Source organism: Coffea arabica, chromosome 3c (genome assembly GCF_036785885.1).
Source record: "Coffea arabica cultivar ET-39 chromosome 3c, Coffea Arabica ET-39 HiFi, whole genome shotgun sequence".
NCBI lineage: Eukaryota > Viridiplantae > Streptophyta > Magnoliopsida > Gentianales > Rubiaceae > Coffea > Coffea arabica.
The window spans coordinates 9,219,879-9,291,161 of record NC_092314.1 but is presented as its reverse complement, the minus strand read 5'-3'; the positions used below and the strand labels follow the sequence as shown (position 1 = coordinate 9,291,161).

The following is a 71,283-nucleotide window of genomic DNA, read 5'->3' as shown; positions in this document are numbered from 1 at the left end:
TACCCCAAACTTCCTCTATCATCTTTGCATTCGTTGTCTGATCAGAAAAATGTGGGCATCCCACAATTGGAACCCCAGCAACAATACTCTCCAGTGTTGAATTCCACCCACAGTGTGTGAGAAAACACCCTATTGACCTGTGACAGAGCACCTCCATTTGTGAACACCATGGCACTATCATTCCCTCTTCACTTGAAATATTTTCTACCACTGCCTTTACTTCTTCTTCCTGTTCGTTATCTGCTCGTAACACGAGCAAATAAGACCTTCCAGCTTCCTTTAATCCATGCAAAATCTCCATCTTTTCTTCTTTCTTTAAACTCAAAAGGCTTCCGAATGATGCATAAACCACTGAACTTTCTGGCTTTGAGTCCAACCATTGAAGATAGTCATTTTCCGGGATGTCAAATAAGTTGCCACCAACAGATTTATCAGATGAATCGTAGCCATCACAAAAGGCTGATGGAATCAAAGGTCCAATTGGGATCAAATTCATTCCATCAACAGCTTTGATTGATGCTTCTTCTAACTCGTTAAAAGTATTGACCAGTACACAAGCTGTAGACTCTTGTTCTAAGATCTTAATATGTTCGTGAAAAGAAGGAACTACAGAAGGAAATAATGGATCATTCGGAAAGAAAAAGGTCGGCAAATCCTCCTTTTGAAACAAGGAAAGGTCAGGCAATTTTATGGAAATTGAAGAGTAATCAACTTCACGAACTCCATCATAAATTCCATCATGGCTATTGAAGTACCTGTGATATAAGGCAAACGAGGTGGCACACTGGATAACTAAAAAAGCCGAAGGAACATTCATCTCACTCGCCAATTCTGCCACCCAAGGCAGCAAAATAGTGTAGATTGCAAAGGTCACCGGTCGGCCCTCGTTTGATGAGGCTTGGATCAACTTGGTAAGGTCTTTAGAACCGAAACACTTAACATCTGATAAAAAGCACGCGAAGTCGCGGTTTTTCATAGATTTTTCATCATCATAGCCATCGGAAAAGGATGCAAAGGAGAGGCCATTAGAGGCTGGACGGTTTTTAATGCGGCTAAGGCCATAAACCGTGGTGGCAAAGGTGACTTGTGCACCAGCTCTTGCTAAGTTTTTGGCTAGCTGAAGAGTAGGGTTGATATGGCCTTGGGCTGGTATGGCAGTGACGAGAAAGTGCTGGTGCTTGATGTCCATGGTTGATGCTCAATTGTTTTTCTTCTGAGTACATAATCTATACTTATATTATATAACGATTGAAGAGTTTAGTAGTTTAGTACCCTATCCTCCACATTCCACACAAGTAGCAGCACCAGCAAGGCCAAAAAAAATCTCACCCCTCGTAGTACGCAAAAAGTTGAGGCGGAGAGGAGAACCCTTTCCTTCCTTCACTAGCTGCAATAACATCTTCCGACATGCATGGTGCTGGTAGGACCAACACAAGGAATCCACTGCTACTGCTTGGACTTTAATTATGAGCCTAAGGTTGACTCACGCATATATACCACCGGCAAAGGCAGGTAAGATGCTTAATTTGTGGGGTAAAAAACTTTTTTCAAACGGTTTATATTTGTGTGTGTGTATATATATATATATTGTGCGCGCGCGCGCAAGTAAAATTAAAGTACAGAACCCTTACCTGCCTTTGCCGGTGGTATAGATGCATGAGTCAACCTTAGGCTCATAATTAAAGTCCAAGCAGTAGCAGCAGTGGATTCCTTGTGTTGGTCCTGCCACTACTATGCATGCCGGAAGATGTTATCGCAGCTAGTGAAGGAAGGAAAGGGTTCTCCTCTCCGCCACAACTTTTTTAGTACGTGGGGTGAGATTTTTTTTGGCCTTGCTGGTGCTGCTATTTGTGTGGCTATAACGAATGTGCAATATGGCATGTCTGATGGCAGGATGGCAAGGAAAATAGACAAAGCAAAGAATTAATGCAACAAAAGCATTGAATTAATAGATAGATAAATGATGCAGCTAAAACTAAAATACTATAAAATGGAAAGAAACATTGTGATGATTGAAACTAAGAAATAAGGAATAATTTACCAGGCAGAAGCTTCAATAGGGAAGATGCAGTAGAATAACAAAAGACAACAGTGAGATTGAGGTCCAGTATAAGAAAGAAAAAGCTCAGGTAGGAGCCGAAGTGGAGGGAAATAAGTAAAATAATTATAGCTAATAAAAGGAGGTACTTATTGGGAGTAGGGATCCAACGGACAGGAAGGTGGGAGCATTAAAATTAAGGATGATAAATGGTGATAACATGATCTATGCACCAAGCAAACATGTGGGTATATTTAAGGGTTAATTACATTTACCTCTCCTGAGGTTTGATCATATTACCAATCAATCTCTATAATTTGCTCAAATAACGGTCTCATCCTTTGAATTATTAAATATTTAACAAAAACCCCTTTAATGCCGAAAATGCCCTTATTGAGGCCATGTTGCATTAAAAAAAGAACATATTTTTATTTTATTAACCTTGAAGCAATCCAAAAAATAGAAAAAAGTTTTTGCTTATTATTTTATAAAAACCATATCTTTGCTTCCATAAATAGTTTTGAATCAATAATTATTTTAAATCTTAAAAATAAATATTAAAAATTAGATAAATTGAAAGAAAAATAAAAAAAGAAGAAATTATTTTAATTCCTGAAGTATGGTTCAAATTGAGAAAAACATACCTTGTGCTTTCCGTAACATGTCTTGAACTACAAATTCGAACCATACTTGAGGATTTAAAATAATTGCTTCTTTTTTATTTTTCTTTCAATTTATCTAATTTTTAATATTCATTTTTAAGATTTAAAATAATTATTGATTCAAAACTATTTATGGAAGCAAAGATATGGTTTTTATAAAATAATAAGCAAAAACTTTTTTCTATTTTTATGGATTGCTTCATAATTCATAAAATAAAAATATGTTCTTTTTTAATGCAACATGGCCTCAATAAGGGCATTTTCGGTATTAAGGGGGTTTTTGTTAAATGTTTGATCATTCAAAAAGTGGGACCGTTATTTGGACAAATTATAAAGATTGATTGGTAATATGATCAAACTTCAGGGGAGGTAAATGTAATTAATCCTATATTTAATGTAGATTGGATGGTGAAATGAGCTGATGTGAAAAGAATGAAGAAAAATAGTGACAATGTAACTGATGGAATAACACGTGGCCATAAAGTAATCTAAATAGTAAATAGGCACGTGGGCACATTAAATGAAGATTGGATAGTTGAAGAATTAGATGTAAGGGACAGTCAAAGAAAAGAAATATAGTGGAGAATATAAAATTGCAAATATAACATATATAAACTAAGGCTTTCTAACAATTCGATATTATAAATTGAGAGATCATATATTTGTATTTATCGATTGAATAATCGTTTTTCAAATCAATAAATATTGGATCGATTCATTTGTAAATAAATGTCATTGGAAGCAATAATACTTGCATTAACTTTTTCAAAATTAATAAGATTCGACAATTTAAAAATAACACAATTTTGAATAGTCCGTTGGTTTACTGATATGAAAAATTAATAATACTTGATTCAACAGCATACATGAATAAATATTTATTTACTGATTAAACAACTCTTACTCCAAATCAACCAATAGCACATTGACTCATGTATAAGGAAAATTTAAATTATGATTATCTGACCTGAATAACACTCATTATATGTTAATTCGAAGTGGCACAATTGATTTATATGTGTTAGATACACACAAGATTTTTGTTCATTCGTATATATTAGATATACATATGATTTTCATTTATTTGTGTTAATACAAAGCAGCATAATTGATTCATATTGATTAGATACACATAGAATTTGTATTGTTCTGTTTATATTAGATGCACACAGAATTTGTATTGATTTGCATATTTTTTTAGAAAATCAATATTTTTGTTAATATATGCATTTTGGAGAAAGTTAATAAATATAAAAGAGTAGAGAAAATTATATTTTAAAGAAAGTTAATAAATAAGCGAATAAATATAAAAGAGCAGGAAAAATTATAAACATAAAAATGGATCCTTTTTTAAATCACAAAAAAATGCACACAAAGAAAATGGCGGAAGATAGCAATTGCAGGAGTACAAGATAGAAGAAACATTTTTAAATGATAAAAACGCACACAAAGAAAACGATCGAAGATAACAATTGCAGCGGTGGAAGATAGAAGAAACAAAAGGACAAAATCGATTGCAAAATTACAAAGGAACCAAGAGAAAAGGGCACAATCGAAATAAGGCAACAAAAACAAAAATGAGGAAAAGCGCAACAGCAGCCAAAGCGGCTGCAGGGAACTTGGCAAAGGGCAAAAAAGGACGAAACGAGCTGCGGAATCACATCGAAACCGGCACAATCAACTGTAGCTGAAGCCTCGGGGCTTTATGCAGTTTAGATGTACATATTAGCAGAGTAGTATTTGCAATTTGCGAAGTGTAATAATTGCAGACATCATACATATCATATTAGAAATTAGTTTTTTTTTTTTATATACATTTTTTCAGGCGTACTGCTTTAATTATCATGGTGGCATCCTAATATGCATTCTAGACTATATTGAAGCCAGACCTGATTAGCTAAAAAACCTTGCAACACAAGCACCAGTAGAATTTTAGTTCTTTTACTCAACCCTTGTGCATCAGGAATCTGCGGAACCATTTACTGGTTTATAACAACATTTCTTCTAACATTGGGTTCATGAATTTGGCAGATTTCTTTGAAGGCAAGGGCAAGAGATGTCTGCAAGTCCTTTGAAAGCATTGAGCCTATTAGCTCTGAGAGGATGAGAACTTTTTGAGTTTGACAATACAACTAGTCGAATATTATATTTTGTTTCTTGTTCTGTGAATGTATCTATTAGTTTCTTTCGTGTTTATTTTTCGGGTCAAAATTTTAGTTTATAACTTTTTTTAAAGCGTGATTGGAACTTTTATGAGACTAGAATTATGTCCGGAATAGCTAATGCTAAATCAAGTAACAAGACTTGGAAAATTGTATATTGGCATGCCATTTTTCATGCTATATCCAACTTGGACCAAAATTGTTGTTTTGGTCTCTTAGTTTGGACCAAAGCTATACCCAGTTTGAAAATCCTTACTTATATAAAAAATAGTGAGGTCATCCAAGTAGTTTAAATAGTTAGTATGTGTGTGTATTTGTGAAAGTATATTAGTGTGTATTGTAATGTGTTTGTATGTGTAAAAATAGCGTATTTCAAAAGAGTTTAAGAAGTGAGTGTGTGTTTGTGTTTGTGAGTTTTTTAGTGTGTGAAAATATGTCTATCTATGTGAAAATGTGTTTATGTGTGTGAAAATGTTTTTTTATATGTGAAAATGTATTTGAGAGAGTTTACGTATCAAAATATATTAATTAATATATTGGGTCATGAGTTTAAGATGACCCAATATAACCCAATCTCAAGTTGGACGGGTTAGGTGTAACCCATTTAAAAAAAATCCAATATCAATCTGTCCAAAATCCGCCAAACCAGCCCAATTGCCAGGTATACTTATATACAATGGGAGAGGTTCCTTTTTTGGTATAAACAATTCGTGATACTTAATGTTATACCAAAAATACCCTTTAAAATTTGTTTTCAAACTACTCAAATTTCTCCTTTTTTCTATCATGATTTAACTCTTAAGTACAACTCCTCACCTCCTGTCTTTTTCTCTGCCATGATTTTAAATATAATAGCTTCCTATATAAAAAAGAATAGTATTTATAGATTTCTAAAAACAAAAATATATACATACTCTAACATGATGATTTTACAGATAATAACTTAATGTAAAAAAAGAATAATTAATTATATATTTTTATAATAAGCACACACACGTAGAGTGTACCAATAGCACTAGTGGTTAATGACTCTTGGGGATGAAGCAAACTTATATTCGAACTTCTGTTAAATGACTTTTGTGTGTCTTAATGACTTTTGTGCTTAAATTTGTGAGTTGTTTTTGGAAGTCAAGTAAATTCTTAATTGGAACTTATATGTGCCTTGGCTTCATTCACTTGATTCTGCTGCTGCCCCAATGAATTGCCGCTTTACTCCATAATCCAAAATTTCCCCAATGCATGACTGGAACATATAGCATGTACATAAAAGGGGCCAAGAAGGTATTTAATGTGGAAAAGTGCTACTCCCTCCGTCCCACTTTGATAGTCTTGTTTTTCTTTTTCGTCTGTCCCAAATTGTAGTCCACTTTCCCATTAAGAAATATAGTAATCTTTCAAATTATCTAAAATATCCTTATTAAATATCTTGTTATTAATACATTGTTATTAAATACTAACCCATTATATTGAATACATTGAGCTTTTCCAATACTAACCCATTAGCTGTAACTGATATTAATTGCCACTCTTCGTGATTAGCATAAGGGTATTTTAGGAAATTATTAATCTAAATTTATGTTTCCAACCAAATTAATTACACTTTCTTAATCTGTGTAAAAAAAAATCAAGACTAACAAAACGGGACGGAGGGAGTATTATATACCAACCAACTAAACACTGAAGCAAACAATTATGTGATGTTGAATGGTCATTATTTATTTCGATATCAATCTAGTTTCTTCCCAAAGATAAAAAAGACAAAACCGTCAAATGCTTGCGTACGTTGATTGGCCACTCAAAGTTAACATGTTCAGTCCAAGTCTTGTAAGAAAGTTCCGAAATGTGTGAAGATCCATTTTGACAAGCATATTTATTGCTTCCTCCATCCTTTGACAGTTTTATTTTTCATTTTCATCCATCTCAAATTATAACCCCTCCGTCGCAATTTGATAGTCCTGTTTTTCTTTTTCGTCTATCCCAAATTATAATCCACCATCCAATTGAAAAATATAGTTATCTTTTAATTTATCTAAAATACCTTTATTCAATATAGGTTGTTATTAGTATAAATTACCCTATTTAATGTAGATTATTTCTTGACCATTAATTCAAATTCCTATAAACCATCAATTCAAGTTTTCATGAATAATTAATATAAAGTTGTACTCTATTTAATATAAGGGTATTTTAGAAAAATAGCAACCTAAATTTATTTTTCCAACAAAGTTAACCACTTTTTTCTTAAACTGTGTGAAAGAAAAACTAGAACTATCAAAATGGGATAGAGGGAGCAGTTCACTTTTCAATTAAAGAATATAGTTAATTTTAACTTCTCTAGAATATCCTTATTTATTGTGCTTCATTATCAGTGAAATTAACTTACCTTATTCATTAATTGTTTTGATATATGTCTTGAATGGTGTGACTTTTCATCAATACTGTTGTTGCAATTAATGTAAAGTATACTAATAATATTAATGTAACGATATTTTAGGAAGACATTGGACTAGATTTACTCTTTCAATAAAGTTAACTAATTTTTTTTAAATTGTGTGAAAAAAAAATCAAAACCATCATAGTGCTATGGAGGGAATATATTTAATAGGGCAACTTCTGTTTGTTTATCCTTGTTTTATTTTGCACTCATCAATATTTATTTGTTGAAAATTGCCCTGATGCTCTCTTAGTCCGACTTTTTTTTTTGACAATTTCAATTTTATCCTACAATGCCGCTGATTATGTAATTTTACTTCGACCATTTGAACTTTACACTCTTCTTTATTACTCCTTAAATTGGTGAAAACGATCCTAATTAAGCCAAATATTTACTATTTACACTTCGATACTTCTTTGACGAGTTTGAAATTGTCTTTAATCTTGAGTTATTCATTTGTTGAGTCGGATTTAAACAAATTATTGTTATATCGGGACTCTTGTAGCTTGAAATTTTTTCATATAAAACTAAAGTTTGATGCCATTTTATTGACCTCAGATTTTTGTCAATTTTGGTACTTTAACAAGCATTATATATTTCTCATGCATGTTTCGCTTGATTTATCATTGACGAACCAAATTCGAAGAACATGTTAGCAAATTAAGCTCAATTCAAATATTGAATATGTTAATTCATTTTGCAACTCAATCTTCATAACCCCTATTAGTGCACGTTTACATTATTGTTAAGCCACTATGGCGAAGAAACGTCTGTGCTTACGTAGCACTTCGAAACACGGAAAAGACTGAGTCAAAGGGAGGCCATTGCAATTGTCAAAAAGTCAAGCTTCTTTTTTTTTTTTTTGGTTGAAAGAAGGAAATCCACATTTAAAGCTGTATGCGGTCCCAAGCAGCTTTTTTTTTTTTTTTTTTTTTAAAGGTGTTTTCAACAATTAAATAGGTATTGTAATTTATTCAATCATCAATACATGATTACAAAAACCTATGATTTTGATGGACTGAAACTCAAACACAGCCCTTTTACAAGAAATTAGTATCAGTCTCACTCCAAATTCTGCAAGAAGTTTCTGAAATTGTTATGTGAAGATCCATTTTCCTTCACAGCCTCAATCGCCATACAGCTCCATTTAGCAGAATTTCTTCTTATTTCTTCCCCTCGTTCATCACCTCCCATCACAATATCCAAGCACCTCCTGATCTCTGCTCTTTCCACCACACCTTCTTCATTAGCTTTTGCTCTCACCCCAATACCCCAAACTTCCTCGATCAACTTTGCATTCGTTGTCTGATCAGATAAATGTGGACATCCCACAATTGGAACCCCAGCAACAATACTCTCCAGTGTTGAATTCCACCCACAGTGTGTGAGAAAACACCCTATTGACCTGTGACAGAGTACCTCCATTTGTGAACACCATGGCACTATCATCCCCTCTTCACTTGATATATTTTCTACCACTGCCTTTACGTCTTCTTCCTGTTCGTTATCTGCTCGTAACACGAGCAAATAAGACCTTCCAGCTTCCTTTAATCCATGCAAAATCTCCATCTTTTCTTGTTTCTTTAAACTCAAAAGGCTTCCGAATGATGCATAAACCACTGACCTTTCTGGCTTTGAGTCCAACCATTGAAGACAGTCATTTTCCGGGATGTCAAATAAGTTGCCACCAACAGATTTGTCAGATGAATCGTAGCCATCACAAAAGGCCGATGGAATCAGAGGTCCAATTGGGATCAAATTCATTCCATGAACAGCTTTGATTGATGCTTCTTCTAACTCGTTAAAAGTGTTGACAAGCACACAAGCTTCTGAGTCTTGCTCTAAGATCTTAATATTTTCATGAACAAATGGAACTATAGAAGCAAATAATGGATCATTCGGTAAGAGAAAGGTCGGCAAATCCTCCTTTTGCAACAAGGGAAGGTCAGGCAATTTTATGGAAATTGAAGAGCAATCAACTTCACGAACTCCATCATAAATTCCATCATGGCTATTGAAGTACCTGTGGTATATGGCAAACGAGGTGGCACACTGGATAGCCAAAAGCGCCGAATGAATATTCATTTCACTGGCCACTTCTGCCACCCAAGGCAGCAACACAGTGTAGATTAAGAAGGTCACTGGTCGGCCTTCATTGGATGAACATTGGATCAACTTGGTAAGGTCTTTAGAACCGTAACACTTAACATCTGATAAATAACGCCCGGGATTGCGGTTTTTCATAGGTTCTTCATCGTCATAGCCATCCGAAAAGGATGCAAAGGAGAGACCAATAGAGGCTGGAGGGTTTTTAATGCACCTAAGGCCATAAACTGTGGTGGCAAAGGTGACTTGTGCACCGGCTCTTGCCAAGTTTTTTGCTAGCTGAAGAGTAGGGTTGATGTGGCCTTGGGCTGGTAGAGCAGTGATGAGAAAGTGCTGGTGCTTGATGTTCATGGTGGATGCTCAATTATTTCCTAATCTTTTGCGCGTATTGGTTATTGACTGATGAGGAGATTGCAAAGCTTATATTCAAACTTGTGTAAATGACTTTTACGCTTCAATTTGTGAGTTGTGTTTGGAAGTATGCATCTTGACTAGCTTCGTTCACTTGATGCTTTTCTCCATAAACCACATTTTCCACAATTCATGATTGGAACGTGTAACATAAAATAAAAGGGGCCAACTACGTTTCAAACGTTAAAAAGTATACTATATACCAACCAACCAATCACTGAAGTATACTATCTTTCTAATCTTCACAAAAAATAAGACAAGTTCGCCTAATTCTTTACCTACTCGACTGACTTCATTGACGAACATATTTTCTGTGGCATCAATAAAACATATTTTCTATCCTTTGCATTATTTGGATAGAACTAGTCAGTGCGTGTCAAGTTGCATAAGCCATCAAGTTCAACTTCTTGGATTAATTTGTAATTTATGAGAAAAAATAAGCCAAAAAAAGAACGAGAATATGCTTTTGCTATTTATGATCCACTAGGTGTTCATTTTTAGTTGGCTTTTTTCTGACAAACACAAGGAGTGAACACTATTGAGACCTCCGAGAAATGGACTATGGAGATTTCTTTTCATTGGTTTTACTTACATTGTTAACAATTGAACTTGAATCGGACATATTTATGAGTTTAGTGTACAATACCTAAGGAATTAAAGTTTATGGTGGAAAGTGGAATAAGTCCTTTTACAAATGTGGAATTGTTAAAACGGCTAATTTTTCTTATGATATATTAACAATGGGATTCTAATGGCAAGAATATGTGAGCTTAGGGTGCAATATTCAAAAATTAAAGTTTAAGATGCAAGGTGAGTATGAGGCACAATGTTAGGGGTACAAATTTAAAATAGTCCTATAATTTTACTAATCAGCTGTTACCTAAGTTGTTATTGCACTCACCTGTTGTCTAATTGGTTAAATAAAAAAGCTTCAACTTTTCTGATGTGAAGAAGGTGCTCGAGCGATTGGATTAGGAACAACATAAATCTTCGATAAATTACAAATAAATCCCTTATGATTTCATTTATTATCACATGACTCCTCTAACATTTTAAACCCCCAATAATTTCATATAAAGTGGAAACTTAATGAAAAATAACCTATATAGCGTCGTAAGTTGAAATACAAGTAATATTCTTATTTAAATGCTAAATCAAATGATGACTTAATCACCTTATATAAAATCACATAGGAATTATGCAGATAAATGCAAAAACTAAAAAGGGGTGTAATGGATGTTTATGCAAACCAGAATGGGGTTAAGCAGATATTATGATCTTATCACATAGACTTTTGGAGCATCTCTCGTACAACTGCTGTAATTAATTGTGCATTTCATCTATTTTTTACTTTACATAAAACCATAGGAGAGTTATATGACTATTTTGAAACCTTAAAGGGGTTATCTGGCATTATGCACCACTATGGGGGTTATATGTAAGTTACCCTAAATCTTTTCCCTTTTTCATCGGTCTTGGTAAGTGATTTAAATAATTCTTGGAAACATAATTCAATTTGATCATGTAAGACGCGACCAATACAACAGAAAGCTGAGCAATAAATTCAATTGGCATGTTAGTCGTGACAAATGACAAAAGGTTCAATTGATGATCACTTCATAAACTCAGACTCAAAATCACCATATCCTTGTCTCCTTACTCTAATTTCTGCAAGAAGTTTCTGAAATTGTTATGTGAAGATCCATTTTCCTTCACAGCCTCAATCGCCATACATCTCCATTTAGCAGAATTTCTTCTTATTTCTTCCCCTTTTTCACCACCTCCCATCACAGTATCCAAGCACCTCCTGATCTCTGCTCTTTCCACCACCCCTTCTTCATTAGCTTTTGCTCGCACCCCAATACCCCAAACTTCCTCAATCAGCTTTGCATTTGTTGTCTGATCAGATAAATGTGGACATCCCACAATTGGCACCCCAGCAACAATACTCTCTAACGTTGAATTCCATCCACAATGAGTGATAAAGCACCCTATTGACCTGTGACAGAGCACCTCCAATTGTGAACACCATGGCACTATCATCCCCTCTTCACTTGATACATTTTCTATCATTGCCTTCACTTCTTCCTCTTCGTTATCTGATTGTAACACGAGCAGATAAGCCCTTCCTGCTTCCTCTAATCCATGCAAAATCTCTATCTTTTCTGCTTTCTTTAATGTCACAAGGCTTCCAAATGATACATAAACCACAGACCTTTCAGGCTTTGGGTCCAACCATTGGAGAAAGCCTTTTGAGGGGGTGTCAAATAAGTCGCCACCGACAGATTTATCAGTCAAATCGTTGCGATCAGAAAAAGCTGAAGGAATCAAAGGTCCAATTGGGATCAGATTCATACCATCAACAGCTTTGATTGATGATTCTTCCAACTCGTTAAAAGTATTGACTAGTACACAAGGTTTAGAGTCTTGCTCTAAGATCTTTATATGTTCATGAAAAAAAGGGACTGTAAAAGCGAAGAACTGATCATTAGGTAAGAGAAAGGTGGGCAAATCCTCCTTTTCGAACAAGGGAAGATCAGGCAATTTGATGGAAATTGAAGAACACTCAACTTCACGAACTCCATCATAAAAACCATCATGGCTATTGAAGTACCTGTGATAGATGGCAAATGTGGTGGCACTTTGGATAGCTAAGAAAGCCGATGGAATATGCATCTCGCACGCCACTTCTGCCACCCAAGGCAGCATAACTGTGTAGATTAAGAAGGTAACTGGACGACCCTCCTTGGATGTAGTTTGGATCAACTTGGTAAGGTCTTTATAACCGAAACGCTTTGTATCAGATGAAAAGCTCGTGAAATCGCGGTTTTTCTGAGACTTTTCATCATCATATCCATCGGAGAAGGATGCAAAGGAGAGACAACCAGAGGCTGGAAGGTTTCTAATGCGGCTAAATCCATAAACCGTGGTGGCAAAGGTGACTTGGGCACCTGTTCGTGCAAGGTTTTTAGCTAGCTGAAGAGTAGGATTGATGTGGCCTTGAGATGGTAGAGCAGTGATGAGAAAGTGCTGGTGCTCCATGTTCTTGTGGATGCTTAATGGATAATTTTCTAAACTTCAGAGTGTGTTAGTTAATGACTCATCGGAGATAGCAAACCTTATATTACTGGTGTTTGACTTTGTGCTTCCAATTGTATTCCTGTTTTTAAAGTTTTAATTCTATTCTTAGTAAGGCCAATCCAATTTATCTGATGTTGACAATGAACAGTAAGTTTAATAACTTCAAACAAGCTAATACAGTGCAGGCAGTAGAGACGAACCAGAGGACAGCAGAGTCCTGTTGGACCGCTCCATGTGAAAGGCAGCTGATAATTGATTCTTCTGGGGCCATATTCAAGGACTTGGGAGCTGCTGGCGTAGGGCTGTTTGCTGGGCTCATGATAGTGACAAGTGGGTTCATCTTTGTTCATGATCATGAAGGTCAGTTCAGCTTTGGTAGAGCACGTAAAATTCCGGGAGTACAAAGGCCAGCAGTTGTTCAAAGCTATACAAGGTCTAAATATTGATTCTGAATTTCCCACTGTGCTTGCTATTTTGAACGTGGTTCAAAGTCCCTTTGAAAAAAAAAAAAAAAACACGGTTCAAAGTCATGTTCGAGCTCGTAACGTTCATAGGTTAGACGAGAAACTAATTTATCATGTAAATTTTTAATCAAATGGGCATATAACATGTCGTCTTTGTTATAACCTTTTTTTTTTTTTTAGGAAACCATCCGATTGACCACTAAACTATTTTCTTTGCACTCTTTTGACCCCTCAATAATGTAGTCTCGCAAATAAGCCCTCAATAAAAAAAAGTGTCACGTTTAAGGATTTCAGTCAAATTTAGTCATTAGTGCCGACAGAACAAGGGATAAAGTGTATAGAAGGCCTTTAAATTACTTCCATTGTCAACTTTTGGTCCCTAATCTAAATTTTGTTTCAAAGTAGCTGTTGAACATTAAAGAAATGTATACTTTCAGTCTTTTCAGCCATTTTAGTTGTAAATGCAGTTGGAACCAAGGGTCCTTTTCTTTTTAACCATTTAATATAGCCATTGGATCAAAATTAGAAAGGATATGCTGAAGAATGCACTTCGTTAATCCCCTTATGATTTAATACTTTACCATATAACCCCCTTATATTTTTTAAAATATACACATAACCCCTCTATGGTTACTAAATAATTTTCAATTTTATATAGGAGTATTTTTAACTTTTAGTTGACTCTGTTATAGAATGCAAATTCCGTTACTTTGACACTTTAATCCAAACTATGAGGAGGTTATACATAAGTTTTGAAACCATAGGGAGGTTATGTAAAAAATCACTAAACCACGGGAGGGTAAAGTGTAATTTGCCCTTAAAAATTTAAACAATTTAGGAGGTGGATGATAATATTTAAATTTTGGGTTAATAACAAAAAAGCTTTATGTGGTATACTTAATACACAGAAAAGCCTCCCGTAGTTTCAAAACATACAAAATGACATATCATGTTTTGAATTAAATTGTAAACTAACAGAATTCGTTAAACTTAACGGAATCTGGTAAACTTAACGGAAAACTTAACGGAACTCGGTAAATTTAACAATAAATTTAATGGAATCCGGTAAGCATAACGTCCAAAACCGTCATTTTCGTTAAATTTAACGAATTCTGTTAGTTTACAATTTAGTTCAAAACATGAGTTATCGTTTTGTATGTTTTGAAATCACGGGGGACTTTTTTGTGCATTAGATATACCACAAAGGGGCTTTTTGTTTTTAACATTTAAATTTTATTGTGGACCCACACCTCTATTTTATGTGTTTATCTTGTACCTTGAAAATTTTCAACTTTTCTGAGTGAAGAAGCTGCTTGAGGGGAGGGATGGGATGCAGAATAACATAAATCTTTCCAATTCTTCATCGTTCATGCACAACTTTTATATTATATAATATATACATATATATATATATATATATATATATATATAACTGATTCTTGGAGCCATTTTAATACAATTTGTTTACATAATACAGTAAGACATATCCAAGGATAAGCAATACATATAACTGACAATTTGATGAAGGGTCCAAAACTTGAACTATGATCACTTCAGGAACTGAGACTCAGAGGCAGACCTCCTACAAGAAACTAATTAATATCACCATCCTCACTTTCTGAAATTGTTGTATGAAGATCCATTTTCCTTCACAGCCTCCATTACCATACCTCTCCATTTAGCAACATTTTTTCTCATTTCTTCCCCTTTTTCATCACCTCCCATCACAATGTCCAAGCACCTCCTGATCTCTCCTCTCTCCACCACCCCTTCTTCATTAGCTTTTGCTCTCACCCCAATACCCCAAACCTCCTCAATCAGCTTTGCATTTGTTGTCTGATCAGATAAATGTGGGCATCCCACAATTGGCACCCCTGCAACAATGCTCTCCAATTCCACCCACAGTGCGTGATAAAGCACCCTATTGAGCTGTGACAAAGTACCACCATCTGTGAACCCCAAGGCACTATTATTCCTTCTTCATTTGATATGTTTTCTATCACTGCCTTTACTTGTTCCTCTTCATCATCCGAAAATCTGATTACCGTCAAATATGGTCTTCCGGCTTCTTTTAATCCGTGCAAAATTTCTATCTTTCCTCTTTCTTTAACGCCACAAAGCTTCCAATTGATACATAAACCACAGACTTTTCTGGCTTTGAGTCCAACCATTGGACACAGTCCTTTTCCGGGATGTCAAATAAGTTCCCACCAAAAGATTTATCAGTGGGATCATTGCCATCAGAAAAGGCGGAAGGAATCAAAGGTCCAATTGGGATCACATTCGTACTGTCAACAACTTTGATTGACGCTTCTTCTAACTCGTTAAAAGTATTGACTAGTACACAAGGTTTACAGTCTTGCTCTAAGATCTTTATATGTTCATGGAAAAAAGCACCTGTAAAAGAAAAGAACTGATCATTAGGTAAGAGAAAGGTGGGCAAATCCCCCTTTTCAAACAAGGAAAGATCAGCCAATTTTATGGGCAATTGAAAGGTTCTGATCACCTTGACGAACTCTATCATACATACCATCTTGGCAAATGAAGTAGCTGTGATAGATGGCAAATGAGGTGGCACACTGGATAGCTACGAAAGCCGAAGGAATATGCATCTCATGCCCCACTTCTGCCACCCAGGGCAACATAACTGTGTAGATCAAGAAGGTAACTGGTCGACCCTCGTTGGATGAAGTTGGTGAGGTCTCGAGAACCGAAAAGCTGTAGATCAGATAAAAAGCCCACAAAATCGCCTTTTTTTTCTGGAATCCTCATCGTGACTGGCTGGAAGCTTTTTAATGCGGCTGAAGCCATATTCTGTGGTTGCAAAAGTGACTTGTGCACCTGTTCGGGCAAGGTTTTTAGCTAGCTGAAGATCAGGGTTGATGTGGCTTTGGGATGGTAGAGCCGTGATGAGAAAGTGTTGCTGCTTGATGGCCATGGCGAGATTGCAAAGCTTGTATTACTATTACTTTGAGTTGAAGGTACATGCTTCAATTTATAAAGTTGGAACGGCATAAATCTTGGCATTTGATCCGTGTAGCGGTGAAGTTGCAGAAAGAGCCAAGAGTCATGATAACAATTTTAATTTCATTGAACTGTAACTGCCAATTTTATAATTTTTATCAGAAGGAGACAAAAAATTCATATGATCTTGACTCATGACAACAATTCAATTTAATTATAACTAAATCTGGCAAATGTGATAATTCTTGAATTGAAAGAAAAATTAAACACAAAATGCAGCCAAATTAAGGGGAATTAAACCTAAAAAAGGAAAAGAATTAAGTTGTGTGATCCATATTTGAAGTGATAGTCGTTGACTTTTAAACAAATACTGTCCAAAGGAGGGATAGAAAGTGAGCAATATGAACTACCACACCATAACATGGACTAGGAGCCTCACAAGTTCTAGTTCAAACCTATTTGTCTTATAAATGAATCCAGATATGGTATAAAGAAGTATGAGTGTGCTGTAAAAGAAATATAAAATAGTTATTTTAGAAGTATGAGTGTGCTGTAAAAGAAATATAAAATAGTTATTCTGTTCTCAACTGGTTTGAACCAGAACTTATGAGGTCCACAATCCCTGTATTACAATAATTATGATGTCAAAAGGAATTTAAGGTACAAAATTGGAGTAAGCAAAAAAAAAAAAACTTAATTAAATTTGCATAGAATTAAGGCAAATTTCCCCAAGACCCAGCTCATCCGGTAGGGCCATTAGCCAGGGATGAAGTAACCATAATATGGCCAAAAAAAAAAAAACTTTATGGACTCAATGTACAATATTTTGATATCTAATTTGAAAATAATGCCCCCTTGAGCTAGAATCTTTAAATAATAAATCATGCCATTACCACGCTGATTATACCAAAAAAAGCAAGTACCATAATTATGATAAAACTCTTTTATGCCATATATAATTGAAATTAAGTGAACTATACCTTACAAAAAAATATATGTAGAGTAACTTACACATAATCAAATTGTGGTTTCACCTATTGCTATATGGTTTTTCTAACATTTCAAAATACTTATTTTACCCCTTGCGGTTTCATGTAAAGTGAAAATTTGATGGAAAATAGCCTTTGAAGGCAATAAAGAGATGCAAGCTATACTTCAAAAAAGAAAATTAATTAAATAATTGTTGACATCTTTCAAAAATCAATCATTACTGATAGATGTATGAGAGATAAAAAAGATAATTTTTATTAAAAAATTAAAATTCACTGCAGCAAGACGAACGCATAAAAAGGACAACCTAGATTGATCTATATTCAACTCGGTGCAAGAAGCGTAGAAGAAGTGGACTTTTCAGAGGAGGAAACACGACTTCAAGGCAAACAAATATTAAGGTCCGAAGGCGTGATATTTTGGATATCTGCTAAAGCACGCATTTGAAATTTGGAAACAAAAAGGAAGTCGGTAACAAGGAATCCGACTAGGAAACGGATTAATCCCACTTGGATGTATAAATATATCCTTACAGACTTGCTAGAATTTCTTACATCAGAGTCTAACCTTCAGAAAATTAATTTCCAAGCACATACATATGGTTCTTAATGGTGGTGGTGATTGTGCGGCGCTGTTGTATCATGTACGGTGATGATGTCGATGAATAAAATCCTTTGCCTCGCTCTGCCTGCATTCCTCCACCTTCAGTAGGCGACATCCACGGACCAACAACAACCATCTTCACCTCCAGAACTGTTTGATGATTGGCTTGGAATGCAGCCTTTCTGGTGGTGATGGCCATGGAGATTATTGTCGGTCTTGGGATGTCAGCCAGTTGAGGGTGGTCGGATGGAGTTGGAGCTCAGCAAGGAGATCAGAAAACCCTTTTCGGATTCTCGACAAAAAAACTCTGGCTTCGAAGACGACAAGGAAAGGGATATCAAAACTTGTTATGATCTTGTAAGTTTCCTGTTCTTTACATGATTTTCTTTTGCTCTTTTCCTTTCTTTTGTTGATTTGGTTTAGTTAGTTACTTTATTAGAGTTTCAACTGTTTGTTGGGTTCTCTGTTAACTAATCAAGTCTTGATTTAATAAGTTCTATTCTATGTTTATGACATTCATGTACTATTTCCACTAGGCAAAGAATCAGTTTATTTATTAATTTTTTGGCTTTCGGTAGAACATGCTATAGATTTGCTCTGATAAGTTTTAGCATGAAGTTTGTGAATATTCTGGCCATAACTATTCGATCAAGTTCTTGAAGCTGGGACGAAGGTTTTGGTCGTCATGTAAAGAGGATGATAATGCAGCCAAGAATGATGCAAGAGACATGCAAGGTTTCCAAGTATTAAATCTTTTGATCATAATGAATGCCTTTGCCACTAGGAGAAGGAACACTTGAGATCCTCGGTGACATGTTTTTCTATGCCAATTTAATGTCACCTATAGTATTGCGCCAAGTGTCCCGTTATTATTTACACTTTAATTTTCTAATAATTCAACTTGGTTTGGTTTAACATAAGTGTAAATAATAACAGGACACTTGACACAATATTATAGGTGGCATTGAATTGGAATAGAAAACATGTCACCGAGGATCCAAGTGGTCAAAATGACTCTTCACACATTTCAGAACTTTCTTACAAGACTTGGACTAAAAATGTTAACTTTGAGTGGCCAATCAACGTACGCAAGCATTTGACGGTTCAGTCTTATCTTTGGGAAGAAACAATAAGATGGCCATTCAACGTCACATAATTGTTTGCTTCAGTGTTTGGTTGGCTGGTATATCGTAACACTTTTCAACATTAAATACCTTCTTGGCCCCTTTTATATATATGCTACGTGTTCCAGTCATTCAGCATTGGGGAAATTTTGGATTATGGAGTAAAGCGGCAATTCACTAGGGCAGGAGCAGAATCAAGTGAATAAAGCCAAGGTACAATGGTACATATGATAGATTTCCAACTAAGAATTTGCTTGACTTCCAAACACAACCCACAAATTGAAGCACAAAAGTCATTAACACGAGTTTGACTGTAAGTTTGCCTTTTCCTCAAGAGTGCTATTGGTACACTCTACGTGTGTATTCTAAAAATATATAATTAATTATTCTTTTTTACATTAAGTTATTATCTGTAAAATCATGTTAGAGCATGTATATTTTTTTGTTTTTAGAAATCTATAAATACTATTCTTTTTTATTTAGGAAGTTATTATATTAAAAATTATGGTAGAGAAAGAGACAGGGCGTGAGCAGTTGTACTTAAAGAATCAAATCATGATAGAAAAAAAAAAGATAGAATTTGAGTAGTTTGAAAACAAATTTTAAAAGGTATTTTTGGTATAACATTATATGACATAAATTATTTATACCAAAAAAGGAACCTCTCCCATTGTATATAAGTATAGATTATGTACTCAGAAGAAAAACAATTGGGCATCAACCATGGACATCAAGCACCAGCACTTTCTCGTCACTGCCATACCAGCCCAAGGCCACATCAACCCTACTCTTCAGCTAGCCAAAAACTTAGCAAGAGCTGGTGCACAAGTCACCTTTGCCACCACGGTTTATGGCCTTAGCCGCATTAAAAACCCTCCAGCCTCTAATGGTCTCTCCTTTGCATCCTTTTCGGATGGCTATGATGATGAAAAATCTATGAAAAACCGCGACTTCGCGTGCTTTTTATCAGATGTTAAGTGTTTCGGTTCTAAAGACCTTACCAAGTTGATCCAAGCCTCATCAAACGAGGGCCGACCGGTGACCTTTGCAATCTACACTATTTTGCTGCCTTGGGTGGCAGAATTGGCGAGTGAGATGAATGTTCCTTCGGCTTTTTTAGTTATCCAGTGTGCCACCTCGTTTGCCTTATATCACAGGTACTTCAATAGCCATGATGGAATTTATGATGGAGTTCGTGAAGTTGATTACTCTTCAATTTCCATAAAATTGCCTGACCTTTCCTTGTTTCAAAAGGAGGATTTGCCGACCTTTTTCTTTCCGAATGATCCATTATTTCCTTCTGCAGTTCCTTCTTTTCATGAACATTTTAAGATCTTAGAACAAGAGTCTACAGCTTGTGTACTGGTCAATACTTTTAACGAGTTAGAAGAAGCATCAATCAAAGCTGTTGATGGAATGAATTTGATCCCAATTGGACCTTTGATTCCATCAGCCTTTTGTGATGGCTACGATTCATCTGATAAATCTGTTGGTGGCAACTTATTTGACATCCCGGAAAATGACTATCTTCAATGGTTGGACTCAAAGCCAGAAAGTTCAGTGGTTTATGCATCATTCGGAAGCCTTTTGAGTTTAAAGAAAGAAGAAAAGATGGAGATTTTGCATGGATTAAAGGAAGCTGGAAGGTCTTATTTGCTCGTGTTACGAGCAGATAACGAACAGGAAGAAGAAGTAAAGGCAGTGGTAGAAAATATTTCAAGTGAAGAGGGGATGATAGTGCCATGGTGTTCACAAATGGAGGTGCTCTGTCACAGGTCAATAGGGTGTTTTCTCACACACTGTGGGTGGAATTCAACACTGGAGAGTATAGTTGCTGGGGTTCCAATTGTGGGATGTCCACATTTTTCCTCTGTTTTCAGACTCGGACCGGACCGGCCGGTCGAACCGGTCGAACCGGGAACCGGCCAGGTAGCCGGTCCGAGTCACATTAGAAAACCGGAAATTTAAAATCCGGTCAAAGCCGGTCAAAAACCGGGTTTGACCGGGAAAAAACCGGTTTTTCCGGTTTAACAGTAATTTTTTTTAAAAAAAATTCAAACTTTTTAATATTATGTTTTGACCCCCTAAATTGTTAAAACTTATTGATATACCTCAAATATTTGATACTTTATAAATATTGTCCTAAAATTTGATGTTATTTTTCAATTAAATTCATAATTTTAATTCTAAACTTGTTAATATTTATTAAATAATATAAATTGCTACTTGATTGTTCTAATTTCTTTGTATTTTCTTGTTAAATATATTTGAAACATCAAATATATATGAATATGCCTTTATTAATATCAATATATTATTAGATATTATATATATAATATTTTAATTTTTAAATAATTTTTATTTATGACGTCATCCGGTTCGACCCCTATCGACCCCCGGTCGAACCCATTGACCCCTGACCCCTGACCTCGGCCGAGTCGCTATCCGGTCCGGTTCTGAAAACATAGCATTTTTCTGATCAGACAACGAATGCAAAGTTGATCGAGGAAGTTTGGGGTATTGGGGTGAGAGCAAAAGCCAATGAAGAAGGTGTGGTGGAAAGAGCAGAGATCAGGAGGTGCTTGGATACTGTGATGGGAGGTGGTGAAAAAGGGGAAGAAATGAGAAAAAATGTTGGTAAATGGAGAGGTATGGCGATGGAGGCTGTGAAGGAAAATGGATCTTCATACAACAATTTCATGAACTTCTTGCAGAATTTAGAGTGAGAATGATACTAATTTCTTGTAAAAGGGCTGTGTTTGAGTTTCAGTCCATCAAAATCATAGGTTTTGTAATCATGTATTGATTGACTAAATTACAATACCTATTTAATTGTTGAAAATTCCTTTAAAAAAAAAAAAGCTGCTTGGGACCGCATACAGCTTTAAATGTGGATTTCCTTCTTTCAAGGAAAAAAAAAATTTTTTGGTGGATTTGCTGCACTTGATTTTTTGAAAATTACTATGGCCTCACTTTGACTCAGTCTTTACCTTGTTCCGAAGTGCTGCTTAAGCAGAGACGTTTCTTCACCATAGTGGCTTAACAATGTGAACCCCTGTTTGGTCCAGTGATCATCACTCTATTGAGTGATGCTGGAGGTCAGGGTTCAACCCCTGTCTCCTACAAAAAAATTTGTCATCTTACATGACCGGTCTTCTGTGCCCACGAAATAGCTTGAGCGGTCCATTCCTCTTCCTCAGGGTATGGCGATATTCCTGATTTATCCAGGGTTCGAGTCCCGTTGTTAATGTGTTCGGCGTGGAGTAGGGCCTCCTTTCCCGGACCGTAGGGAATTAGTTGGGCCCTGTAACGTGTTCGGCGGTGGAGGCTGTGAAGGAAAATGGATCTTCATACAACAATTTCATGAACTTCTTGAGAAATTTGGAGTAAGGATGCCAATAATTCGTGTAGAAGCTGGAATTGAATAAACTATAGTGTACGTTTAATTGTTGAAAATTCCAGCCTCAATTCAATTTTTTTTTTTTTAAATTGCAGATGGAATTTCTTGCACTTATATTTCTTGGCATCTCTTTCATTCAGTCTTTGTTGGTTTTTTTTTTTTTTGGAGGAATTTCATTCACTCTTTTTCAACAAAGCATGATTTTTTGCCCTTTTTGGTCGGTCCTTTTCCTTATCCCGAGGTGGTATGTAAGCACTGACGTTTCCTTCATCAAAGTCTCTCAACGATGTAATCTTGTACCCATGGGTATTGGGAAGGCAAATTTGGGTCGATCCAATCTACTACATCATGTGGCACAAAACAAATTCTGTCATGTCAAAAAATTAAAGAGGTCCCCTTAGATTAGTCTTTAGATTGGTCTCTGATTCAATCTGACGATGATTTTTTGAGTGTCTAATTTAATTGTGTGTTTTTTTTATCTATGAAAAAAAAATTAAAAATGTGCAAAATTTGTTTCGGGTGTATCCTAAGTGTTTGCCGGTTGAGAATAGTAGTGTAATCTTGCACTAAAAAGGCTGAGAATGAAGTTGAAATAGTTTAATTATTTAAATTGAACTTTAATTTAATAAATTCTATTTTTCATTAGATAATCTCATTAAACATAAAAATATTAATTAATTTTTTATTAAAATTTCAAACTAGTCAAGTTTGACTTACTAAAAATTTATTTGAGCGTGGCGCAACAAATAAAGAAACAATTTCAAACTCAGCAAAACTAAGCAAACAAAATTTAAACACCGAGAGTGTTAAGCTTGAGTAAAATTGTTCACACCTAGTTGAAAATGTCATAGTGTACGATAAAATCCAAATGGTTGTTATGGATCACAAGGACTAAAATGTAAACAGTCAAGAGCCTGAGGGATAATATTGTAATTCATTAAGTTCATTAGAATAAGGGTGTAACTACCATGCATGCAGACGGCAGGGAAGTCGTTAAAAGGGTATAACTACCCATGCATGCAGACAAAACCAATTTGTCTGCAGGAAAGCACCGCCTATATATGATGGGTTGGTTAGCAGTAGTAGGCACGGATTTTGTATGACTCATTCTCTCAAACTTGAATAATATTCTCTCTCTCAAATTCTCCCTCCGTTCCCAACTACTCCTTCTTATCTTCCTTCTAGCTCTAGTCTTAACAGTGGTATCAGAGCCTGCGATCCTTGGATTGCAGGCTTCGCCCACTCAAACCTTCTTTGAACCTTCTTTCGCAATAGTAATCCGCAGCTGAATCCGCCATGGCCGAGGGCACTCGCTTGAAAACTCTCGAAGAACAGATACGCAAGCAAGAGACTCGATTGCAGGGATTCATCGATTCCACGCAAGAGGCGTTAAAAATTATGGAGGATAAATTTGAGTCGCATTCTGCAAAAATGGAGTCCAACTCAACGGAGATCAGAAGTTGCATGACGGCTATTGTGGCTCAGCTCAACCAGATGAAGTCCAGCCATAATGACCGTGGCATCCTCGCAACACCTACAGGGTCCGCTGAACGAGGTTTGACCTCTGGTGGTGGAAGGCGAGGGGAAGGCGAGTTAGGGCAGGGGGAGAGGCTCGACAGAAGTCCTTTCTTTCCGGGGACTCCAAGGCTAGAGTTTCCCCATTTTGAAGGACGGAACCTGAGGGAGTGGGTTAGGAAGGCAGAAAAATTTTTTCAGGTCTACCAAATACCTGCGAGTCAGATGATGAACATAGCTGAGCTCCACTTGGCTGGGAAAGCAGATGTTTGGTTTCAAAGTTTCAAAATAGGACGGCGGACGATACAGTGGGAGGATTTCAGTGAGGACTTGTGTCGAAGATTTGGTGAGCTTGGGGGACCAGATGTAGTGGCGGAGTTCAACAAATTGCAGCTGACCTCTACCGTCATTGATTACCAGGAAAAGTTTGAGGAGCTAAGAGCGTTGGTTTTGGCCAAAAATCCAGGTTTGAGCGAACCTTATTTTATTTCAAGTTTCCTGAGTGGATTACCTGAGGAAATCAGGTCAATGGTCAAGGTTCATAAGCCTGCCACCCTACAAGAGGCATTTGAAGTTTCCAGGAGTCAGGAAATCGCGATGGAGGCTCTGGTCAGGAAGTACAAGTCCATGACTAGGGGAGGAGCATCATCCGTACCATCCACGGGAGGAGGAGGACAGAAGCAGGCGGGTCTTCCATACACGGGAGAACAGCTAGCTAAGAAAGCCTATCCTACCAACTCAAATAGCTCAAATACCAATTCCACATTCAAGAAGATATCCCCCAGCGAGTTCCAATATAGGAGAGAACACAACCTTTGCTTCAAATGTGGAGACAAGTTTGGCCCCGGCCACACTTGCAGAAACAAGGGAATACACATGATCTTGACCGAGGAGATGGAGGTTGATTCGGGCGAGAGTGAGGGAGAAGAGATCATTCAGTATAGTGGGAAAAAAGAGGAGCGCAGCATGCATACTTCTGGAAAAAAACCAGACTCCGAAATAGAATTCACCATTCACAGCCTGTCTGACAACATGCTGACTAGTGGCACTATCAAATTGCAAGGGGAAAGCCGTGGATGTCGAATAAATATATTATTGGATGGGGGAAGCACACACTGTTTCATCAAGAGAGCCACTGCAGAAAAATTTTTGGGGGATGTTCAGGCTCACAGTCCCTTCAAAGTCACCATTGCTGATGGAAAGGAACTCATCTGTACTAGTTGGATCCCGGAATGGAGGTGGACTGTACAAGGCCATTCTTTCACTCATGCTGCGTTCATTCTAGACCTGGAGCCATATGATCTCATTCTAGGCGTGGACTGGATGAAGAAGTATAGCCCCCTCACTTTTGACTTCAAGGAGCTCAATCTCTCTTTTGACTATGAGGGGGAACGGGTAGTGCTACAAGGAAACAGCCGAGATGATGCAGTCACTTTGAGTAGGGGAGATTCCGGACCTGTTAGGAGTAGGAATAGAAGGAAGAGGCTGCTTAAACAATTCGACAGGATCAGCTCCCACTCCACTCAGGTAACTACATTACAAACTTCTATTGACCAATTACTTGTTGACTATAGTGATGTATTTGGAGAGCCTAAACAGTTGCCCCCTTCTAGAGCATATGATCACCAAATACCCCTCCAACCTGATGCTAAGCCTTTTAAAATACCACCCTACAGATACCCTCACGCACAGAAAACTGAAATAGAGAAACAAGTGAAAGACATGCTCCACAGTGGAATCATTAAACCGAGTCACAGCCCTTTCGCCTCACCCGTTCTACTGGTCAAGAAAAAAGATGGGACTTGGAGGTTTTGCATTGATTACAGACAGTTAAATAGCCTTACCATCAAAGATAAGTTCCCAATTCCTATTATAGATGATCTGTTGGATGAACTTTGCGGAGCCATATATTTCTCCAAAATTGACCTCCGTTCTGGTTACCACCAGATCAGGATGTGTATAGAAGACATACCTAAAACTGCCTTTAGGACACATCAAGGCCTTTACGAATTTGTTGTAATGCCCTTTGGGTTTACTAATGCACCAGCCACCTTCCAAGCACTTATGAACTCCATATTTGAACCATACATCAGGAAATTTGTCCTTGTTTTCTTTGATGACATATTGATTTATAGCCCTGACCCTGAAGCTCACCTCACACACTTGAAAATAGTACTCGACACACTCAGACACCACTCTCTCCTAGCCAAACTCTCCAAATGTTCCTTTGGTCAGCCGCAAGTAGAATATCTTGGTCATGTGGTTACCCGAGAGGGGGTGCTTGCTGATCCTGCCAAAATTGACAGCATGCTTTCCTGGCCTGTCCCTACTTCAGTTAAGGCTCTCCGAGGCTTCCTGGGGTTAACGGGCTATTACAGGAGGTTTGTGAGGAATTATGGTTTGATCACCAAACCTTTGACTGACCTTTTGAAGAAGAACAGCTTTAACTGGACACCAGAGACTATGTTGGCCTTTAATGAGCTCAAAAAAGCCATGAGCTCCACACCTGTGTTGGCATTGCCAGATTTTAGCAAACCATTTGTGTTGGAGACAGACGCTAGCAGTAAGGCTATTGGAGCTGTGCTCATGCAGCAGGGACATCCCATTGCCTTCATGAGCCAGGCGTTGGGACCTCAGAACCAATCCTTATCCATTTATGAGAAGGAGCTACTTTCACTCATTTCTGCCGTGACCAAATGGAGACACTATCTCCTTGGGAACCATTTCATCATAAAAACTGATCATTACAGTTTAAGGTTCTTATTGGAGCAAAGGATCACCACCCCACTCCAACAAAAGTGGCTCACCAAACTGATGGGGATGGACTATGAAATTCACTATAAAAAGGGAAAAGAGAACTTGGTGGCTGATGCCTTGTCCAGAAAGGGATTGGAGGATAGAGGGGAGGAGAGACGAGTGGAGCGTACAAAGGGGGTGCATGCTATATCTATAGTCAGACCAATGTGGCTCACGAAGGTGATTGAGAGCTATAATGGTGACCCCAAGGTTAAGGATCTTCTCCAGGCTCTGGCAATAGATGGCCAAGCCATACCTGATCACACTTATCAGCAGGGAATCATCAAGTACAAGGGAAGGATACTGATTGGAGCTACAGGAACTTTGAGGCAGCAGCTTATCTCTTGTATGCATGAATCATGGATTGGGGGTCATTCGGGAAACTTGGGCACTTACCAGAGACTGAAGGGGTACTTCTTCTGGTCAGGCATGAAAAGGGAGGTGGAGGACTTTGTCCAACAATGTGAAACTTGTAAGATCAGTAAAGGGGAGCATTGCAAGTACCCGGGACTGTTACAACCATTGGACATTCCGGAACAAGCGTGGCAACACATAGCAATGGATTTCATTGAGGGGCTGCCCAAATCAGAAGGGAGTAATGTGATCTTGGTAATAGTGGACAGGTTCACTAAGGTGGCACATTTCTTCGCTATCAGCAACCATTACACTGCCAAAGGAGTGGCCCAGGTGTTCTTCGACAACATATACAAGCTCCACGGGTTACCGTCAAGCATTGTATCTGATAGGGACAAGGTGTTTACAAGCATATTTTGGCAAGAACTATTCAACAGAGTGGGCACCCAGCTGCATTTGTCGACCAGTTACCATCCTCAGACTGATGGTCAAACCGAAAGAGTGAACAGGTGTTTGGAGACGTATCTAAGATGCTTGTGCTTCCAACAACCCAAGAAATGGAAGAGGTGCCTCACTGCTGCAGAATGGTGGTATAATACTAATCATCATACAGCTCTGCGAATGTCACCCTTCCAGGCCTTGTACGGATATGCCCCACCCCAGTTGAGTCTAAGGGACAGGTCCTCTAGAGTAGCTGAGGTAGAGGATTGGTGGGCAGAAAGAGTTAATTGGAACCAACTGCTGAAGGAAAACTTACTCAGAGCCCAAAACCTGATGAAGCAGTATGCTGACAGAAACAGGAGTGAGCGATCATTTGAAGTAGGTGATCTAGTGTATCTCAAATTGCAACCATACAAACAGACGTCCGTTGCCTTAAGGAGGAATTTGAAGCTCTCTTCCAAATACTACGGGCCTTATAGGGTGCTGGAAAAAATTGGACCAGTGGCTTATAGGTTGGAGCTACCTCAGGAATCAACCGTGCACCCTGTATTCCATGTTTCCCTATTGAAGCCATCTGCAAAGGGAGCCATTGTGCACTCGCAACCACCCACGCTCACTGAGGAGGGTGAGGTCAAAATAACTCCTGCAGTTGTCCTTGCTAGAAGGACTCTGCGACGAGATGGGAGAGACGTGGAGCAAGCATTAATCCAGTGGGAAAATCTTGATGCAGCTGACGCAACTTGGGAGGATATCACAGTGATGCAGTCTCAGTTTCCTGAGTTTGGAATCCCATCCTAGAGTCTACGCTACTTGGGCTTAGTTTTCTAAGTTGGAATCCAATCCTAGAGTCTAGGATTGTGTGAAGGGGGAAGTATTGTTATGGATCACAAGGACTAAAATGTAAACAGTCAAGAGCCTGAGGGATAATATTGTAATTCATTAAGTTCATTAGAATAAGGGTGTAACTACCATGCATGCAGACGGCAGGGAAGTCGTTAAAAGGGTATAACTACCCATGCATGCAGACAAAACCAATTTGTCTGCAGGAAAGCACCGCCTATATATGATGGGTTGGTTAGCAGTAGTAGGCACGGATTTTGTATGACTCATTCTCTCAAACTTGAATAATATTCTCTCTCTCAAATTCTCCCTCAGTTCCCAACTACTCCTTCTTTTTTCCTTCTAGCTCTAGTCTTAACAATGGTAAAAGGAAAATCACTAATTTTTTTGGGCCAATTTAAATTCCTACTTTACTCCTACTCTAATTTATATTAGGGAAGGTTAAGTGAGCTAAGGAAGATTAAAGGGGGTGACTTCTACCTCTGCACTACTGTCGGTTCAAATCCTCGATCGCGACTTATACCCGTCAGCATCGATCCCACAAATAAAATAGTGATACGTATCTCTGGCACATGGCTTTCATATCATTTGCTTTCCCTTCTCCACCAAAAAGAGTTCCGTGGGCACTTAGGCTTAGTTTGGGAGTTTAGGATCTTGTTTGGATTGCATTTTCTTGAATTTTTTGTAAAAAAATTACTGTAGCGATTTGATGTATGTGAGAAAAAAGGTAACAGAAAAATGTGATCACGAAAAACGATGCAATTTTTCAACAGAAAATAGCTGTCCAAACACCCCCTTATGAGAGAAGAGAAGGGATTGTTATGTTATTTGGGAATTTTAAAAATTAGTAGAATGATTTTGAATATGAAAATCATTAAATATTTATTCAAGACATTTTAAAGGATAAAATAGGTATTTTAAAAAATTTTCACAATATTCCTCCAACTTTCTCTCTATTTCTCTTCAATTTGGAAAGAAAAATTTTGCCCACTATTCATTCTCCCATTTCCTTTCTTTTCTCTCCTACTAAAAACTCACAAACAAAAGAAAATCAAACTTTTTCTTCTTTTCTGTCTAAATCCTCAACTCCAAATGAACCCTTAAAGCGGACCACCAATACCTGCGCATTAAAACACAATGCAAGCCAACTATTCTGCCTCCGCCACGGTCACAAGGCACATCATCAAAACCAGACACAGTACTGTGAAACCATAAAATCATAATAATCAAATAATCCAAATGCAAAAACCGGAGGTCAATGTTGTATTCCAACTGCATTTGCAAGTGTTTTCTTTCCAACAAAGCCTAAGAAACAACGGTAATACATAATTTTGCTGATTAAATTGGAGTTTTTTTTTTTTTTGTCTAAAACGGCAACACTTCATTCATCAGATAACAAGTTACATTTTCTGGAGCAACTGCTCCTTTACGTCTGCCTGAGCACAGTCAAGCAACCAAACTGGAAAATTAGCTTTCCAATCAACAACTACATCTAACTTTAGAGCAAACTTAGCTAAAGAGTGACTAACAAAGTTGAATTCCCTTCTAACAAAGGAAAACCAACATTCTTCAAAGTTATATTGTAGCAGCTTAATATCCTGCAAGACAGTAGACATAACAGCATCTTCCATTCCCTTCTCAATCTTATCAATCACCACTTTACAATCAGACTCTATAATAATCCTCTCCCAGCCTTCCATAGTAGCTTTTACCATTGCAGCTCTTATTGCCAATGCCTCTTCAAGAACAGGTACAGAGCAAGTGAATGAAGGACATGCCCAAGTAGCAACCAGCTTTCCTTCCCAATCCCTAGCCACAATACCCCAACCAGCTTTTCTGTTCTGCCTGTTCAACGCAGCATCAGTATTTAGCTTGATCCACCCTTTGTCAGGGGCAGACCAACTACCTTTCTCCTTTTTTAGTTGCTGTGGTTCATCCTCTTCCTCACTTCCCTCCCCTAACCTCTCTGAATACTCCAGCCACTCCGTCACAGCTTTATTTACCACCTCCTCTGGACCTCTACCCTTCCCCCTGAAATTGATCTCATTCCTATCTTTCCAAATTTGCCATAGCAGGTTGACTGTGAATATAACATGCTCCTCACCCTTCTCCCTCGATGTAGCCTCCACTAACTCAGACCACCACAACCAGAATTTGCCCCTTAGATTCTCCAGACCATCCCATTGAATTGGTGCCACCTTCCAGATCATCTCTGCATGACTACAGTAAAACAACATATGTTCAATCGACTCTGAGTAAATGCCACAGCATTTACACATTGGAATGCCTTGCTTACATCTGGTCCTAATGCTTTCATTGACTGGCAGGATTCCCTTCAAACATTTCCAGACAAAATGCTTCAACTTATGCTTCATGCTAAGCTGCCATAAAACCTTCCATCCTTTTGCATTTGCCTCATTCCTGCTCCCTGAATCCTCCTAGTCAGATCTCCTCCTCCTTCCAGCCATCCTTCCTTGTACAGACTTGTATCCAGACTTGACCGTATACTCCCCAGAAGCAGAATGTGCCCAGAACAGTCGATCCTTCGAATCCTGGAGACTCAAAGGAATCTGCAAAATATACTCCTTATCCTCCTTATCAAATACCCTTCCCAGTAACTCCTCATTCCAGCTTCCATTTTGAATCAGATCACTCACTGTGCACAATCCCATTTTTGTATCCTGACCTGAACTCACCTTCGCTCCTGTCAACCCAGGAACCCATCTATCCTTCCATATGTCTATAGTTTTCCCATCTCCCACTCGGATCCTCATTCCTTGCTCCAGTAAATCCCTCGCACTCATTAAGCTTCTCCAGCACCAAGAATCAGTACTTTTCCCTTTCAGCTTCCAGATTGAGGTTCCTCTGAAGTATTTACTTTTAAAGACTTTACTTATCAGTAGATTTGGCCGAATAATAACTCTCCATAACTGCTTAGCCAGAAGAGCCAAATTGAAAATTTCTAAGTTCCTAAAACCCAACCCCCCATTCTGCTTAATATCAGATAACTTCCCCCAACCTAACCAATGCAACTTCCTCTCCTCACCCTTACCTCCCCACCAAAACTTAGCCATTTTCCCTCTCCATACCCCTGCACAGCTCCTTAGGAAGCTTACAACATGACATCACATAAGCTGGAAGAGCCATAACCACAGATTTCAGTAACACTTCCTTCCCTGCCAAACTGAGTAGCTTTTCTTTCCAACCTGATATCCTACTAATCACCTTATCCTTTACAAAGTTAAACACTTGTGTTTTTGATCTACCAATTACCAGAGGTAACCCCGAGTACCTACTCTGCTTAACCTCCTTCATCCCTCTCAACTGATCCAGTACCTTCAATCTAACCCCCACTGGGACATTCTTGCTAAAGAAAACTGAGGATTTCTCAGTATTGATTAACTGTCCTGAAGCACCACCATACCTCCTTAGTACCTCCATCAGCTGCCTTGCCTCCTCTTCTTTTGCCTTACAAAAAATTAATGAGTCATCTGCAAAAAAGAGGTGAGACAATCTAGTACCCCCAGAAGACAATTGAAGGTCTGTTAGTTTTCCTTGTCTGATTGCTTGGTCAAGCAGGACTGAGAAAGCTTCTGCACAGATCAAAAACAAAAAAGGAGACAAAGGGTCCCCCTGTCTTAACCCCCTAGATGGCTTGAAGAACCCTTTCTTCTCCCCATTGACATTAACTGAGTAAGAAACACTAGAAACACACTCCATGATCCACCCCACCCACTGCTGGCAGAAACCCATCCTCAACATTAACCTTTCTAAAAAGTCCTATTCTACCCTATCATATGCTTTGAACATGTCTAATTTAATAGCCATATACCCTTCCCTACCAGTTCTTTTATTATTCAGAAAATGAATACATTCATGAGCCACAAGAATATTATCAAGAATTTGTCTGCCAGGAACAAAAGCAGACTGAGTAGAACTTATGCAACAATGGATAACATTTCTCAACCTACTGACCAAAATTTTGGAGATAACTTTGTATAAGACATTACACAAACTGATAGGCCTAAACTGAGTCATATCAACAGGAGCATCAACTTTGGGAATAAGACAGATTAGCGTTTCATTGACAGCTCTAAGCAAATTGCCCGAATGAAAAAAGCTCTGGACAGCCATAAACAAATCCAACTTTATATCAGGCCAAAATTTTTGAAAAAAGAGGGGGGTCATACCGTCAGGCCCAGGTGACTTGTTTGGATGCATAGAAAAGACTGCTCTGTGGACCTCCTGCTCAGTCACTGGTAGAGTGAGCTGCTTGTTCATCAGATGAGTTATAGACTGTGGTACCTCGCTGAGGATTGCATCAACTCCCTGAGGTGGCTCAGCAGTAAAAATCTCCTTGAAATACTGGATTATTTCAGCATCAGTCTCCTCCTCATCCTTACACCACACCCCATCTCTCCTCCTAAGAAGCCCAATCCTATTTCTTTTCCTCCTTCCAGCCACACAAGCATGAAAAAAGTTGGTATTCTTATCACCATCCACTAGCCATTTCTGTCTTGCCTTTTGACTCCAGTAGACCTCTTCCTCTTTATAGGCTTCAGCCAGTCTTCTCTTCAGAACAACTAACTTCACCCCTTTCCCACTCACATTACTCTCTTTCAACTCCTTTATCTCTTTTTTGGTTTGTAAAATGACTCTGCCAGCATTACCCCCTTCTGCTTATGCCATCTTAATAACCCCACTCTGCACTGTCTGATTTTAAATTGAAATTTGAAACATCTAGACCCTATGCACTCCGTGTTCCAAACTGACCTCACTAGACTACCCACCTCTTTATGTTGAACCCAGTTTTTATTAAACACAAATCTTTTCTTCCATCTCTTCCCTGTTGGTTTAGTATCCACCAGCAACATACAATGGTCAGAAGCCTCTGTCTCCAGATGCCTGCAACTTGCATTCCTATACAGTTTGCACCAACTCCCAGATCCTAACACTCTATCCAAACGTTCTCTAATTTCACCCTCATTATCCCATCTATTACACCATGTCCAGGGTTTTCCTTCATAGCCAATATCCACCAGCTCATTATTATTTATAAAATCTCTAAAAGTATTAAAACTGTTATCTGCTCTATCCCTACCACCCCATTTCTCTCCTTGAGAAACTATGTCATTCATATCCCCCATAATAACCCAAGCCTCCCCCCATATCTGCTTCCTTCTATTAATCACCTCCCATTGAGCTTTCCTGATATTAGCATCTGGACTAGCATAGATACAAACACATCACCACTCCAACCTTGTTTCACTATCAACAATCAGCAGTTCTATGGTGAAGGTAGTAAACAAGACCTGTTTAACCTTCACCTCCTCCTTCCACAACACTGCCAAACCACCAGCTAAACCCACTGGATCCACCACAAAAAGATAATCAAATTTAATTTTCTGTTTAACACTGTTCAGAACACTTTTTTTATTTTTTGTTTCAGAAAGGAAAACTAAAGAAGGGAAGTGGAGTCGCACTGCCTCCTTGAGCTGGGGAACTGTCAAGGGGCTTCCAACACCTCGACAGTTCCACACCAGAGCTCTCATTGAGACTTGGAAGCCCCATTAAGGGAGGGCTCCACCACCTCAGAAACATCCATATAACACACCTCCTGATCAGCTCTCTTATTTCTTTTCCAGGAGTACCCTGGCTCAGGAACACCATCCCTCCCTAAGTCCTCCTCAGAACCTTTCCTCTTCCCTGATTCAACCATTAGCTTCCCATTAGACATATCTCTCAGAGGATCCCTTCTCCCTACCGCTTGTATTACCCTCTTCCATCCTTTACAATTCTTTCCCTTCCCCTTCTCAGCAGTATTCTGACTAGCACTCAACTTCCCCCTACTCAGCTCCCCATTACCTGATATCTCAATGTTCACCTCCTTCACTTCCACTGCTATGAGCTGCTCCAAGTCCTTGTTAACATCACAGTCCATCCCTCCCTGCTCAGACACCACTTCCTCTAAAGACTGGACTGATCCTCCCTCCTCAGACCTTCCCTCTCCTCTACTTTGCTCCTCACCTGTTACAGAGGTTTCCCTCATGACTTGCTCCCCCCTCCCCATCTCTGCACTCCCCTGCCCTGTTCTCCCCCTCAACCCCTTTCCGCTCTCCTCTACCTGCTGGGACTCTATTCCCTCACCCCTTTCCTTACCCCCCCCAGTCCTACTCCCTTTTCCTATCTGACCCCCTCCCTCTTCCTGAGCTTCCTCAGTATAAGTCAGCAGCAATTTTGGAACTTCCCTCTGGAATGAATTAGCCTCCCTCTGGTTGCTACTACCTGACTTACGCTCGCTCTCACTGGTACTCCTCCTAGTAGGACTCCTTGGAAAACTAGCCCGCATCCAATTACCATATTGTTGTTCTCTTTTAACAGTAGAGCCTTTCAAACCACAATTCTTCTCATTATGGCCAATGATCCCGCAGCAGAAGCAGAAATCCGGACATTTTTCATACCTAAATTCTACCCATCTCATTGAGCCATTAAACTTCACCAAAGTTCCCCTAGGAAGAGATTTAGTAAGGTCAAAATCCACAAGCAATTTCAAGTGCTTACCCTCTTTACCTCCCCCCGGAGGAATGATTACCTCCACAACTTCACTGAAAATTCCCCCAATTTTCCTCCCAACCTCTCTAGTAATCCAATGAAGTGGCAGATTCCAAACCTGTACCCATATTCTCCCTCTATCAAATGCCTCCAGATAATCCTCAATACCCTCCCTCCACCTTAACAGTATTAATGGCTGACCATCATAGATCCATGGTCTCCCATTCAATACTCGCTCCAAATCTACCTTCTGAGTAAACGAAAATTGAAACAAATTAGTCTGAATCTCCGTTACCTTCAGATTCTTTGGATGAAGCCACATGTTCTCCGCAAAGCTCCTAACTCCATTCGTATTTGCTTTCTTCTCCCCCCAAACTTTCCCCACCAAGCTGAGACTGCATTCTTCTACTCCTTTTTTGAACTCCTCCTCCTCCAGCCATACACCTTCCTGCTCCGTATTTGAAAGGGTAAATCGCCTCATCACCTCTTCCAGATTATCCATCCTTCGCAGAACCACAGTCCTCTGCTGCTCCACACGCCTCGATCTACCGCTACTGAGCAGGATGAGCAAGCCTTCCTATACTTCCACTCCAAGTACCTATACCACAACCAAACAACAGGAAAACAAAAGGATCAAAGTATTTACCTCACGGAAAGAGGAGTAAACCGAAACAAACTGGAAACCTATGAGAGCCTTATTTGCTGAAAAAATTAAATCTAACGCAGATTTTAACTCATGGTCCCAAAATAGCAATTTCAGATTTGATTTGGAATTGGCGCCAAGCTATAAAAGGAAATGAATGAACAGAAATGGTATCGAACTATGTAATGGATGAAGGATGAAGGAATAAATCTGATTGAATGAACAGTATCTGATTGAATGGGCTCGAATGAATGAAGGATGAATGTTAGTTACTTTGAAAAGAGTGAAAAGGGGAAAACACCCACTACGGGGGAGAGAACTCTCTTAGAGAGAGAAAGGCCTCCCATAAAGAGAGAGTATTGCACGATTAAATTGGAGTTGCAGCCTAGAAAGATGTTAAAAAGAGACCTCAAATATTTCTGGCATTCTATTCAAATCCTAGTGAATTGCAGAGAAATACATTTGTTTGGATAGAGTATTTTTTGAAATAATTACTGTAATATTTTTTATGATATGATATATGTGAGATAAAAAATGATAAAAATATTAAAAAAATGAGTTAAAAATATTTTTATTATACAACTGAAATGTTATTTGGAATAATTTGTTTTCCAAACAAACCCACTCGAAAATTTGGTTTCGAGTATGGGGCTTAGTGATAATGCAGGTGACGAGTGGCGAGTAAGGAGGAGAGTAAAGAAAATGGGTCAATACACGAAAGGAGGATAGGACGAAATAAGCGCCTATCACATGATGTGCTTTTAAGGGACTGCGCGTGTCACTCCGTTATTTGTGCGGCCGAGCTGCGACCGAGGATTTGAAGTCCACCGCTGCGCATTGTTAGAAATTGTGCCTCAAATTTAAGTGATGCCGGTAACAGGTGCCGAACCCGTGCAATAATAATAAATAAAATCTAACTATCCAATAATTAATTCGAGTACTGGAGCAGAAATTCTAGGTGTGTAATGAATTACTTGATTCACCCTATTTCCGAAGAGTTTGTTTAATCCGATATACCTGAATTAATTATTTAACTGAATTCACTAACTAGTAGACAGTGGTAAGCAGGGTCGTCTCATCAGGAACTAGGGAGAAATTTATTCCTTTTCGAATCAAGACAAATGGGGGTTTTCACGATTAAATGCTAAAAATAAAGTAACTGCAGAAAATAATTAATTTAAAGAAATAATTGGAGAAATTCTAGCCAAGGGTACACTTCAGAAATAGTTCTTGCACTAATCATTGATGCAGAAATAATTCCAACATTTATTAACAGATTAGTTATAGTTGTCATGCACGCGATAAACAACCAACCCTTCCTTAATTTATCGATAGTTAAGGTACAACCGTAGCATTTAATTTCTAGCTTGCATTAATAATTAGAAAGGCCCAATCCTAACCAACAAACACGCTACGAGGGTTTGTTTAAGTTAGATCGTATATTCTCTGACATAAATCCAATTACGCCAGTTGCTACTAAGATAAAGATAACAAACAATTACGGATTCAATTACCCCTATTTAGCAGAATAGCCTATATGAATAATTAATTATTGCGCACTAATCAATCATCCACACGAGCTATAACAGTTAAAACAGGAAACATATGAATACCAATAAATGAAGGAAGCAATTAAAATAAATTAGATCTCACAGTAATTGTTGAACCAAATCTTCAGTTGTCTCCTTGACTAGAATTGAGAAGCTAATTCTCCGTGCAAGAATAAAAATAATAGCCGACGGCATTCTTCTTCCCATTCGAAGGAAGAAAACCCGATGGAATCCGAACTATCCCGAACTACCAAGCCAAAGGGATAATTAAATGTTCCTGCTATGGCCTTCGCGGCCCACATGATAGATACCTAATAGGAGAAGAAAACTACTAAGACTCCCAAAACAAGTCTACTCCAAAGCTTACGAGAGAATGTTTCTTTTGTTTCCTATCTTCGGTCAACCAAGGATGAAAAAGCCATTCCCCAAGGTCAACAATTGTGGCCTTTTTGTCTCCTGATTGCTTACAAAGCATTCAAAGCCAAACGAAATACATGCCAAGCCAAGCAGACCTACTAGGAGTATAATACTTCCCTCCTAATCTTCCATCAATAATTCACGTAGACTTCATTTTAAATTGAAAAACTCTTGAAAAATTATATCTTTTAATCTCTTTTTGCTCCACCTTTCTATAATTAGTACCAAATATCAAATATAAGTAGAATCAATCAATTAAAATAATATTTGGCTAAAATCTAGGAAAAAATAATTATAAATTTAGCAACAAATTATGACCTATCAATCTACTTGTCCATTAATTTTCTCCGGAGATTCATTAATACATTTATTTCCCTTTTAGATTCATTATTAAATTCACGTACCTCTTGAAATTTATTAGTTCTATTATGAAACTTCTAGATTCATGTACTTGTAACGATGATGGTACATGTATTTATATCCTTGCGCTCTTATGAATAGATATCTTGAAAGTTTAGTTGAGCAATAAATTCCATTTTCATTTCTTCCTTCCTACTGTACGGTACTGAGTAATCCATTGCAGCATCAAACTCTTGGCTTGCAAGTGCATTCGACCAAGGCTAGTCGTTGTATCCTGAAAAGTGATTGTCTAGTAAATCATACTGAACGTAGACACGTTCCTGTAGGAACGAAGACCCCATTTGACAAGTAAATTTTTTGGATGTTTATCTAAAATTTTACTATAACTTACTGTAGAAATGGTAAAAAATTTTTTGTAAGATGAAAAACTCTTTTTCCTTTTCTTTTTCTTTCTTTCTTTTTCTTTGTTCTTTTTTTTTTTTTTCTTTCTTTTCTTTTCTTTTCTTTCCTCCCTTCCCCCTTCTCTCCCTTGTTCCCTCTCCCGAAAAACCTGCCAAATGAAGCAGCAAAAGAAAACTATTTTTTTTTGCTTTTTCTCTCTTCCCCTCTCCTACTCGCCACCCCTCTTCTCTCTCTCCCCCTCTCCTTCCCCCTCTCCCTTCCCTCACCCACCAACTCTCCGTCCCCCTTGCCAGATGAAGCAGCAATAGAAACTCTTTTTTTTTTTTTTTGCAATTTTCCCTCCCTCTCTTCCTTTTACTAGACAAAGCAGCAACAGAAACCTTTTTTTTTTTTGGCAATTTTCCCTCTTCCCCTGCCCCCTCCCCCAGTGCGATCTGGTCTCGCGACAAAATCAGCTAGAGGGGGAGGGTGGTGGGGGAGAAGAGGGGGAGAGAAAGGAAAAAAAATGGGGGGAGGACCAGATCGGGCAAAGGGGAGGATGATGGGGGAGGAAGAGGGGGAGAGGGAGAAAGAAAAAAAATAAAAAAGACCGGCATCGAAATTGGAGGTAGAAGTGGTGGCCGGTGACGAAGGTGGTGGTAGGCTGGGGTGAGGGAGGAAGAAAAAGAAAAGGAGAAAGTAATTTTTTTTTTTTTGGGTATTTTAAAGTGTGTATGTGAAAAACTTTGAGAAGTTTTTTTATATTATTGTAGTTAAAATTGGTAAAAAAATTGGTAGGAGACAAACTTGGGTAAAAACCCACTTGCCAAACAAGCCCGAAATCACTTTCAAAAGCCGCCACTTTCCTCCTAGTTGTAAATCATCCTGTTTCTTTGAGTTCTTTCAAAGAGTATTTATTTTCAAACACACACTACTGCACATGTTATGCTGCTTCACTTGGTAGCTAGCTCAAGAATTAGTTAGTCAAAGGATAATCACTTGATCAGTGACATTGTAGGATACGATTCAAATGGCCATAAGGATTGAGACTCCGAGAGCATAAAAGCAAGTTTCAGCAGATAAATATTCATCAGTGGAAAGAGAACTAAGGATAAACCAGCAAAAAGTTCCCCCATTAAATATTCATGGCACGTGCATATGCTTATCAAAGGCGACCTTACATATGATCACTTTTTCACCTATGAAGTATTTCTAGGTAGAGCTGTTAAACGAACCGAGCTGTTCGTTAGCTCGGTTCGTTTCGGCTCGTTCGTGTTCGTGAAAGGCTCGTTCGAAACTTTAAACGAATCGAGTTCGAACGAATTTTTTTGTTCGATTAATAATCGAGCGAACACGAACATGTTCGCGAGTTTTAACGAACGTTCGCGAGCATGCTAAACGAACGTTCGCAAACACGAGTATGTTCACGAGTTTTAACGAACGTTCGTGAACATAGACATAATTATCATTTGACAAATTTTATGGTTAATTTTATAGTTGGACTTTTATATTTGGAGGGCAAATTTCTTTGTTTTATTTGTTGTTTTTATGTTAATGTTAGTTATATAGTTAATGAATAATAGAATTTAGTCACTTAATGCTTTAATTATTTTTAAGAATGATTAATAGTTTGCATGGCATATTTAAAGTATAAAATAATTTGAATTCGAGCATTTCGAACATGTTCGCGAACGGCTCATTTATGTTAAACTAGCCGAACACGAACTCGAACTCGAACACGAATTTTACTTAACGAACCGAACACGAACACAAGTTTGGTGTTCGAAAATTAACGAACGAACACGAACGTTGTTCGAACTGCTTAACGAACAGAGTTCAAACATGAGATACTCGGTTCGATTCGGTTCGTTTACAGCTCTATTTCTAGGGTAAAAAAATTAGCAACAAATATTAATTAGTAGTTCCCGGGATGTGGAAATGTTTGTTTGTCCTTCGATGAGTTAGCAAATTAGGTATACCCAACCTAGGCTCTTCAAAGTCTTTGGGTAGTTTAAGTCTTTAAGAGGAGAAGACGAGTTGCTGTTTTCATTTGTTGAAACCGGAAATTCCAGTATTTTTTTGTTTTCTTAGTAAAATTGATTGCTTTGTTTATGTCATATCTGCCATTGGTGGCGTTTGTTCTCCTGCCCTTTGATGTTATCAAAAAGAAAAAGAAAATTGTAAATAAGTTATACTATCCTTTTAACAAAATTTGTTTTTCCAGAAACTTTAAGAACAAGTAGAAGAATAATATTACTATTGCTTCTTGAAATCTTCCACCATATATTTTTCCGTTTAAAGAATGTGTATATATATTTTTTTTGGAAAAAATCGTTTAAAATGTCCCTCACATTTTGTAAAATAATTTTTTCCCTTTTTTATTTTTAAAATAGTAACTTTAAATCCCTTATAAAATCAAGTCAATAAAATTTAATTCCAATCTAGATTTTTTATCACTTTTTACCCTGAATCCATCACGTGACCTATACATGATCATTTTTTTCTTTGGTAAAAGAATTAGATCCCATTTGCAATTAAAGAAATAATCCGATACATATTTATTTTTGTTACTAAAAATTTAAAATCTGACTTGAACCATATTCAACTTTTCCCCTAAAAAATGAGATATGATCCAATCCATATTTAGTGGGATCTAACTTTTTTGTACATAAAAATAATGGCTGCATTCGGATTACGTGGTGCTTTCAGGCTAAAAAATGGTAGGAAGTTTAAATTGGCACCAAATTTTATTAAATTGAATCTACAAGGGATGTAAAATTAACATCTTAAAAGTGAAGAGCGAAAAAATTTATTTGGCATAATGTGAAAGATAATTTGAACGATTTTTCCTATTTTTTCAATGGTTATGGAATGAATTATTTTAAGCAAACCTTAAAAAGTTTCAAAAATCTCCCAAAAGAATTGGTATGACTGGACCTCATCATGCTAAACCAATGAAGCCCTCTTACACAGGTCTGCCATTCCTGTCCGAATCTAAACCACTTTGGACCCTAATATTGATTATTTAGGTCAACTTGAAATTATCTTCTTCAAAGGCCTCAATTGAAATTGGAAATGGTAATCAAAACCCAGATCCTCAAACAATTTACTGTTGATCTTTAAAGAAACCCAATAAAGCCCAGATGTATTTTGACCAGTGACACTATTGAATGGTCCATCCTCTATTTTGTTTTTTTTTGTTTTTTTGTAAACAAACAGAATTTTCAAGTAGACTACCAATAGTAACTTGACTAGTAAATTCATGAAAAAGGTCCATCCTCCTTGTGTTTTTGGTAAACAAACAAAAATTTTCAAGTGGGCTACCGATGACAAAGAAGGTGGATTACTTGTAAAAGAAAATTGTACAAGTCTTGAGATTGTCTTCGGCTCACTTTGCCCCAATTTCAAAATTCCAAAATTTTCACCCAAAATAAGCTTTTCACTATTTAAAACTAAAATAATTGTGGCAAAGACGAACCACTAATAGACTGAAAAGAAATCAATCTTTGAGAATGCATGGCTCGTATTTCATAAATAAACAATATAATGTAAAAATGATTGTAAAAAAAATGTTACCCATTCGAGGTACTTTGTTTTGAAATTTTCCAAAAATTTTCACTTCAAATTCTTAGTCGATAAAATATGGAAGAACAAATTCATATGCATTTACGTTTAGCAAATTAATATGTTAGCCAAAATTCTTTTAGTGGAATGTAAGTTTTCTAGCATTACATTCTAATAGATAAAAGTTCTAGTCATTGCTAACTTATTTATTTTTGGCAAAAAAATTGATATTGATTTAAATTCATGAAATAAAACAAATTGAATTCCAAATTATTGAAACTTTTCTTAGTTTATATAAAATGTGTTTAAATCCGCATAATTGTATATAGTGATTTAATGTAATTTTACAAACACTAAAATCCTAATAGGACCGGAATCAAATTGCTGATTTTGAATTGTGGAATCGTAGAATCATAACAGCAAGATCAAGAGTTTAACAATTCTGTACAGATAGAAAGAAAAAAAATAATAAGGAAATACTATATTTTCCATGATGTGAAATCCTGGAGAGTCATGTTCGTTAAATTGGTAAACAAAAATGTCGACCTAAAAATTAGAGAATGTGACGCAATCAAGGATGAGATGGAAGATAAATGTCTAGTCATCTTGGTTGAGTTGGTAAAGCACATTGACTTTAGATTTTATGTAACATGCTATAATCCATTTATAGTTTCTGCAGGTGAAAAGGCCATTTTCAATCCATCTCTTCTTTTGTATTGAAAAATCTTATCCCACATAATAAAGGGCATAAACTTTGTAATAATAATTTGCTAAAAAATCAATGTAAAGGTAAAATAAAATAGAATAAAGGACTTCGGCCTTGCAAATCCTGGGAAGCATCCAAATCTATCATCGCTTATCTACCTGTTTCGATAATAGCAGTGACATCCCTAACCCCCCACACGGGATTCTCAGTGCCACTTTTCCAGTAATAATTCAGTGCTATTTTTATATTCATGTCAAGTATCCTGTTTATTTAATTTGTCATTTGCTATTTATTTAAATTTCTTCTATCATCACGTGATAAGTGAGATTTCTACTGGATTTGGCATTGAGTAGTGGCATAGAAGATCCCAACTGCCCCCCACACTTTCCCTCTCCCATGAAGTTTTAGAAAGTACAGAAGATTTGTAATTATTCTCCAAACAAAGAATACCACAAATAATAGTAGTATTTTTTTTCACTTTCATATAAAAATTTTCTTGAATAATCAAAATATGCTCGACTAGATGTCACTAATATTTAATAATGCTTAGGCCACTTCCAAAACGATTTGACAAGACAAAGCAAACAACATGATGACAATATCATAATCATTCGGAAGTGGACAGGAACAAAACCAACGAATTTTCTCAGTCTAATTAGGTCCTAATCCACGCTTCTATGTTTTCTTCATCAAAGTGCTTAAACATGTAATCTCGCTCTAATAGGGTTCGAGAATAAGGTAAACCAGCACTAACGAGGTTGAGCACACGTAGAGTTGAAATACGAACTAAACTATTCAATGTTTGAATCAAATTTCATTTGATAATTTTCAAATTTATTTATCAACTAATCAAATTAAACGTAAAAAAAAATTAATTAATCTTCGTTAAAATTTCAAATTAGTTGAGAGTCCGTTAAGTCGATAAACAAGTTTAACTTGAAAATTAGGGAGCTTAACACAATCAAGCATGAAATGAAAGATAAATGTCTAGTCATTTTGGTCGAGTCGGTGAAATACATTATTGATTTTAATATTAGATAATGTTGAACAATAATCGTCGAGTTAGTAACACCTATTGACTTGAAACATTTATATTTTTGCCATGTTCCAACCTATTGACTCCAACTTGTTTCTGAAGAAGATGCAAAGACAGAGGGAGGAATGGTAAGCAGGCAAAAGTCATCTCTTTACTCGAAAGAGAGAGCTGTGAACAGCTCAAAATCAAAGGAGTCCGCGTCTTTTAAAAATACATTGACCAGATTTATGCCTCCGCAATTGAGGTGGAAATTGCTTGACGAAATTGAGAAAACTTTTGAGCAAACCAGTTATGGCTCATAAGATACTGATGGTACTTAGAATTTTGAGACCGACATGAAGAAATCAGCAATACTTCTTTATCTTTTGACTACATTTATGTCACACTCATTATTATCTTTCGAGTTGATTTATGTCACATGCATAGGGTAAGAGTTCACTGCTTGGAAAGTTTTTTCTACCCTCTAATTATATAACGCGGTTAGTGACTCAACATTTAACCAAGTAACTTGCTCCTTCATCCTGTTATTAATGTCATGTATTTGCTTTTAAACGTCTAAATAAGAGTTACTTTTTCAAAGTTAGCTCCACATAGGATTAATTACACTTTGCCCCCTAACTAAGATTCCAGTGACACTTTGTCCCCTGAAATTCAAATATACACGCTTTACCTTTTATGGTTAACTTTTTAATAGGGTTATAATAAAGACATACCTTTTATGGCCTACGCTTTACCTTTTTTTTTTTTTCTTGAAGCCTCTTATAATAATCAAAATATGCTCAACTAGAAGTCCATTAATATTCGATGGATTAATCTTTCTGTACGTATACTGTCAGTATTTGATGAATGACAATTTTATAAAATTTGATTTTAAAATTTAACTTTTATATATAAATTCAGGGGACAATGTATATAACGTATTTAATAAGATTTACTCATATTTAATAATGCGTAGGCCACTTCCAAAATGATTTTGACAAGACAACGAAAACAACATGTTGACAGCAACATCATAATACTTCGGAAGTGGAAAAGAACAAAACCAACGCATTTCCTCCGTCTAATTAGGTCCTAAATTCACGCTCTTAGCCGCATATGTTTTATTGAATTTTCTAGAACCCTATTGAATTATATGTTTGACCTTCAAAAACAATTTTTATTTGGTGACACGTTTTTGGATTTGCGTTCTGGCGACAGCCACCACGCGGCAGCGGCGGGTCTCGCCGCCGCTCTCTCGTTGTGCCGCCATGCAACGAAAGTTTCTAAGCTAACAAAACCATTTTTTTAATTTATTGGGCTCCAAAATATATTTATTTTCTAAATTGATGTCAGCCTACAATCTATCAATCACCAGCTAAAAATAAAGGACCAAATGTTTCGACTTAAAATTGTCTAGAAAAAAAAATCTATTTTATTTACTACAGCAATTTTTTTTTCTGATATAATGCATATCAGCACATGATACGTGAGAAAGTGCTTAGAAGATATAGAGGTGGTGGGAAAACGTATTTAGAAAATATTGAAAAGAAGATTTTTCTAAGTAATTCCTTTCCAAATATATTTAAAAAGTTAAAAAAAAAGTTTGCTAGATTGAAATTTAGAAGATTCAGTATAAACAAGTTTTGAACTATGAAATGTTTTAGAATCAAAATTTTATGAACTAAAATCAAATTTTAGCAATCATAAGTAAAACTGGACTTTTTGTGTTGAATTGAGCAGCTTCTAGTGAAGTCCAGCAATGTTAATAAATCCTAGAAGTAATTAGTACTAGTGTTAAGAGCACACCTAATATGTGTGCAGTTTAGATATAATTATTGATTTTTTTGAATATATTAATTTTGTTTTTACAAAATTAAATTTTATATAAATTCTTCATGAAAAAAAATTGCAATTCATTTGTAATTTTTTCTTTAATGTAGTTGTAATTAATTTAGTAGTTACAATATTTAAGAGAGTTATAGGAGATTATATTAGCAAATATGATTAGGTGATTAGGGTAAAAATTAATTTTTTAAGGGCAAAATTGAAAATACAAAAAATGACACAAAATATTTATCCAGCTGTCACTTTTCTCCCTTTGTTATTGTACAGATATCGTCACAAATGGATAATTTTACCTTAGAAGCGAGCTTAAATTAACTTTTTAGAACTGTGGATATCAAGAATTGGCACAAGTGATTAAAGTTGAAGCCATGATTCAATTCTCATCCCCTCCCCTTCACTACCTTGGTAGGGTAAATTGATGTCCTCTTGGAAATAGCAAGGAAAAACTATTTTTTGCTTTTGTAATTTTTTGTTTGTAGTAATTGAGTTAAACTCAAAATAATATTGTAAAGTTGGATCTCAACTAATTCAATTCGTCTTGTTGGTAGTTGCATTATTGCATTTGATTGAGATCTCTTTTCCTATCTGTCTCTCTCCATATGATTGGAAATTTTTCTTTTTTTTTTATACCATTTATTTATTTGTTTCTTTCTTCTTCTTCAGTTGTTTAGATTCATAGTGAGCAGAAAATTCTAAAAAATAATAACTGATTGAATTCACATCTTTCACATGATTACATGTTCTAGTTTGATCAGGCCAAAATCATTCAGTCAAAGTACTCCAAGATATTATATTATGGGCGTTTTTTGCCCTTCAGTTTTTTGAAGTTGTTCAGAAACAAAATAACCCTTAAAAAAAAAATATGTGGTAGAAAAGAAATATATGGTTATTTTGTTCCACAGAAAATCAAGAACCAAAAAACTAGTTTTTGTAGTTTCTATTGAGTTGTTCAATCTTGTATGATATTTTCTTCATCTTCTTTTTTAAAGAAAAAAATATGCAAAAGAAGGAAGGTTGAAAAGAAAATTTTTTCTCTAAAATTTTTTCTTTTACTCATTACATTTGTTCGCGCTATTTTTATGAGGAAAAATGATACGCTATACGACACACAGCTTTACATAATAGAATAAAATTAAAAATGACTCACTTTTTTTTTTTTTTTTTGAGAAATTTTTACATTTGCGACAATCATTTAGATATATATGTCCTGATTTGCAGTCACTTTTTATAGGTGAATTTTCTTAATTAATTTTACTGATTAGTTTTACAAGAGGTAACAAATTAAAATATTTCCATTTGTTTGCTTTACAATCTTTACAATTGCATTGACAAATTTGTCATCCCAACCTCATGCATTGATCAGCCAAAAAATGCCAATAAAAAGAAAATGGAAAAAGTTAATCAATCAACTTATGTATGTATTGTTTTTAGCTCCAAAACCCATGTTGAAATTCAATCAACTTATTAAGCAACCCCAATATTCCATTGAATGATATATGTCTCAAAAAATAACAAATAGTACAAAATGACACTACTATGTTCATTTCTAACTCGGCCCATTTTTCTTCAAATCTCATCCTAAGTAAAACCCAATTTTGAAAATCACACAAATTTTGTCTATACTCAAGAAATATGGATTTAAAACCAACCATTTCACACAACCCTCATGTCGTTTGTTATTTTAATTTTTTTTTTTGGGTAAAGCATATAAAACCCTCATGTCCTACAGGTCAAAATACTAGTAACAAAAAGTTAGTTTACCAAAATTATAAAATGGTCATTTGTACAATATGCATTGAAACTTTTTATTATAATTTTCTTAGTTTTTTTTTTTTTGGTAATAATCCTCATGTCCTTGAGGTCAAAAACACTAAATTAATGATAAATCCTCATGTCCCCGGGTAAAAAACACAAAAAAAAAAAAAAAAAATTAGTTCACCAACATTGTAACATGAAACATTTGTACAATGCGTATTAAAACTTTGACATGCATGATTTCTCAAGGAAAACCTTTATAGGCTGCAGTCCCCACTTACAAAGGGTTTTACACAAGAAATATTAGGACTAAGCGCAGTTGCAAGAATCCTAGAATAGTTTCTGTAACACTCTTTGGCTTTTTTTTTTTTGTCGTTTGGTTTAAATGTTACCAAATCTCATTATGGAAAGTAATTATAAGATTGGTTCTTGATTACTTTTTCTACAGTGAAAATTACTTTCAATGCATAGTAAAAGTATTATTCTTTATCATTGGCGTACGAGCTTGGCTTCTTTCCGGTGGATTCTCTTTCCATTTTCTACAATATATATCTATATGAATGACACGTATTTTTATTTATTAACAAGGGGTAAGAATTAGTAAATAAAGACATGTGTTATGCATCTAGATGGGAATTGTTGGAACCTTGAAATTGCTACTTGTACAATATGTTATGTTTTTTTTTTTCTCTAAGGCTAGCAAAGTCCTGCTCAAGGATGCCAACAGTTTTATCACAGCGAGAGTCGAACACGCGATCTTACCATAAAGACGGACATACCAATCGAGCTGACCGTTGGGGCTTGTACAACATGTTATGTGAACACTACATTTTGTAAGATTTAAAATTTAACCATAGATAACCTTCAACCTTATGCAACAATTGCTTTAACGTTTAAACAACCTTTCCTGCCCTTAGCTCAAAAGTTTTCCTCTAAAAACATCTTCAACAGAAATCTTATAGCTCAGGCAACGAGCTGTCATGTGCAGGTCATCTACTCAGCAATAATAATCAGCTTTAAATAAACAAAAAAACAAAGTAAAAACGTCCAAACTTGAAAACACTTCTTAAATTAAACACTTCTAAATAAAATAAATGTAAATCCAGAATACTATACAAAATAAAGCAAGAATATGCCATGTTCTCCACCATCTTCACCTCCTGCTTCCTTTTTCTTCCAAAAACCAGCTCACACCAACTCCAAGAAACCAAACCAAACACTCCTTTTCTCTGTCTCATTATATTATTCTGCCCACTTCCCCAAAACCACCCCATCTCCCCACCCCAAAATGCCTATCCGCCGCCTCACCACCACCGCCACGACCACGACCACCATTCCTCTTTTCCTCCTGCTCCTGTTGCTCCTCCATCTCTGCCAACCATCCAAAGCAGATGATGCAGCAGTCATGTCAAAGCTTCTGGCAGCTCTTTCCCCAAACCCATCAGGCTGGGACTCCACAAAGCCATTCTGCAGGTGGACGAACGTCAACTGTGACTCCACCAACAAGTTCGTCACCTCCATCAACTTAGACTCCCAATCCCTCTCTGGAACTCTTCCTCCAGAGCTTGGTCAACTTTCGTCTCTACAATCACTTTCTCTCCAGAAAAACTCCCTCTCTGGAGCTCTACCATCTTTCGCAAACCTGACCAGTTTGGAGTCTGTTTATCTTGATTTCAATTCTTTCAGCTCGGTTCCCTCGGATTTTCTTCTGGGCTGTTCAAACCTGCAAACTCTTAGTATCAGTGAGAACTATAACTTGGCTCCTTGGCAGATTCCGTTATACTTGACTGGTAGTAGTAATCTTCAAACATTTTACGCGAGTAATGCGAGTATTGTTGGTGGGATTCCTGATTTCTTTGATTCTTTCCCCAATCTGCAAAGCTTGAGATTGTCTTACAACAACATTACTGGGGGTTTGCCCAACAGTTTTGGTGGATCTGAGATTACCAATTTGTGGCTGAACAATCAGGGGTTGTCAGGTGGTATTGATGTACTCTCTTCCATGACACAGATATATCAAGTGTGGCTCCATGCCAATGCCTTTACTGGGCCGATCCCAGACTTGTCAAAATGTACAAATCTTTTCGATTTGCAGCTGAGGGACAACCAGTTAACTGGGGTTGTGCCGCCTTCGCTGATGAATTTACCAAAACTGGCGAATATAACTTTGTCTAACAACAAATTGCAGGGGCCTGTGCCTCAGTTTCGCGATGGAGTTGACGCGAAACTGGGGAGTACTAATAGCTTCTGTGGGACGACTCCCGGGCCATGTGATCCGCAAGTTACAGCTCTTCTTGCTGTTGCTGGAGGTTTTGGGTATCCAATGTTGCTGGCTCAGTCTTGGCAAGGGAATAATTCTTGTGATCATTGGTCATTTGTTACTTGTGATCCACAGGGGAAAAATGTGACCATGGTCAGTCTTGGGAAGCAGCATTTGTCAGGTATTATTTCCCCGGCTTTCGCAAATTTGACTTCTTTGAGGAACTTGTATTTGAATGATAATAATCTTAATGGTACTGTTCCAGAAGTATTGACTACTTTACCTCAGCTTCAAACTATTGATGTTTCCAATAATAATTTAGCTGGTCCTAGACCCGTTTTTCCATCTACTGTGAAATTTGTGTATACCGGTAATTTGTTATTGGAGAAAAATCAAACTGCTGGTGGTAGTGGAAGTGGTGGTGGAACACCAGGGGGTGCACCAAGTTCTGGTGCTTCTGGTGGAAGTCCATCAGGGAGTGGGAGTTCGAAAGGATCATCAGTTTCTGCTGGTATGATTGCTGGAGTGGTTGGTGCGGTTATTGTTTTTGTTGGAGTTCTTTTGTTTGTGTCTTACAAATGTTATGCCAAGAAACGTGTTAAGAGTTTTGGGAGAGTTGCAGGCTCTGAGAAAGGGTCGGAAATGAGTAAGCCAAATGTAGTTGGTGGTCTGAATGGGTATGGTGGAGTCCCAAGTGAAATACAGAGCCAGAGCAGCAGTGATCACACCGAGATTCCTATTTTTGAAGGTGGAAATGTTTCAATTCCAATCCAAGTACTTCGTCAGGTGACAAACAATTTTAGCGAAGATAATGTTTTGGGCAAGGGAGGATTTGGAGTTGTTTATAAGGGGGAATTGCATGATGGGACCAAGATTGCTGTGAAGAGAATGGAGTCTGGAGCAATGGGTACAAAAGGAATGAATGAGTTCCAATCAGAAATCGCTGTACTGACCAAAGTTAGGCACAGGCATTTGGTTGCTCTTTTAGGTTATTGTACTAATGGCAGTGAGAGGCTCTTGGTTTACGAGTATATGCCACAGGGAACTTTAGCCCAGCATTTGTTTGAATGGCAAGAGCTTGGCTATCCACCTCTTACTTGGAAGCAGAGGGTGACAATTGCTCTAGATGTAGGAAGAGGCGTTGAGTATCTCCACAGCTTGGCACAACAAAGTTTTATTCATAGAGATTTGAAACCTTCTAACATACTTCTCGGGGATGACATGAGAGCCAAAGTTGCAGATTTTGGTTTAGTCAGAAATGCACCAACCGGGAATTACTCTGTTGAGACTAGGTTGGCTGGAACATTTGGATATCTAGCTCCTGAGTATGCTGGTACGTATTGCCTCATTTCCTTATATTTTCTGTACTATACAACTGGTTAGTAAAACTGCATATTTTGCAACTATCTTTCATGTCAGATTGTGCTCGTCACTTAATTGGTTCTCTCATTTGATCTGAAATTTACAAGTTTACCACATCTAGCACCAGTTATCCTCCAAGAACACTAGAACATGGACTCGAGTTCATTTTTTGATGTGGCATACGTCATTATAATATATGTAATTTGGATGTGGAGGATGAATAAAGATAGTATACTTGCAATTGTAATTTAGATCTCCAAATCTGTTACTTAGTTATCAGATATGACTCCTTGAAGCTCAACCCTATTTGCTTTTCGAAATGTCATCTGTTGTAATATGGCCTTGGATTTGTAAGTACGCATGATACATTTGCACCACATAGACGCACATTTTTTCCTTTTTTCGTTTCCTAATGTGGCTGTTAATTATTTGGTTGGATGCATTGTAAAAGTTTTCCTTTTTCTTTCAACAGCTACTGGACGAGTGACAACAAAAGTAGATGTCTATGCATTTGGAGTCGTTCTCATGGAAATCATCACTGGCAGAAAAGCACTAGACGAGACCATGTCTGATGAGCGGTCTCATCTGGTAACATGGTTCCGCAGGGTCCTAATCAACAAAGACAACATCCGGAAGGCTATAGACTCAACTCTTGGTCCTGATGATGAGACTTATGAAAGCATTTGCAAAGTGGCCGAGTTGGCAGGACATTGCACTGCCCGTGAACCACATCAGAGACCCGACATGGGACACGCTGTGAATGTCCTTGGACCTCTTGTTGAACAATGGAAACCTGCTAAGAACGACGAAGAAGAAAGCTATGGCATTGACCTCCATATGAGCCTGCCTCAAGCCCTTCAAAGATGGCAAGCAGATGAAGGTACTTCAAGAATGTTTGATGACGTCTCATATAGTCAATCACAGTCAAGCATTCCCTCCAAACCTTTAGGATTTGCAGATACTTTCAGTTCAGCTGATTGCAGATAACCCTTAAAGGAAGATCAGAGCATTTGATTATTGTAAGCAAAGAAGGCCATGCTTCATCATAGGAGGGAGAAAAAGTCATTGAGGTCCACACGGTTGAGTCTTTTTCCAGCCCCCATTCAAGGCCGCATTCATTCCATTTGTTTATTTTTTTTCCTCGTAGAGTTGTATCTCTTTATAGGCATGTTTTATGCTAATGATCCAATTGTAAGAAAAAACTGCTGTAGTTGAGCTGGTTCTTTGATTTCTTGAACTTTATAAGTATGAAATTGTTGAGCTTCTTGTGAGACGGTTTTATGTAAGAAAGGGAATAGGAGGGAAGAAAGAGAAAGAGTAGACAAATTGTATCAAATTCTTTTACTTAAATTCCAATGTAAATTTACTAAGCTCTATTATTTTAAGTTACTTTCTTGTCCAATCCTCCATCTTCAGTGTTGAAATCAATAATCTTTCTGTTCAAGGAGAATTCCAATGTTTGTCTGGATGGCCCGGACGGAGCCTCGGATTCTGCACAGTTGCAACTTGACATTATTCAAAGAAATAATGACACAGCAATGTGAATAAAGTAAGATCTGTAGATAGCATTAGCAACATGATTTAAACTTTTCTGGTGATGGTATTTTCTCTCCAAATTTACTCCTCGTAGTATTTCTTTCTAGCAGAAAAATATGTGATGGCTTCCACTTTCAGGACAGCACAACATATGGACAACGAGGACTGGATTCTGCCAGCAAAATATAATAATTATTGTGGGCCAAAAATTACCTTCCCAACTCAATAAACTTGCTGGATCAAAGTCGGCCAAGTCGCATGAAGAAGCATATATAATTTTCTTGTAGGGCATATGACCGATTTCTTGATTCTTGTTCAAAAAATACATAGCAATTTTTTGAATGATTCAAACTTCAAAAAATTTGGTACACATTAATATTTAGCAGATTTTTTTGAGCAAGTCAAATTGGGATATACAAAGAACAAATATAATCCTCTTTGTATCTAAAATAAGATCGGCTACTAAGGGAATTTAAGTTCCTTTCTAGGGTGTTGGTCAAGATTCGAATCCTGCTGCTAACATCAATTTCGCCAAGGACTAGGAGCAATAGCAAGCAGGCATACCGCAGGAACAATAACAGGAGACGCCCCTTCTCCTATCGTTCCCTTCTCCAAGATCCCTCCTTATAATAGAATCGGATTTAAAAAAAAAAAAAAAAGACCCATCATTGGATTGGTTGGTATTTCATCATTTATTTTTTGCTCAATTTGATGATGTTTTTAATATTCGATTTGGTGGATTAATTTTTTTTGTCAGCAACGATACATTTATATAATCTACTCTATCCTAATATAGGGAGGAGGGGGAGCCTAAGGAGGTTGTGGTAGGGAGCTAGTAGATATACAGGCCCAACTAGACCAAGGGAGTAATCTGACACAACCCTTAGATTTTTTTCACTGCAGGTGAGGTTTGAACTCTCACCTATAACTCAAGAAGGGACTTAAGCCCTCTCCCGATGGGCACTGTACCAACCATTGGTACAGTGGTTGATTTGGTGGATTAGAAGGTGAACTTCAGTCATATCTCACATGGGATGAGATAGTGCAAAGATAAAGGCGCATATTGAGGAAGATTGGAAAGGGACACCATCTATAGAAGATGACTTGTGTTTTTGTGGTTGCACGTTTGTGGGACCTCTACTTTCTCAATCTCCATCTTTTTGGACGGTTTGGGGTCAAGATGTTGTGGGGAAGTAACTTCCAACCCAAAGTTAGTACTATGATTATAATACTTCGAAAGGAACTTGACAAGGATTTAGGTTGAATTAATAATGCTGTTCAATACTAATGTATTATATCCTGAAAAGGCAATTTATGGTGGCATGGCCATGCAGTGGTTGGCAATTGATGTTATCAATTTATCTTCTCGAACACTAGGATTGGTTCAAGATTAGTAGGCAAATGGGAGTTAAAATCATGTTTAAGTAGAGAAGTAGGAAAGTGTGTTGTTTTCTTTGTATCAGATTCAATAGTTGATTGGATGGTTTTGGAACTTTGAAGGCCCTACTAGTGTGTGTACTACTAAGTGCGGGTACAAGAAAGCAAATTTTTGAAGCAATAGAATTGTGCCCTCGCAGGGTAGCTCGATGATCACCACTCCTGTGACCCCTGGGTTCGGCCAGAGTTCGAGTCCTGTCGTTGCCCCGTCTGGAAGTAAGGGGTCGCTGCTTCCGGGTCGCAGGGGATTAGTTGGGCGCCGTAAGGATTGATCCGGATACCCCTTGTGTAGAAAAAAAAAAGTAATAGATTTGTCAAAACATTTATTATTATTCAAGAGTGGAGGGCCTTGTTGGAACTTAGAAATTAATGTGGTAAAGAAGATAGAGGCCAATCACCAATTTCTTGAGTTTGATTAAAGAAATTAAACAAAAAGAAAATAATAGATTATAAAAGAATATCAGATTGCTTTTTTAATCTTGATGCCACCATAGTATTTCAAATATCTTTCTTGGATCTATAGATAAAAGAGAAAAGAAAAAGGTCCAAACAGTTGTTTTCGTATTTATGCTGTATGTATATTCAAATATTCGTAATTTTACTTGAAAATTAAATTTTAATTAATTGAACTCTAAATTCAAGATTGCAGATTACCTTTATTAGTCAGAACATATTCATTATTATTGTGCATAGAGTCGATCACAAATATTGCTTTTTAAAATATCATTCTTCTCTTTAAAGAATTGGAAGTCCCATAATTCTCAAAAACTGATGGATTTAGTGAAAAATTCAAGATAACTTGACTTTGCTGATTACTTGTTATTTTTCATTAATTAATATTTTCATTTTTAATTATAAGGTCATTAAACATTTGCAGAAAACTTAAACCAAAAACAAAAAAGAAGAAGCAAAAAAGACAATTTCTCTGCTATCAATCACTTTATTTAGCTTTTAATTTGCTTTGAGCACCGATATTCCCATCCTTAGTGAAACTAATTCGGACTCGACTTGAAGAGCCCTCACAAAGTCCGACTCTTATTTGGGAGTGAAGGTCTGGTCCAAAACTTTTCAAGACGCTATAGGTAGGAGTCGAACTTGTGACCTCCCATTGATATGTTAGAATTGAGATTTATATTAGAACTAAAATTCTAAAAAGTATTTCAAACCCGACAAATTATTGCCAAACTAAGCAGATTGGTCCCTTGTCGCAGTTCATTAAGCCAAGGCATGTCACCAATTATCTTTGGTGCAGCCATTGGATGAGCTGTAGTCCACACCATTATAACTTACTCTTTTAGTTTTTTTTTTTGGGTAAAGAAAAGTTTAGATATGTTCTACTTCGATCATCACCATTATCCCGCCTCTTGTCCCATTGCCCAAACATACTCCCTACCCCCATCATCCGCTCCTCCCACCCCACCACACTTCCCCCGCGTGTGCTGCCTAGAAAATGCTTATAATTAATAAAAAAATTAATTAGTAATTTAATATAAATATATAATTTAGTAATAAGTGTAGTTAGTAATTTAGCATAAATATAATAGTACAACTAATCAACAATTTGTATTAGTATAAATATATAATTATTAGTATATCTAATAATATTAATTATATTACATATACATAATTTGATATTTATAACTAATAAAATTAAATATGTTATGTATATAATTAATATATATATATATATACATACACATATACTTATTATTATTTTATTTAAGCGGGGGATGGGGTGGGGGTATAGTTCCCCATCCCCCACCTCACCCCATCCCCGCCCTATTAACCCCCCCCCCCCCCCGGCGACAGGTACCCGCATAATTGCCATCTTTAATCACCACTAAACAAGACATGTCTCGGGAATCATACATTGCTTATAGAAATTCTTACAGTTCGCTTGCTAACATAACCCTTACATCAACAGTGGATTCTCTCACATCAATAACGAGATTTGATTACTCTCTTAGTTGTTATTGTTGTAGTAGTATTACATTTGTTTGTCTTTGCATTTATGGAGGGCATCAATTGTTTTTCTTTTCTTTTTTTCTCAAAAAACTTATTAATTTTTGTTGTTCCTTTAATATGGTTGGTATTAAATTTCTTGCAATTTACTTCAGGTCCCTTAAGTTATGGATGGACAAATATTATTATAATAAGCTACTATTGAGCTCCATAACCATAATGCTATTGACATTTAAACATTTTACTAACCAACTTAGTTATTTAATGGGAAAAATTATGTTTGAAGAGGCGATCTGAAGTAATGTGTAGTCCAAAGTACACATGAAAATGCATAAAACTAGCTCATGTCTTTTTAGTTATTCATTTATTTATTTTTAATTTTTTTTCCTAATAGAAAAAGGGTGAAATCTAAGAAGCGCATTTCTTTTATGTTCTTGGCATTACACATCTTTTTGGGGCAGAATCTGTTCAATCTATTGCTAGAAAGAGGGGCTTGACTGTGCATATACCTCTGCCTACTGGGGAGTCAAGACAGCTTTGAATCTTTTGATGTTCTCTACTCTACTTTTTCTTGGGTTATGCACATATACTTTGGTAACTTTCTTACTAATTAGGATGTGCCTCTTTTTTTTTTTTTTTAACCTTCCTCGCTACACCTTTTCACCCCAATTGTCAGGTACAAAATTCGAATCCTGAATAGAAAAAAAATTGCCATTTAAGCAATTTATCATTAACCAATAGTCCTTATTTTGACCTTTCCAATACTTATTTTGAACTTTTAGTGTGTACGTACATACATATATATATATATATATATATAATTCTTATATCAAGACTGCAATTGAAATTGGAAATTACTTGTCAACTTATACCAACTAAAAAGTTATGATTGGACATGTTTTGGGTAGCTGATAAGCTAACATGTATTATTTCCATTCCCCAACAACTACTCTATGTTTACCGGGAAACAAGGCAAACAAGTTTTCACCGTTTTCAACGCCTAACTTGGTCCGTTTATGAGTCCAATTTACTTCGAAGTCAAAAATAACCAAAAATTTTGGTCAATCAAATGTGAACGTAATACCGATTAACTCAGAACGGCCTAAAATGACCTTTTCTTTTTCATTTTACATTTTTTGGGTAAAGGTTTATTGTATTTTTATTCTGCTCAAATAATTTACTTTTGCATGAGAATTTAGAAATATGTTTCACAACTATTCCTTAAAAATAAATTTTCATTATCTTTTCTTGTTATCCGTAGTTTGTCATAAATTTTTCAAGTTTTTCACTGTCCCAATTTTGAAGGGATTGGTGATCAAATAATGAAATCTTTTAATTACATCGAGAATCATGTTAAGCCAGAGCCTAATATTCTAATTAAGACTTAATCGCATTCTTTCTACAAATTAATATGGTTGCAGACTTGCCATCATCCACACCTTCAATCAGTTGCTTTGTTTACAAAATATAAAAAGAAAACCAATAATTTGTAGTGAAAATGAGTGACTAAATTTAGAATATCTCGAGATTAAAGCCGTGTATAACCTCTCCATTATAATTTTACTTGAACTATATAAAAATTATTTTATGCCATCGCATTAATTTCGTTTTATTTTCAACTTATTTATGTTTTCAGCCAACTTTTAGTTTCACAGCTTTTATTGTAATTCTAAATTCTTATATTCTCTCTGAATATTTTTTATGAATAGCTTTACATATATAACTAGTAGATCAAGCCAGTACTTTTGAATTTGACTCCAGCTCACAAAATTGTTAATTGATACTTGCTTAATCATATCAGTGGATTAACATGTGGGGCAGTTGGGGAATATCTTGTAACCAAAATCTTCATTATTCAGTGAGAATGAAGATGATGAGGTAACCTGATCACAATAAAGAAAAATGCTAATCATTGCCATTGCAAACTTTTTGCTAAATCAGCCATGAGAACTGCCTTGATTCAAGGGGTTAGTTAGTACCTAATAAAATGATCAAACTACATGAAAACTGCTTAATAATAGGATGGGATGTCTGCCAAGATTTTTTTTTTTTTTTTGCTTTTTATTTGACTATATTTCTAATACTAACAAACAATCAGTGTTGTGCACTCTGCTCCCTCCTTTTTTTTTTGATAGAAAGTGTCAAAAATATTATTAATCTGAGATAATGTCCGTAGCAAGTGCGGTAACAATAAAATCATAAAATCACGTACAATATTTAGCACGTTCTCTGCTCCCTCCTTACTTCTTAAATCTCACCCTTCCTCTACTAGAAAAAAAAAAAAATCATTGTTGTGCACTGGACAAGTTTAATGACTTCATAATTACATTATTATCATGTAATTGTTAAGGATAGATTATAAGTACTTCAAATAATGAAATATTCCTAGATTACTGAAAATACATGTAAGGGGGCTCAATTTTGTAAAAGTAGCAGTCAAAAGGGGATTCAGATGACAAACTATGATTAGAGTAATTACCATCCTTTCATGCTAAAGGGAAAACAAAGTGTAATTTCTTTTATGTGTTTTTCTTAGCTACCCCTCTATGATACATAATAAGCTCATAGGGTAAATACACACTTATAAAATAGAATTCTATTCCAAAAGTTCAATTAAAAGAGTCATAAATCTATTATAAAAATTTTATTATATTGTTAAGTAGTTAATCTTGTTTATTTCATGTGATGAATTTCAATGTTCAGATAAATATCCAAAATTTTTCACAATATTGCACGAGGGGCAATCTGAAAATTTTATGACTTTTTTATAGTACGTGCATAATTTTACGAATTTCAAGGTCCATTTATTTGTTGGAAGGGAAAAATTGGAAGCTATTTCATGAACTTTGCAATGGGGCAATTTCCATATACTCAACTTGATACAACTCCACAATTTAACAAATCCAAATCAAAATAAAAAGCTACATGATTTCACAGCAACAATAGCACAAAAATATTCATGATTTAGTACAAAATCACCCTCACACCTGTTGACCAAAAAAAAAAAAAAAAAGAGTCATTCTAAGCTCAGTTATGTGGTTTCTTTTGTTATCTTCACATTGCACCATGAAAAAACATTAATTTGCTCTAAAGTCTTCAATTACGCTAAAAACCACCAGAAAGACTCAAGTGACTATTTGTCCAACAAAACTGATAATTACACTGCAGTAGCAAGTGCAGTTTCCTAACTGTGGACTGGCACAAGTGCAGATTTGATCACTTAAACTCTTCCACCACATATAACATGAACCTTTGCAGCCCAACCTTTGCTCGTTGCCTTCATCCTATCAATCATACCCTGAAAATCAGTTGTCACAACACATAGTCCTACTACTTAAAGAAAGGTCAACAGCTCAGAATCCTAATAAATTCAAGATTTCAGATGTTTCTGTAGCCCGTCTACTTTCTTTGTTATTTGTGAAAACAAACAAATTCATGTAACCAATTCAACAAACGAATTCTTTCCTCATGCTAGGATGCTAACAAATTGAACATACCATTCTGTCTCTTTCAATTTCTTGAGACCCCGGCCACCTATAAGAACAATAACCCATTGTGGTTAAAAGGTTTGCAGTACAGTAGTAAAGAAAATGCAAGAAAGAGAAAATGGTAATTGTTATCAGGCAATCAACTAGAAAGAAGGTACCTAGGCCATCCTGGAATCATTTGATCACCATGAGAACCTTTATCCCCAGAACTTTATCCAATCTACCATCTGCGTTGATGATATTCAAATGAGAAAGAAAATGAAAGGTGAAATGCAGATATTTTAACAGGTGATATGGAAATTGGAATCTTACAGAATGTAGTGAACTTCAAAGTTGAGTTAGATCAACTCTTTCATCATCAATCAGTATGGTGGGAATGTGAGATATCTTCAGCCGCTCAGACTTGGAGCAACTTTCTTGTAACAAAGGACAATCAGCAATTGACAGAAACCTTAGTTTGGTGAGACGCCGCATAGCTGCCATAGGAGGCAGATACCTAAGCTTTTCACAATCAATCAGGTGTAGTCTTTCTAGAGAGCCAAGGTTTCCCAACCAGTCAGGTAAAGTTTCAACGGATCCAAACTTAGAAATTCTCAGTAGTGTAATGGCAGTCAGGTACTGAAGCTGTTCTGGCAGCGAGTTTGAATGAGGCCATCCAACAATTGTGAGGGCACGGACAGATGAGGAAGCCAGTGCCGATAACAATTCAGCTTCCAGCCTCAAGTCTGGGAAGGGACCAATACTCAACACCCTCAAGCAAGATAAGGGATTAAGTCCTTTGGGTATAGTGGTCAGTTTGGGACAAAAAGATAAGAGTAACGTCACCAGAGAAGGTGTTTGTTGCAAATCAATTGGAAATGACTCAAAGTTGGAGCACCTTTTCACCGCCAGACGACTAAGAGATGTACGAGAGTGTAACATTTCAGCTGGTAGGCTCTTCAACCCGCTGCAATCAACAATTCTCAATTCTCGGAGGAATTTAATGCCGTGCTGTCCTGAAGGAATTGCAATTGACTTGATATTTGGACATTGCATCACATTTAGTGTTTCTAAAGCCTGTAGCTGATGCAGATCTTCTGGCAGCTCGCTTAGCTTCTCGCAGTTGATAATGTCCAATTTTTTTAGAGAAGTTCCGCAGCCCTGTATGTCAATCAAATTGGGGCAGTCCTCCAGTGTTAGCCACTCTAAGTTCTGTTTGGTCAGAACATCTTGAACACAAGTAAGCTCCGGCATTCCTTTGATCCAGAGGTCATTGAGAGTGGTTGCATTGCTGCAGATCTGTTTTACGGGCAAAAGTTGGTCCATCTTCTCGATTGTCAATTTCTTCAGAATTGGGAAATTACTTGGAGCCGTGGTCAATTTGGGGCACATCTTAATATTCAAGTCCTCAAGACTAGGAAAGAACACTCGCAGTCCTTCATTACCATCTCCTGTTGGTGTTGCTTCTACTCCCAACCACTCTATTAGGTTTGGCATTTTTACTAACTTGAGAGTTTTAAGAGCCGGAAACAAATTGCTTGACAATTCACCACTATTTCTACTGCTTCTTAATCCACAGTAATCATCGGCACTGCCATAGAATGATGGTCCAATGCTTTTTAAGTTCTCCAAGCCTTTCAACTCGAGAAATTGAAGAGATGGCAACAGTCCAAGGGCAGGAACTTCTGTGCACATTTTGCAGTATCTTAATCTCAGCTTTACCAACTTGTTTAGTCTTGTTGATGATGACGCATCCATGCTATTCTTGCATACTGCCATGGTCATTAACCATTTTGGAAATCGGCCACCATTGTAATTTCTAATGCGTAAACTATGCAGATTTGGATGGGGTTGGAGGCCTTCCAACACATTTTCATCATTGTCATCTTCTCGATTACCACTACCCCATTGGAATCCCAAGTCATCCACGTAAGGCTTTTTCAGTAAATCTGCCTGCTGAGCTCCTTCTTTGCCATTTACCAGTTCTAGATTGCGAATCTGAAGGCGGCCTCTAAGATTTTTTAGGCAGCCCAGCTCCCCAATTGTGCGGCCTTTACCCTTTCCAACATTGAAGAACTGTAGTGTCTGAAGGGAAGTCAATTGTCCCATCCCTTTAGGCATTTGGAGTTCACTGTCAAATGTAAAAAAGCTGAGATGTCTTAAGTTAATCAAATTTCTCATCCCCTTTGGAAGCTCCATACCAATTCTCTGGTCACCAGATTCAAGAATTATCAGTGTTTGCAAATTATAAAGCTTGCAAATGGACTCTGGCAATGCTCTTATTCTAGAGTATGAAATTTCAAGCAACCTCAAATGAATCAGCTTGCTAATTGAGCTTGGTAGCACCTCACTAGTCACCGAAAGCAACCTCAGAATGCGCAAGTACCTAAATTTTGCAAGGATGTCACCAGGCATGACACTCTCAAGCCAATCTAACGTACTTACTGACGTGAATTTGTCGTTCAAGTTTACTTCTGCTTCTACCCCAGATGAATTTAATACTAGGTACCTGGACTGGTAATGGTCCTCCCTTGCGCTGTCAGATCTTGAAACTGATCGTGCAAGATCAAAGACGAAATCATGCATTTTGCCAAATCTGACATCCACATCCAAACAGTTGTCATAGTCTATTACTTCTTCCAACAATGAACTTTCTAATAAAATGTGGTAATGGCTGTTGCCTATATCCTCTAATTCCTCATCATCTCTTGCTTGAAGAAAACCTTCGAGAGTTGGATTAGCAGTTACTTATCCAGAACAAAATCTTTTTCAAAATTTGAGAAGTATGCAAAACACTTCTTAACGGATGCAGTTGGCAAATGATCAAAGCTCAACCTAAGTAGCTGCATGACACTATTTTCATTCTGACTCAAGTGCAGAAGTCCACTCTCTATAACTGGTAGCCACTCTTCTTTTCTCTTGATACGTAGTAAACCTCCAATTACACATGCAGCCAGAGGTAGACCTTGACATCTTTTCGTGATGTTATTTCTTAGCTCTTCCAATTCTTTTGGTACTTCTCCACCTGCAAATGCTTTTTCTTTGAATATGGACCAACAATCATCATCTGATAATATATCCAATCCATAAGTAGGATGCGTAGCCACAATCGATGCCACTTTTAGCTTACGCGTAGTGACAAGGATCCAGTTTCCCATTGTGTTGGTAATTCCCACCAAGGATTGGAAAAAATCATCCCAGAGTTGAGATCTCTCATCCCAAATGTCATCAAGCACAAGAAGATATTTCTTTTCTTCAAGTTCTTTCCGAATATCTTGAGCTATAACGTCCCTGCTTTGAGTTTTAACTTTCTTCTTTGTTAATGACTCCAAGATCAGTTTGAATAGCCTAGTAACTTCGAAATTCTCAGACACACAAATCCACATCTTTTTATCAAAATGCCCACGAATTTTTGGATCATTGTACACTAACTGAGCCAAAGTTGTTTTCCCCAACCCCCCCCATGCCTGTTATGGGAACAACAGAAACAACTTTTTCAGATGAGCTCAACAATGTCTCCACTATTCTGGATGCATCATTGGCCCTTCCAAAAACATTTTGACGGACGATAGAGTCAGTCTCCCGACTAGTAGCAGGGAGAGGAAGAGGAGCCAAACTGGCACCACCTCCCATTATCATCTGGGACCGGAGTCCAAAGCCAGTAGCTTCTTGATTGATCATCTTCAACTTCAGGTTAACATTCTTAACCTTAGAAGCCATTCTCCAACGCAAAGTAATACCACAAGAGACTGGAAAGAAGCATACCTTTCCCTTCAGTTGTCTCCTGATAAATTCATAGTTGAGCTCATCCAACACATTATCAGCATCAAAAGCCACTCCTTCAAGCCTGTTCAGCCACAGATTCACAGCCTGATCGTGTCCTTGCTTTTCCTCTGCATCAGCTACCACTGCTCGGATCATGGCAAGAGATTCCTTCATGCTCTCCAACTCCTCCTTGAATCCAAAAGCCCTTCCAATGCCATCTGTGGCAAGTGAGAGTGTCTTCTGCAACATGATCCGAATGGTAACACCAATAAGAGCGTCAGCCATTTTCCTTGATTTAGAATTTGGTTTTCAGAGGATATACGTTTGCAGAGCTAGCAGGAATTGGTGGTGGATGACAATAAGAGTTTCGGAGTACTTCTTTGCTTGTTTAAGCATCAAAAACATCAATCATCTTTGGTCAAAAAAGTAAAAGAAGATACTTATATGTTAGCTATTCACTTTTTACTGCTTTTTTCTCCCACTGAATTTGCTTAATCTGATTCTCACTTTATTCCTTGCCTCGGTACGGGAGCCTTGTAAAGGCAACAAATCATGCATGACGTTAAACAAGTAAATCCCATGTTGGTGCCTTGCAAGTAAATTTTAATATTCCATTTAAGTAACCTATGCTCCTAAGGATATTTATTGGTGGTGATTAAAGTCAAATTCACTCTTTTTTTTTTTTTGTTTAAATAAAACATCATAATTTCATTAAAAATCTACACTACTGAAATAGATGAATGTGGTTACTTGGTTTCGAGATCGATGGAATTTCAAATTCTTTTATGCTTTTGTTTGGATTGAGAAATTTGATGAATGATCAAAATTTATCCACATTGTTCTAGTTGTTTGAATTACTTAATAGGTATTCGAGTTTATAATTTATCAATTATTAAAATATATTTTAAATACAAGAATAATTTGTAATCAACAAATCTAAATACCTCCTTAAATAATGTAAACAACCAAAGGTACTTCAAATCCTTGGTCAAATCCCTCAATCCAAAGGCAGCAACTGTCAATGTTTGCCCTATATTGCCAAAAAAAAAAAGAGTTAGCTTTGTATTATGGTCCGTCCATGCGCATGACTCGGATTCTGGGTATAGTTCTTGACTCGTTGGAATTGCCTTCCAAATATATTCAACCCGAGTTATGTATGAGAATAAAGACTAACTAAACCAATTTATAAGTCGTCTAAATTCAGTCTATTTGATCTATTCAGTATGAGTCTCATGTGAAAGTAATGACCAACTTAACTAATTCATAAATATACATGTGAGTAAGACTAATTCAATTGGTAGGGATAATTAATCGGATGATGCTAAAGTCATTGGCTCGAAGTTTAGATTTTCACTTAAACCAAATAAGAAAAATAAATCAACTAAACCAATTTATAAAGATCTCGGGCATCTCCATTTTCCAATCCATGCCACTAGATCTGTTCACCTCAATTCACGTTTAAGAAACTAAACTAAGTAATTAATATTAACTTATACAAATGTTGGACCTCTTTAACACATGAAGTAAACAACAATTACAATTTAATGGTGATAAACACTAATTGGGTTAATAAATAGAGAGACAATAATTAGAAGATTGTGAATTGCCACTTTCATTGCTGTCTTGGTGTTGGAAGACGGAGCTTTTTTTATTATTCTTGAAATTGTTAATTCCATTTGGGTCAAGGGACATGATTCCTATTCCAAATTTCCATTTCCGATGTAGAAATCGAATACTGCCTTGTTTGGATCGTGATTTTCTGTAGAAAATTTTTTACATTTTTCACGAACATATTTTTTAATCACTTTTTTATTTTACATACATCAAATTGTAACAGTATGTTTTTCTACAAATGGATTACGAATGTAGTGGAAGTGGGGTAAAATTCGGCAATGTTTAAATTTCATCAAATCAACCTTATGTACGTGTGTCTGCTTTCTAGGTCAAGGGCCTATCAAGTTGATATTTTTGCACAGTGGATATAATTGTACAATTTTTAAAGTAAACTTGCACGTTTTAGTGTAACCATACTTTATATATATATATATATATATTTATTTATTTATTTGTATAAGTTGACAAACTCACATTTATATGGGCTCAAGACGTAGAGGTTTTGAGTTCCTTCCCGGCTTCTCAAGTTCCACCCTTTCTCTATTGAAGAAAAAATAAAATAAAAAAACCCACATTTGTATGAAAGTTATACAAGTTTATTCTAAATATTGTAAGAATTACATAACTAACAGAATTGCACAATGATTCAACTTGAGAGTCTCTAATACTATTTTCTGTAGAACAATGTGCCATTTTGACAGAACAAAATGCATGAGTACTTTTTGATGTCCAATTACAAGTAATAAACGGATTGAATGTCAGTAAAAAAAGAAAAAAAAAAGATTTTCAATACCATTAGAGCATAGTTCAAAGTTCACAACAAGGTTACAAATATAATGTTGGGCAAATTTCACTTTATCCCCCTGTGGTTTAGCGTTTTTTCACATAACCCCTCTATGATTTCAAAAGCTATACATAACCCCCTTATGGTTTGGATTAAAGTGTCAAAGTAACGAAAATAGTCACTCGTAATAGCGTCATCTAAAATGTCAAAAATACCCTTATGTAAGGCTGAAATTTATGTATTAACCAAGGGGGATAATGTGTATATTTTGAAAATCATAAGGGGATTATATGGTAAAGTATTAAACCATGAGGGGGTTATATGGTAAAATATAAAAATCATAGGGGGTTAATGTGTCATGTATTTATAAGGGTAATTTCGACATTTTTAGAAGTTCCGTTACGAGGGACTATTTCCGTTACTTTGACACTTTAATCCAAACCATGAGGGGGTTATGTATAGCTTTTGAAACCATAGGGGGGTTATGTAAAAAAGGGTAAATCACAGGGGGGTAAAATATAATTTACCCTATAATGTTTACTGAAATATCTTTCATTTGATACCAAGTTTATTTGGTTAGTGTGGAGCGGAATTGGTTTATCTAGTGAAATTTTGAGAGACAATTTTTTTGATTACACAGAAACAAATTTGTAAGAAAATAATAAAACTTGTACTCTCCACATGTTACAAAAATACAATTCCCAAAATACAAGTAGTATACCTTGTAACTTTTTAGCATTAGGTAAGTTTTCAATTATACCTAGTTTACAATGTTCTAATTTCAGTTTACAGTATCTTCACCTTAAAAAGAAAAAAAAGAAAAAAAAAAACCCATCTTCACCTTGGACCATCAATCAACATTAACCTCTTCTAACATCTTCAATTACACCACAAACAACACAAATTAGCGATACACAGTGCAGTAGCTAATACAGTTTCCTAACTTGATTCACAACAGAAATAGGTTCACAAACTATTGCAAAATGAAGATATTACTCCAACATAACCGTGAACTAAAAGTGCATATTTGATCAATCAAAATCTACCACAGTTCCTTGTCCGCCACATGTAACACAACTACATTGCAGACCAACCTTTGCCTCTTGCCTTGATCCTGTCAACTGAAACCTGATAATCAGCAATAGAAGGCATAGCAGTGCTTCATTAGTGGAGGCCAACAGCTCGTAATCCTAATATATTCAAGACAAATTTCAGATTTTGTAGAGTATCTTCTTCTTCTTTTTCGTTATTTGTGATATTGAACAAGTTGTAACCAATTGATAAAAGTTGTGAAGAACAAGCTGAATCTTTGCAAATGATGGGGTGCATACAAATTAAACGTACCATTCTGTCTCTTCATTTTCTTGAGACCCTGGCCACCTATACGAATTACTGCAGCGAAAAATCAAGAAAGTGAAAACCAGAGATATTATCAGCTAGAAAGGAAGTAGATAGGCCGTACTGGAGATTTGATCAACATAACAACCTTCTTCCATCATTTTATCCATTGTACTACCTGCAACCATTAGATTCAAAGGAGAAAGAAAATGAGAGATACAGTAGCAGATAAGTTAAACTAGACAGGTGATAGAAAATGAGTGGAACCTTACAGGATGTAATATAATACTTCAAAGTTGGATTACATCAACTCTTCATCATCAATTAATATAGTGGGAATATGAGAAATCTTGAACCGCTCAGAGTTGCTGCATAGTTCCTGTAGCAGAGGACAACCCGAAATTGACAGAAAACTTAATTTGGTGAGACGTCGCATAGCAGCCATAGTAGGCAAATGTTGAAGCTTTTCACAATCAATCAGGTGTAGTCTTTCTAGAGAGCCAAGGTTTCCCAACCAATCAGGTAAAGCTTCTACTGATCCAAAGTTGAGTATACTTAATTTTGTAATGTTAGTCAGGTACTGAAGCTCTTCTGGCAGAGAATTTGAATGAGGCCATCCAACTATTGCAAGAGTGCGGACAGATGAGGAAGCCACGGCTGATAACAATTCGAATTCCTGGCTTGAATCTGGGAATGGACCAATAAACAGCACTCTTAAGCAAGAAAAGCGACCGAGTCCTTCCGGTATAGTGTTCAATTTGGGACAGCCGGATAGCACTAGGACCACTAGAGAAGGTGTTTGCTGCAAGTCAATTGGAAATGAGACAAGATTGGGGCATCTTCTCACAACCAGAGTACAAAGAGATGTACGTGAGTGTAGCATTTCAGCTGGCAGACTATTCAGCCCACTGCAATCAACAAATCTCAGTTCTTGGAGGGATGTGAGGCCATGCTGTCCTGAAGGAATTGCGACTGACTTGATATTTGGGCACTGCATAATACAAAGTGTTTGTAGAGCCTGTAGTTGATGTAGATTCTCCGGCAACTCCCTTAGGTTCTCGCAGTTCATGATCCTTAATTCTCTAAGAGAAGTTCCACAGCCATGTATGTCATTTAAATAGGGACACTCATCTAATCTTAGCCATGCTAAGTCCTGTTTGTTGAGCACGTCTCGAATGCAAGTGAGCTCTGGCATTCCTTTGATCCAGAGGTCTGTGAGAATGGTTGCGTTACTGCAAATCTGTTTTACTGGCAAAACCTGGTCCATCCTCTCGATTTTCAATCTCTTCAGGCTTGGAAAATTACCTGGAGCTGTGGTCAGTTTGGGGCACATCATAATCATCAAATCTTCAAGGCCAGGAAAGAACACTTCTAGCTCTTCATCACCACCTCCTCTGGATGTAGCTTCTGCTCCCCTCCATTGTACTAGATTTGGCATATTTGCTAACTCAAGAGTTTTAAGAGCTGGAAACAATTTGCTTGACCCTTGACTACTGCTTCTGTTGCTGCTTGATCCACTGGAATCATCAGCAATGCAATAGAATGAAGTTCCAATGCATCTTAAGTTCTCTAATCCATTCAACTCAAGAACTTGAAGAGATGGCAACTGTCCAAGGGCAGGGACTTCTGTGCATAGTTTGCAGTTTATTAATCTCAGCTTTACCAATTTGTCGAGTCTTGTTATTGATGATCCGTCTGTAGTCTTCATGTATATTGCCATGTTCATTAACCAATGTGGAAATTTCCCACCATTGTAGTTATTAATGTGTAAACTTTGCAAATTTGGATGGGGCTGGAGGCCTTCCAAGACATGTTCATCATCATAACCACCTTCTGCATTAACACTACACCATTCAAATCCCAAGTGACGCATTTTTGGCTTTTGCAGTAAATCTGCCTGCTGAGCTCCCTCTTTACCATTTACCAGTTCTAGATTGCGAATCTGAAGGCGGCCTCGGAGGTTTTTTAAGCATCCCAGCTCCTCAAGTGTACGGCCATTGTCTTTTCCTACATTGAAGAACTGTAGAGTTTGAAGACAGGTTAACTGCCTCATCCCTTTTGGCATTTGGAATTGACCATCAGAAGCAAAAAAGCGGAGATGTCTCAAATTAACCAACTTTCTCATCCCTTTTGGAAGCTGCTTAAGAGTTCTCTTGTCAGGATATTCATCAAATGTAAGTGTTTGCAAATTATAAAGCTTGCAAATGGACTCAGGCAGAGCTTCTATTCTAGAGTATGAAAGGTCAAGAAATCGTAAATGGATCAGCTTGCCGATTGAGCTTGGCAGCACCTCACTAGTCACCCAAGACAACTTCAGCACATGCAAGTACCTAAAGTTTGATAAAATGTCACCTGATATGTGACTCTCAAGCAAAATTAATGAACTAACTGATGTTGATATGTCATTCAACTTCATCTGTGTTTCTTCTCCAAATGAATGCAATACTAGATATCTGGATTGGCAGTTCTCACCCCTTATGCTGTCAGATCCTGACAATGATCGTGCAAGATCATACACGAAGTCATGCATTTTGGCATATCTGGCATTCACATCAAGATAGGGGTCATACATCCTTACTTCTTGCAACAATGAACTCTCTAACAGGATGTGGTAATGGTTGTTGCCTATGTCCTCTAATAACTCATTATGACTTGCTTGAAGAAAACCTTCAGCCATCCAGAGTTGGATTAGATGTTGCTTGTTTACAAGAAAATCTTTGTCAAGAATCGAGCAGTATGCAAAACACTTCTTGATGGATGCAGTTGGTAAATGATCGAAGCTCAACTTAAGTAGTTGCATGACAGTATTTTCATTCTCACTTAAGTGCAAAAGCCCGCTCTCTATGATTGGGAGCCACTCTTCTTTTCTTTTGATACGTAACAAACCTCCAATTACATTTGCAGCCAGAGGTAGACCTTGACATCTTTTCGTGATTTCAGTTCTCACTTCTTCCAATTCTTTTGGTACTTCTCCACCTCCAAATGCTTTTTCTATCAGTATTGACCAGCAATCATCATCCGATAATATAGGTAGGATGTGTAGCCACGATCGATGCCACATTTAGCTTACGCGTTGTTACAAGAATCCAGTTTCCTTGTGTGTTGGTAATTCCCACCAAACATTGAAAAAAGTCGTCCCAGAGTTGAGATCTCTCATCCCACATGTCATCAAGCACAATAAGATATCTCTTCCATTTAAGTTCTTTCCGAACATCCTGAACTATAACATCCCTGCTTTCAGTTTTAACTTTTCTCTTTGTCAATGATTCTAAAACCAGTTTAAAAAGCCTAGTAACTTCAAATTTCTCAGAGACACAAATCCAAATCTTAGTATCAAAATGTCCATCAATTCCTGGATCATTGTATGCTAACTGAGCCAAAGTTGTTTTCCCCAACCCCCCCATGCCAGATATGGGAATAACAGAAACAACTTTTGCAGAAGAGCTCAACAATGTCTCCACTAGGTTTGATGCATCATTGGATCTTCCAACAACAATTTGACGAATTATAGAGTCAGTCTCCCGACTTATAGCAGGGAGAGGAAGGGGAGCTATATTTGCACCACCTCCCATCAGCTGGGACCTGAGTCCAAAGTCAATAGCTTCTTGGTTGATAATTTTCAACTTCTGGTTAACATTCTTAACCTTAGAAGCCATTCTCCAATGCAAAGCAGTATCACAAAAGAATGAAAAGAAGCGCACCTTTTCCTTCAGTTGTTTCCGAATAAATTCATAGTTCAGCTCATCCAACACATTATCAGCATCAAAAGCCACTCCTTCAAGCCTCTTCAACCACAGTTTCACAGCCTGATCGTGTCCTTGCTTTTCCTCTGCATCAGCTATGACCGCTCGGATCATTGCAGCAGATTCTCTCAAGTTCTTCAAATCCTCCTTGAGTCCAAAAGCCATCCCAATCCCATCTGCTGCGAGGGGGAGCATCTTCTGCAGAATAATCTGAATGGTAGCACCAATAAGAGCGTCAGCCATTTTCCTTCTTAACAAATTTAATTTTCACAGCAAATATGATTCAACAGATAGTAGAAATGCTAGAGGATGACAATATAGATTTGAAGTGTTTCTTTGCTTGTTTAAGCATCAAAAGCATCTTCTTGACGAAAAAGAAGAAAATCAAAGTGGGCAATAACTTAATAGTTCTTTAGTTGATCAATTAATTAAACAGCAATTGGATGCTTTCTGCTCCTAATTTACCTTTTCGCTTTATTCCTTCCCTCATTATGGCAACAAATTATGCTTGAACTTTCGTCAGAACTTTGTCCTACTAAAAAAGCAACAATTAAAATCTAATCCTGGTAAATCGGATCAAGATAATAAACAGTGACTAGAATCAAGACTCCATTTCCACTGTTAATGCTGTCTTGGTGTTGGCAGGGTACCTTATTCATTTGGAGATTAATAAATTCATTTGATTAATGGGATGTAATCCTAATCCAATTTCAGTTCCCATGTAGATAGCGAAGAGGGCTAAGGTTTCTGGATAATGTCAGAGGCAGCACAAGCCTAAACTAGGTCAAGTCTGCTCCATCTACCTTTTAAAAAAAAAAAAAAAAAAAAATTTAGTGTAAGTG

General features: G+C 37.0%; 9 protein-coding genes and 1 pseudogene across 9 annotated transcripts in view; 2 read left to right on the top strand and 8 right to left on the bottom strand.

Moving 5' to 3' along the window:
• The window catches only part of LOC113734534 (UDP-glycosyltransferase 75C1-like), a 1,611-nt gene extending 322 nt beyond the window's left edge, over positions 1 to 1,289 (bottom strand). Inside the window, exon 1 of the mRNA XM_027261123.2 lies at positions 1 to 1,289. This exon is cut by the window's left edge and continues 322 nt beyond it. Coding sequence (XP_027116924.1) covers positions 1 to 1,189 — 1,189 coding nt within the window. The 5' untranslated portion in view covers positions 1,190 to 1,289.
• Positions 1,290 to 8,238: 6,949 nt separating this feature from the next.
• Positions 8,239 to 9,910, bottom strand: LOC113734533 (UDP-glycosyltransferase 75C1-like). The gene has a single exon (XM_027261121.2). The coding sequence runs from the start codon at positions 9,751 to 9,753 to the stop codon at positions 8,359 to 8,361; it is 1,395 nt and encodes a 464-aa protein (XP_027116922.1). The 5' UTR covers positions 9,754 to 9,910; the 3' UTR covers positions 8,239 to 8,358.
• Positions 9,911 to 11,308: 1,398 nt separating this feature from the next.
• On the bottom strand, positions 11,309 to 12,914 carry LOC113734535 (UDP-glycosyltransferase 75C1-like). The gene has a single exon (XM_027261124.2). The coding sequence runs from the start codon at positions 12,853 to 12,855 to the stop codon at positions 11,470 to 11,472; it is 1,386 nt and encodes a 461-aa protein (XP_027116925.1). The 5' UTR covers positions 12,856 to 12,914; the 3' UTR covers positions 11,309 to 11,469.
• Positions 12,915 to 14,798: 1,884 nt separating this feature from the next.
• Positions 14,799 to 16,421, bottom strand: LOC113733746 (UDP-glycosyltransferase 75C1-like; annotated as a pseudogene).
• A 3,232-nt stretch (positions 16,422 to 19,653) lies between these two features.
• On the top strand, positions 19,654 to 22,553 carry LOC113734532 (UDP-glycosyltransferase 75C1-like). Its single transcript, XM_027261120.2, has 2 exons — positions 19,654 to 20,911; positions 21,508 to 22,553. The coding sequence occupies exons 1-2, from the start codon at positions 19,763 to 19,765 to the stop codon at positions 21,763 to 21,765; spliced, it is 1,407 nt and encodes a 468-aa protein (XP_027116921.1). The 5' UTR covers positions 19,654 to 19,762; the 3' UTR covers positions 21,766 to 22,553.
• Positions 22,554 to 48,299: 25,746 nt separating this feature from the next.
• On the top strand, positions 48,300 to 52,197 carry LOC113734531 (receptor-like kinase TMK4). Its single transcript, XM_027261119.2, has 2 exons — positions 48,300 to 50,766; positions 51,268 to 52,197. Exons 1-2 carry the CDS (start codon positions 48,306 to 48,308, stop codon positions 51,780 to 51,782), a joined length of 2,976 nt encoding a protein of 991 aa, XP_027116920.1. The 5' UTR covers positions 48,300 to 48,305; the 3' UTR covers positions 51,783 to 52,197.
• Positions 52,198 to 58,739: 6,542 nt separating this feature from the next.
• Positions 58,740 to 61,932, bottom strand: LOC113735292 (putative disease resistance protein At3g14460). The gene is made up of 3 exons (XM_027262315.2): positions 59,531 to 61,932; positions 59,377 to 59,445; positions 58,740 to 59,264 (listed from the first exon to the last, which is right to left on the bottom strand). Exon 1 carries the CDS (start codon positions 61,781 to 61,783, stop codon positions 59,546 to 59,548), a length of 2,238 nt encoding a protein of 745 aa, XP_027118116.2. The 5' UTR covers positions 61,784 to 61,932; the 3' UTR covers positions 58,740 to 59,264; positions 59,377 to 59,445; positions 59,531 to 59,545.
• Positions 61,933 to 61,941: 9 nt separating this feature from the next.
• On the bottom strand, positions 61,942 to 62,583 carry LOC113735535 (putative disease resistance protein RGA3). The gene has a single exon (XM_027262534.2). The coding sequence runs from the start codon at positions 62,581 to 62,583 to the stop codon at positions 61,942 to 61,944; it is 642 nt and encodes a 213-aa protein (XP_027118335.2).
• Positions 62,584 to 66,196: 3,613 nt separating this feature from the next.
• On the bottom strand, positions 66,197 to 70,350 carry LOC113735534 (disease resistance protein RGA2-like). The gene is made up of 3 exons (XM_072082197.1): positions 66,971 to 70,350; positions 66,705 to 66,876; positions 66,197 to 66,488 (listed from the first exon to the last, which is right to left on the bottom strand). Exon 1 carries the CDS (start codon positions 69,757 to 69,759, stop codon positions 67,000 to 67,002), a length of 2,760 nt encoding a protein of 919 aa, XP_071938298.1. The 5' UTR covers positions 69,760 to 70,350; the 3' UTR covers positions 66,197 to 66,488; positions 66,705 to 66,876; positions 66,971 to 66,999.
• LOC140037788 (disease resistance protein RGA2-like) lies at positions 69,765 to 70,684 on the bottom strand. The gene is made up of 2 exons (XM_072082912.1): positions 69,861 to 70,684; positions 69,765 to 69,792 (listed from the first exon to the last, which is right to left on the bottom strand). The coding sequence occupies exons 1-2, from the start codon at positions 70,682 to 70,684 to the stop codon at positions 69,765 to 69,767; spliced, it is 852 nt and encodes a 283-aa protein (XP_071939013.1).
• Positions 70,685 to 71,283: the final 599 nt, after the last annotated feature.

Coding starts and splice junctions, on each gene's coding strand:
- LOC113734533 (XM_027261121.2), bottom strand. CDS start 9,753: ATGAACATCAAGCACCAGCACTTTCTCATCACTGCTCTACCAGCCCAA.
- LOC113734535 (XM_027261124.2), bottom strand. CDS start 12,855: ATGGAGCACCAGCACTTTCTCATCACTGCTCTACCATCTCAAGGCCAC.
- LOC113734532 (XM_027261120.2), top strand. CDS start 19,763: ATGGACATCAAGCACCAGCACTTTCTCGTCACTGCCATACCAGCCCAA. Junction 20,912..21,507: donor GATGTCCACATTTTTCCTCT/GTTTTCAGACTC, acceptor CTGAAAACATAG/CATTTTTCTGATCAGACAAC.
- LOC113734531 (XM_027261119.2), top strand. CDS start 48,306: ATGCCATGTTCTCCACCATCTTCACCTCCTGCTTCCTTTTTCTTCCAA. Junction 50,767..51,267: donor TCTAGCTCCTGAGTATGCTG/GTACGTATTGCC, acceptor TTCTTTCAACAG/CTACTGGACGAGTGACAACA.
- LOC113735292 (XM_027262315.2), bottom strand. CDS start 61,783: ATGCATGATTTCGTCTTTGATCTTGCACGATCAGTTTCAAGATCTGAC.
- LOC113735535 (XM_027262534.2), bottom strand. CDS start 62,583: ATGTGGATTTGTGTGTCTGAGAATTTCGAAGTTACTAGGCTATTCAAA.
- LOC113735534 (XM_072082197.1), bottom strand. CDS start 69,759: ATGTGGCATCGATCGTGGCTACACATCCTACCTATATTATCGGATGAT.
- LOC140037788 (XM_072082912.1), bottom strand. CDS start 70,684: ATGGCTGACGCTCTTATTGGTGCTACCATTCAGATTATTCTGCAGAAG. Junction 69,793..69,860: donor CTTATTGTGCTTGATGACAT/GTGGGATGAGAG, acceptor CCAACACACAAG/GAAACTGGATTCTTGTAACA.